This window comes from Adiantum capillus-veneris, chromosome 3, assembly GCF_014529385.1.
Source record: "Adiantum capillus-veneris isolate H3 chromosome 3, ASM1452938v2, whole genome shotgun sequence".
Lineage (NCBI taxonomy): Eukaryota > Viridiplantae > Streptophyta > Polypodiopsida > Polypodiales > Pteridaceae > Adiantum > Adiantum capillus-veneris.
The window spans coordinates 156,389,419-156,461,507 of record NC_140933.1 but is presented as its reverse complement, the minus strand read 5'-3'; the positions used below and the strand labels follow the sequence as shown (position 1 = coordinate 156,461,507).

The 72,089-nt window shown below is 42.7% G+C and overlaps 1 protein-coding gene across 2 annotated transcripts; it reads right to left on the bottom strand.

The window, feature by feature from the left end:
- Window positions 1–30,177: 30,177 nt before the first annotated feature.
- Window positions 30,178–65,543, bottom strand: LOC147462019 (uncharacterized). Of its 2 annotated transcripts, none has more exons than XM_086509487.1 (2): window positions 65,392–65,543; window positions 30,178–31,269 (listed from the first exon to the last, which is right to left on the bottom strand). In XM_086509487.1, the coding sequence occupies exons 1-2, from the start codon at window positions 65,417–65,419 to the stop codon at window positions 30,569–30,571; spliced, it is 729 nt and encodes a 242-aa protein (XP_086365613.1). In that variant the 5' UTR covers window positions 65,420–65,543; the 3' UTR covers window positions 30,178–30,568. The 2 variants fall into 2 exon arrangements, with proteins under 2 accessions (XP_086365613.1, XP_086365612.1); XM_086509486.1 differs by having other exon boundaries at window positions 30,178–31,275; window positions 65,392–65,538.
- Window positions 65,544–72,089: the final 6,546 nt, after the last annotated feature.

Genomic DNA, 72,089 nt, shown 5'->3' with positions numbered 1-72,089 from the left:
TGAGTTTGTCAGAAGAAAGATGGGAGAATACCTAGAGAAGATAGATCTCCATAACTACTTTGAAGCTGTGCCAACAGGAATTGACATCAAAAGAGTGTGGGAGTTTGTAACTACTATCAAGGAAGATGGAGTGGCCAGAGTCACTGATTTGCAAGGCAAGCCAGACACTATGATTGTAATCAAAGAGAGAGTGGTGGCAGCCACTCTAGACATCTCCAACAAAGGGGATAGTGTGACCAAGAGAAGAGATGAAGTCAAGGTATACTCTGAAAAGAAGAACAACTACACCTTTGAAGACATTGCAAACCCTAAAGTGGCTGTCATGAGCCAGCTCTACAACCAATACTTTCACATGTGTACAAAGTGGCCACAAAAGTACAGAATGCCAGCTCTACAACCAATACTTCCACATGTGTACAAAGTGGCCACAGAAGTACAGAATGCCGCTTGGAGCCATTGCCACCACCTTCACATGGGCAATGCAGAAGAGCAAGCAAAAGGTGATAAATTATGCTGCTTATATCCATGACAATCTGGTGAATATGGGCAACAAGAATTCCACCTACATTGTGCCGGGTGAACTGATAACAAAAGTGGTTTATGGGGCATTGCACGCCAAGGGAAACTAGCCAGAACCTCCTTCACAGAATTATTGGCCAAGGCACCCAGAGTAGCCACACGTTTGAAGCGCCGGCTAGAGACCGTGCTAGAAGAGCCGCCAGAGCCGAAGAAGGGAAAGAAAGAAAGTTTGCAAGTGCCGATCAAAGAGACCAAGTCACAGAAAGCGGCACGGCTAAAAAGATTGATGGAAAGCTTCAGAGCCGAAAGAGCACTAAAAGGAGATTTGAGTGAGCTGTGGAAGCCCTCACTAGAAGCCATGTCGGGATCATCCCGAAGGGTGCATAGAGATAGGTTTGAAGACTACATCAAAAACTTCGAGATCCTAGATGCTACAACAAAAAATATCCCAAATGTCCCTTTCATAGAAGAAGAAGTGGATGAAGTACGACGGAAACTGCTGGAAGAGCAGGAACGCCAAGAAAGGGAGAGAAAGACCAAGGTGGACCGGGACGTCAAGAAGAAGCCCTCAACTCCACCGTCAAGCCCAGAGTCCAGTTCACCACCATCACCATCTCCCCTTAGGAGCTAGACAAATCTGATGATCAAGAAGACTCAAAGCAAGAGAAGAGCCAAGAGCAAGAGCGGAAAGAAGAAGTTAAGCCCAAAGATGAGCAGCCAGAGCCAGAGGAAAGAAAGTTTAGCACATTCCTTGATCTACTAGCTGCGGGGTATTCACGAGAAGAGACAACCACTGTGGCATTTGAGCTGGCAAGCACAAGGCCAAAGGAACACATGCAGAGCCTGCAGTTAGTAGAATTGAAAGAGATGGCCACTGATACAGTGGACCTAAAGCCACCTACCAATGCTTGGGATGTGGTGATGCACTAGCTAACAGGGCTCAGGGCAAGATCAGTGGCCATGGAAGTGAGATTGACAATCTCAAAGCCAATGAATTTCTTATCAAATCAGAAGTCTACACACTACAAAAACAAAGCCAAGATCATATAGAGAAAGAAGCAGAGCTGCAAGCCAGTCTAGCCACGGCATTGCAAAGATGCCAGGAGATGGAATGAGAAAATCAAGCAGTAGATCAAAGACTTCAAAGAGCTGAATAAGAATACAAAAAATCACCAAGTCGTTGACAAATGCAGAGAGGGAAAGGGACAACCTAACCCTGCAACTTGTTGAAGAATCCAAGCAGGTGGAAGCCCTGAGGAATGCCAAAGAGAAGGCAAAGATAGAGCAGGAGGCGAGCCAGGATGAGGTAATAGAGCTTAGAGATCAGATCAAAGTCAAAGATCAAACCATCCAAAGGCTATGGGCATCTCCTGCCAGAGTCAGAGCTACTAGCTCGACTCACACTACTTCAGAGACTGATGTATATGAAGAACAAATGAAAGAGCTTCAAAGGAAATTAACAATGGAGAAGCGGCAAAGGCTGATGTTGGCCGAGGGGTCATTGGTCATGCAAAACCGCCTAGAAGAAGAAAATCAAGCCACAAAGAATGAGCTAGAAGCCATCAAGAGAAAGCTTGAGGAGGCAGAGAAGATAAATGCCGATCTGAACGACCTCCTTGTGAATATGGGAGAGCAAGCGGAAGAAGAAAAGAAGACACTTCAAAAGCAGATAGAAGAGATGAGAGGCCAGTAGCAAACAGAAGAGCAGCAGTTTAGCACTGGGCCAGCATCCATGGAGGGAATAGACATAGAGAATGTGGAAGATCCAGTGGACACCACCATGCAAGAGGAAATCCTTGTAGGACCCTCACAAGAGCCACAATATCTGACCCAAGAAGAAGAAGAGAAGCTGCAAAAGGCCATAGAAGCGGCAATTAGAGACACGGCCAAAGAAGCCTTGGGATGGGAGCAGAGGGTCTTTAAATCAATGACTATTCAGAAGATAGATGCCAGCAATCTTCGGCATGAATGGCTGCAACCCTCTCTCCCATATCCTCTGCTGAAATATGAAGCTGCCACGATCAACAAGAGGATCAAAGAGGAGCCAACAGTGCCAATGTACAAGGCAGACATCTCCAAACTTGAAGGGTTCAAGTTAATAGTCGACTCTCAGCCCAGGTGGAGAAAGGCATGGCTGACAAAGTATCCACAGTATCTAATCCATCTGGTAAAGGCACCTAAAGTGATCAGAGATAACCTCAGTTTCTGCCCTCTACCAAGGATGAGAACATGGAAAGCCCATGAGTTGCTGCAGAAAAGCCAACCTACTTGGCTAAATTACCCGAAGTTGTCGGGCTCGAAGGCAGGCGAGAGAATAAGTGAGCAATACATGGTGAAAACCCTAACGGGCGCCATCAAATTGTTCACTAGCTCGCCTGACCTATCTTGCATCATGATGAGAAAGATTTGTAAAACCCTTTTGGCAATCTTCGAAACATTCAAACCAGGCCAGGCGACAGACAGTATCTTCTTCTTTCAAGATACATACCGATGTGCATACGATCTGTCTGGTCAGCCATCTCACGAGGTGATACATGCATTGTATCAAAGGATCATGTTTTTACCTTATTATCACCTCCAGGCCTTTGAAGAAGCCTTCTACACTGGCTTCTTCACAATCAGCACAGATATATTGGGCCCGACGCTACTGGCTCAACATGCAAGATATGAGTCACTTCTCAAGATGAGAGAAAGCCTATGATGAAGAAGCAGCTCAACAGCCAGGTCGGGGACGACGTGAACAAGGAGGGGGGGAGTGTTAGAAGCTGGACAAACCCTACGAAAAATGACTGCTCGACGGAATATTATTTTTTGTAATTATTCATTTATTGAGAAAACCCGACATTTCACCTTTGTAAATATTGGGGCTTACAGAAGTTTCCAAATTGTATCCCAGTTTTTACATTTAGATTGAGTAGATGGTTAAATTGGAACATTAGGGTTTTAGATTGTAAGGTATTTATACCACTTTCTAACCTTAATGAAAAACCTTTTGTCATTTTAAAAAAGCATTGAATGAGCATATTGTGTACGAGAGAGAGTGAGAGTTTCATCTTGACTTTATGCACGCACCAGTGGTCGGAATTGAGTGCGGAGAAGTACAGCGTGTTGCCCCCGACGAGAGCTATGCACCGATACCTACATTGCGAGTGTACGGTCCGGTTTTGCGAGCTCAACCTACGAGCTTCATCTAGTGATTCGGTGAGCATACGTTATCGGTTTCTTCATTTCAGCATATCCACGCGTTTGCATTCAGTAGAGCTACACATTAGGCACTTTAATTTTTGGAAACGACGACCTACACATTAGGCACTTTAGTTTTCGGAAACGACGACCTACAGATTTCGGCCAGACATCTTACGTGTTTTATCACCAGGTGTTTAGAGTTGGGATTTTGGTTCATAGACCTTAGGGAGAGAGACCTATTGGTTTTAGTAGGGTCTCCTTTAAGTTCTGTGGCGTTTCGAGAACGTTTGATGGGTATTTGGCTCTTGGAAGCATTGTAGGAAATCTCCTCTTATGCACTCCTGAAGACTGTAGCTTAGACATTGGGTAGAGACCTCTGTAGGAATTATTCGAGAGTCGGTCGAGTGTAGATTGATACCCTATGCTTGCTTCCACACGCATGCGGGTCGAGCTTCGTCCTTAGCTGACAAATCTTGTTAGGTGAGTTCTCGCTGTGTTGACGTCCGTCGTGGCATATCCGCCAACAATGCCTTTGACAGTGTACAATGTGCACACACCGAAGGAGCCGCTCCAATCCTCATAGCTTCTACCAAGGCTTCGTGAGGGATGCTGACAATATGAGTGCACTTTGCATTCAAAGCAGTGCGCATGATTGTGTCGGTGCTGCTGGCATCGGATCGACCTCCCAAAGCTGCTTACATATCTTGGGCCATCTTCAATCTCTTGGGTAAAGCTACTTGGTCCTGCACTTTCCCACGCTTCATCTTTACCTTCTGTTTTTCCCACAATTTATCCCATAGCTCTAATTTTGACAAGTCGCAAGCAGGTGGGATATCTTTCTTTAAGTCTCTGCAACATACTTTCATATTGCCCAACACTGTCCTGACCTTGTGGTGGGGGTCACATTCTTGTATCCTAGCTGGACTCAACAACTCGTATTGGCCTTCAAGTCGCAACCTGCGCTCTGTGTTCTCCCATATAGTGCTAGTGATGTCTTTGATGTAGACATGCTTTCACTAATCTGCTGTATGCGATCAGATGCACATGATGAGATTGCCAAAATACATTCTTTACGAATGGCACGCATGATACATTTCTTTTGATCTGGCGTCATATTTGCACTGGACAATACAAAAACAACATATTAAACACAAATTCATGGTTGTGAATGACACTAAGACTCTCACACTATCTCAGGTAAACTCTTAACCACCACTTGAAAACTTTAACAAATGTTATGGAAATATTGATAAAAATTGAATATAATCTTCACTTAAAATTGCAATCTGTTACACGTGTAAAATGTAGTTCAAACAAATGGTTTATAAGAACTAATTCAGACCAAACAATACATTTTTCTCTGTGCGCACATACTAACTCAAACAAAGCACACACCGACTTAAAATCTTCAAAAACATTTAAAACATTGGAAGTATACAAATTGGATTAGCAAATTGTGTTCACACACTTTTCACGCACAATCAAAAAGCGATGATAATTGATGCTCTTTAAAAGATACAAAAGAATATTTAACATGCAAATTGTATGTATTTAGATTTTTTGCAGAGAATTTATGTAAATGAAGCATTAAAACTAGCGATAATGCTTGAGAGTCCTTTAAAAAGATTAAAAATGAATATTAAACATGCAATTTGTGTGCAGATATTTTTTTACATGTAATTTATATAAATGGAACATTTAAAATAGGGATGATTGATAAATAAAGTATTCTATATAAATGAAACGTTTAAAATAGCGATGATTGATGAATAAAGTATTTTATATAAATGGAACATTTAAAATAGTGATGATTGATGAATAAAGTATTTTATATAAATGGAACATTTAAAATAGCAATAATTGATGAATAAAGTATTCTTTTGAATATGATTAGCTAGTTTATAATTTCAAATGGACAGTTAAAAACTACAAAATCAAACAATTCATACATTTTGTATATGAAATACTCTTCACAGCTGCGCTACCGACCAAGTATTTCATATACTTAATACTGAAAAAATTAACTGCACATGCACATACAAATTATATGACGGTCGTACGGCCGGGTTAACGACCTGAATGCCACATTTATGCAAAAAGATATGCTTCTAACAAACGACACTCTATTAGCCGCGTTACCGACCGAGTGCCGCCTGAATCTAAGGAAAAACAATGGCCTACATAGGCACATCATATAGCCGCGTTACCGACCGATGCCCATATGTTTTTTGGGAAAGGGGACTTACCATAAGCATACTAGATTCGCCGCGTTACCGACGTAGTACCCAGACAGTAAGCCAATACTTACCACAAGGACACCATCTTCCCCGTGTCACCGAGGTGATGCCCTCGTGATAAGCACTATTCCGTAGAACAGCTTACACACACACTCCCATTGTGTGGTAAGGTACCTTATTACTGCCGCGCACTACGACAAAAGGCACGCTACCACACAATGCATACAAACACACAACATATACCCGGATCGTGTGGTCAGGTACTCTGCTGGGCCTCGCACTGCAACGTAGAGCACGCTCCCACACGACCCCCTCTCTCCCTCTCTCATCTCCCCTCTCGACGTACCTGCAAAGGTGGCGCAAGCGCTCTCTCTCTCTCTCTCTTTGAGCTCTCTCTCTCTCTCTCTCTCTCTCTAAGCTCTCTCTCTCTCAGAAGACGAAAGCTCTAATACACCCGGCGGACCCGATCGGGCGCGCGTATATATAACGCTAATAGCCCGCCGGGCTTTCCTGTTTCCCTAGCGGGCCCACAAGGAAAATTATAATACTCGGCGGGCTCGTCGGGGAAACAGAAAAGCCCGGTGGGATTTTTGTGGGTTTGCAGGTCACCCTAAACCGGTTTATGTGTGATCATGTTTACTTTGATCGTGTAAATGTGTCAACAAGACCTTGTGATCACACAAAATTTGATGTAATTGCGTAAATATTAAATCCCTGGCGGAAACAACACAACAAGCAGCTGTCTCTACTCAAGAGCAACAAATAGAGAGAAAGAGCCAGAGGCAAAAAAGGCAGCCAGTCCTGCACCAGAAGAGGACACCACAAAATTTGAGCACACAAGAGAACAAGAGGCCGAGGAAACACCCTCTACCTCAACACAGCAAGATAAGACTGAGATACCACCCTCTACCTCAACGGAAAAAGATCAGCAACCACAAGGGCAACAACAGCAACCAGCAGCCATGACGCAGCCACAGGTAAAAGAATCTGCAAAAACATCAAGACAAATAACAACAAAGTGAAGATTGGCAATTGAATGATGAAGTCATCCTGCAAGTTAACGAATATGCTAAGCAAATGCAAGAGATGATAGAAAGACTTCACTCAGCAGTAGTTGGCCATAGCCAAGAGGCGGTCACTTTTTAGAATGTGTATGCTATCACGTGAGTTAACCGGAGAGGATTATTTAAAGATCAAAATGTATCAAAATTTATACATACACAGGGGGGTGGGGGTTTTTTAAATAGGCACGTAGTGTAAATATAGTATGTATATTGAGGTATTATTAATAACCTCTTGAACGCACGTGATATAGGAAGCTTGTGATAAGTGACCGCCCCGGGGCTGTAGCACACGGTCCAAAGAGTTAGAGATGGTGATCAACGCATTCCAAGGGAAGCTGGACGACAGACTCAATGTCATCATCAATCTACAGAGGCAAGTGTAGGAGTTGAGAGCGGAAGCTAAACAACATCAGCTCGCAAGAGATAAGCAACAAAAATTAATGGAGGAAGTGGGTGAGTTGCTCACAAAACTATCAAATGCATGCAAAAAAAAGGATGATCAGTTGATGGAAGTCACAAATGAACTTCTAACTACAACCCTATCAGCTCAAAAGATTCAGGTACAATTAGATGTAGCCAATGCTTCCCTACAATACTCAGAACAACGAATCAATGATCAGGTGATATTCTTACAATAAATACGAGAGAATCCATCCATTGACTCGATCAAAGGAGTAGATGAGGTCTACAAGGCATTAGAAAAGAAAAATAAAGACCACAATCTGGAGCTAAAATTAGAGCAGTCTCAACACAGAGACCTGGCTTTAATGCGGGTACAAAGAGAAGACAAGTTGCTGAAGGAGATAGTTGAACTCAAACAAGTCAACCAGCTACTGAGAGAGGGAAGGATAGAAACACAAGAAGAGGCGTGCACTTTAGAGCAACCTCAGATAGAAATCCCCTTAGTATCATTTGCTGAGATGGAGACACAGTCCGCAGTAGAGCTAAGTGGCGAGGAAGAATTTCAAGTACCCATTACTGAAGCAGACACATTGCCAATGGTCCAGCTCTCAAAGGCTGAAGAAGATGCACTGAATGAAAAAGTTACACAAGAGGTAGATGAGCATTGGAAGGCAGCAATGGATTGGGAGCTAAAGTACTTCATTCCATCAATGTTACACAACTCACTCCCAATCAAATAAATGCGCAATGGCACCAACAATCCCTGCCCTACCCTCTAATTAAAGTTGAGTTTCTGCAAGTAAAAGAAAGGCTTTACACCGACATGCAAGTCGAGGGCGCAGATAAAGACCACCCAAGTGGAGGTTGAGTTGGTTGAATAAGAATCTCAGGTACTTGATTCTGTTCACAAGAGCACCTGCGGCCCTACAAAAGGATCCTACCTTCTGTCTTGTACCAAGAATAAGGACCTGGATAGCACATGAGGCACTACTAAAGAAGCGGCCAACTTGGCTAAATTACCTCGGATGGCTTGCTCTAGAAAAGGGACATTCGACTAAAGAATACATGGTGAAAACCCTAAAGGACGCCATGTCATTCTTTAAAAGTCTACTAGATTTGTCATGTGCTATGTCATACAAAATCTGCCGAATGCTGCTCACATGCATCAAAGTGTTCAATGAGCCAGAGCAAGCAGGCGTCCCTTGGATGTCATTCCTCGAGGGTAACAAAGGTTTATGCTATGATCTCAGTGGGTGGCCAACCTTCCAAAGAAGTACTCTATGGCTTCTACACTAGGTGTATGTTTCTACCTTCTCACAATATGCTGGCATTCAAGGAAGCGTTTTACACAGGTTTCTTCACTTGGCGAACAAAAATATTTGGGCTAGTGATCAGCAACATGACATCAAGGTTTGTGGGCTACTCAACAGTGGAACTAAAGAACAAAGTCACCATGAAGTTTTTGCAAGTGCCCGATAAAGAGCGAAAAATCGGATACCAAAAGGCACTCAATGCGCTGAAAGACTGTCTTGCCAGACGTCAACCCAAAGACTACTTCAGCACATAAAGTTGTGTCAAGGGACGACACAGGCGAGGAGAGAAAATGTTAGCAGCAAGCTAACACAGATACCACGGATACCATTTTTCGGAGTTCTCATTGTTAAAACACTTATTATTTTGATAAATCGGGATATTGTAACTCTTATTTTTCAGATAAACCTTCTAAGGTATAAAAGCCAATTTTTGTAATTTATTATTAACTTTTAGATAATGAAATACACAGCGCAAGCTAATGGCGCTCACCTCTCTCTTTCTTGCGCTTCCTACTCCCTCCCCGATTGTCACATTGCAGTCGCGTTTGTTGCATTGCAACCGCAGGTAAGAGCTCTACGCATTGACGTAAGCACACCACAGTAATTCAAAGCTTTTAGTGTCACTGACTAGGAATTTACACTTCAAAATCAAAAACTAAGAATAGGTGGGGTATTGGGGCATTATTGCTAAGCATTTAGATGCATTCTAGGTTGAAAACGACTAGGTCAAAAGTCCACTGCTGTTAATAATCACGATTTTGGCACTTGACCTAAAGTGGGGTTTGAGACCATAAGCATGTGTGCTTAGGTCTTATAAACCTGTCCTATTTTTTTTACGTTTGGATGTCATTTGATGTTGCAACAAATGTGATTTGTTTGCCGATGAGTGATTGGCTTTTAGTGATTTCTGTCACTTGAGTGTAGCATGAGTTAGATGCGAGTTGTTTGTTGTTTTTCGAGAGATTGACAACCTCTTGTAGCCTCTATGCGCTAGTCGAGTCAGCTTCATCCCATGGATTGACAATTTAATCGTGGTTCTTGCTAATACTGCAATAAGATAGGATAGTGAGGTTAGACACGCGTCCCACAATTGCATACCCTTGCAAGTGTGCATTTATCAGGTCGTTTCCACCTTTTTTCTTTTTAGAATATTTTACTTCCTTTTTTCTTGAGTATTAGTAAAAGTATTTAGTTAGCTTTCAAGAAATCACATATACTCCTCCAGGCATATCCCTATCCTCGTCACCACAGGACTTGGGTATCCTGTTTCCTTCCCCTTGACACAATTTTCAATTCTTATTTTTCTTTATCTTATGTGGGAAAGGCTTACAAAAATAATCCACTCTAGATTCTTTTTTTTTTAGATCAATAATCCGAGAAGCGGAGGAAAGGTCCGGTTGATGAGGACATTTGCAGGATAGCCCATTAAGGTTCCCAGCCTTCCAAGGTTCCTTTTTACCAAACAATTAGAAGAGTTCCTTAAATAGATTCACATCCTCCTCCCATATCCTGATCCCTTCATGGATCCATTTTCCTTCCTCCTTTTTCCGTCGGCATTAGGCCTACCTGGATTAGGCCGATTTCCAAACGTATTTGCAGGTCCCTATCACCCGGCCGAGACACACTCCAATTCAATCTCATTTCTAGGGCAGTGAATGAACTCGAGCTCAAAACCTAAAAAAACGGTTATCAGTCGTAGCCAAAAAGGACCATCTCCCATTGTATCCCTCAGGTAAACACCTACAGTGACCTTTTTCCAAGCATGTAAGACAAAGTTCACACTTAAATCTTCTATGTTAGGCTAAGGCTATCCACGTCAAATCTTCTCGGTAAAGTTTTTATCCTAGTTTAAATTTAGATTAAGTTCCTTGAGTTGTAATCTCTTAGTTCTTAATTCATTTAAATCTTGAATCAAACAAGACCTAAGAAATACAACGAGTCTCTTGGGAGTTTAAAGTTTTTTCTCGACGTAAGGTTCAAGTTAACTCCGACTTTGACAAATCCCATTTTGATTCCTTTGCATCATTTGCCATCCATGGGACATTGCCATGGAAGCGATGGGAGTTTTATGTTCAAGAAACACGGTCATGACATCCGTGAAGTTATTCCCTTACTCCCCCCTTCTAATTTACAAACAAACTTGAAAGTAGACAAACTTGAAATGAACAATGTATATGCCTTCTACAATGAGTTTTTGGTTTGGTGTGATCTATGCATGGTAAACACAAAACTTCAGAATGCACCAGCTTGCAATCTTGAGACAAATAATCATGGAACTTCCTTTGAGTACTTATATAAGAGTGAAACCCTTCCACGGATGGTAGTGTAAGCGTTAAAAAAAGTAAAGTTCCTAAGAGTGAAAAATGCTCATGCAATAGTGTATGAATGATTAACAAATGTTTCTTTAAGAAGGGATTTATGCATACCTTTGCTACCGTGGAGAGGATTAATTAATTTATCTAGAAGAGGCTTATGGTTTTAGGACTTTTCAATTGATAAGGGGGGGGGGGGGGATAACCTTAATTGGAAGGAAATTCCCACTTGTAAGAAAAAACTCCTTTGATTAAGATAGAGCTACCCTTCAAAACTTAACTCTCCTTGAGAGAATTAGTATTAATTTGATTGGTATCACTAAACAAATCTTACACACATGCTCTTTTTCTCTTTAAAAGAAGAAAAATCCTACTTCTTAAATTTTTAAAAAAATCTTGTGAACCTTTCATAAGAGCATTCTTTTTAGAGTAAATTATAATGCCACTTTGAATAGAATGGTTAATTCCAAAAATTTCATATACTTAATTGCCCGTGGTTATGTGGCAATTATCTCGTGCATCTTAAAAATAGAAAAAGATATTTTTGGGGTTTTAAGGGTACGCATAGATATTAATCATGTTGGTGTGGTCGTTCCCCTAGAGAAAGCTTGCACCCAAATAGCTTTTATGATTTTCTGGACCTCCCCTAATCGAAACAGCGATGGGTCTGTGTGGAACCAGTGGTTCCTTATCTTGTTGCATTTGTTGTCCAGAGTGATGACTAGCAGGTTTTAGTAGATGCTTTGACCCTATTAAATTGTCTAGCCAGAGGAGTACTAACGTAACATATGTCAAGTCTAACCTTTTGAGCAAGGCTCCCTCTTGAGTAATTTTGCAAGGTGAATTCTCCCTGTGTTCCTATGTCCCATAGCTCCTGCTGATCCTTAAGGTTTACCCATTCTTGTTTCTCGGTACCCCCCACTATTTGCCCCTTCAGTCCTCCATAGACTCTACCATATTAAAGTCCCCCATCAGAATGGTTTGTCCCTTGATCTGAGCGATTTGTCTCCACAGCTTGGTTATGTCTTTAACCGAGCCCCCTGCATAAATTGAAACCAATAGAAAGTTGATGGGAGCCTCAATGTAGAGTGCAACCCAATAATCTCCTATTGACGAGATAGTGTTTAATGAATTTTCTAGTTCAAAGGAATTACCAAGGCCGTTCCTCCGGCCCCTCTGCTGTGCTAGGAGTGGAACCACTGAAGCTCCTTGGATATCAATTGAAGCCTCTGCTCCAGCTCTTGCCCTGTAATTTTGACTTCTTGTAGCCCAATCACGTCTACAAGGTAATTCTGAGTCCAAGCTTTGATCTTCTTTGCTTTCTTGGGGTCGGTCAACCCCTTTATATTCCACAACATCAGCTTCATTTATTGCTTCTTCTTTCTTTCATGTTCTTTATCTGGGCCCTTGGTGAGGGTTGAGTTACTGAGTTATGACTCCTCTTATTATCTTTTGCACTTCCATTGGGGAGGGGTCTACTTCTGGACATCTTGCATGTCTAGGGGCCACATTCTCCTTGTTCGGCTCCTTCTACTAGATTCTTTGTTGAGGTCAATGGCAGAGCCTCTGTCTGATTTGTTGACTTGCTCTTCAAGCTGTGATTCTGTGTCTTGGTCCTCCTTTGAGTCTTGCCCAATGATGATCAAGGAGCTCTTGCCCTACAATTTTTGTTGATGTTGTCAAAGAATAAGACTTGGCTTACATCACCTTTATGAGATGAAGCCAAGAGTCTAGGTTCTTCCATGCTAGAGCTCACGACTGGAAAGTAAAAGGGGGTCAAGAGCCTCCTGATCATCCATGTGCACGCAGATGATCAGGGGGATTTTGGCCCCTTTTTCATTTCCAATGATGAGCTCTAGCATGGGGGATTATTTCCATTTGAGGTTCTCAAACATGTGCACGTGAATGAGGGTGGGAAGCTATGACATGAGAAAAAAATCCATTTTAGGTTCTCACACCATGAGAGTTGGTTGCATTTGGAGATACCTATGCTTGCAACTTGACGGCATGTGGCATTAAGCAAGATGATGATATGGGCATAAGAAATTAGGATGCACTGCCTTGGATGACTTGTATGCCAAATGTGGTGCACAATGGGACCCTTTTCTTATAGGCATGTGGTATTATACAAGAAGTTGATGATAGTCACGATACATGATCCGAAAAAAATGGGGGGGTTGAACCTCCCCCCATCGTCCGCGCGCATGGAGACGATGGGTGGGCTCCAACATCAATTTTTTTAATGTGAAAAATATGCATAACATCCAATGTTAGAAAAAAAACGAGGTCCAATGTATTTTAACCACAAAATTGTAAATTAATCTCAATTAGATTTTGAGCTTGCCTTTAAACCAGAGAAATTTAAGTTTTCTCTTATTTTTACCAGTTAGGGAAATTGTATTTTTCTAGCCTTGTCACCATCTTCAAAAACTAGTACATCTGAAAAAAAAGTTGGGGCTGGATGCGTGCACGTGGATGATGGGGGGGACTCTAGCCCCCCTTTTTTTTAGATGAATTGGATTTTGAAGATGGTGACAATGCTAGAGTCCACATTGCTGGTGTGTGTCACTGCTGCTGATGTAGACAACTCTATCTCTCTCTCTCTCTCTCTCTCTCTCTCTCTCTCTCTCTCTCTCTATCTATCTTGTGTGTGTGTGTGTGTGTGTGTGTGTGTGTGTGTGTGTGGAGTAGTTTGGATTTAGCAATGAGAGCTATCCTTGCTTTGCTCACCTTTCTCACTCTCCCTTCTCCTTGCAGCTTTGCACTCTCTCCCCTCTGGCCTCTCCTTCTCACGTAGGTACATACTCTTATCATATTTGATGTGGCCTAGATAGTGAGGTTCCATTTGGCTTAAGGGTTCCAGAACTCTTTCAGAAGTGAATTTGGACCTTGTTTGCCCATTTGACGAAGCAAGGACCGAATTCAAACTTTTTCGCGTAAATTGGCCAACATCAGAGGGAAGTACTGTTTCAGATTAGCAAACCTAATCCAAAACATCAGCAATGTATAAAATACAATAGTGGTTGAGATTAACTCTCCAGTTATACCAATCATTACTAAGATAACCTCTAGCAGATAAATGCTTTGATTCAATTGCCGAAATTAAAACTCTTGTGTACAGGTATATTCAGCAACAAAGCAAGAAGTTGTGCAGAAACTGACCCATTGCCAAGTGAGTGGTTGAATTTGTGATAGAGACCAGAAGGTGGCAGGTGACCAAGGTAGCTTAGTGTCCACGAAGAGAGTGTGACTCAGGCAAGGCTAGATCTGCTAGCACCGATTATTGAGGAAGGTAGTGATACTGACACTTCGTCAGACAAATCTTTCTTCATGATGGGTAGTCAACAGCCAGGAGGTTTCACCTATGATGGACCTATGCGAGAAGGAAGCACCTCCCAAAATCCTTTGAATGATTCCACGCTCACTGTGATCTTCTTAGAGGGAACAAACTCAAGAGGAGCCCTACTCTATTCTGACTATCGAGGCCGCAAGTGCATTTGTATCGAAGAGAGGCCATCTCAAATATTGGAGATAATCCGAGTGTGTGATGATGGAGATAGATTCCGAGACGAAAAGGGGAACCACTATTTAATAGTTAGCAACCCTGAAGATTACAACAGATATGGAGATAACGTGGCAAAAGGGAAAATGGTTTCAGAAACTCAAGAACCGCCACCAAACATTGATCTGCCCGGAGCTATTTTTATGTATGATAAGAAAACAACCAGGATTCCAACTTATAACAAGAATGTGAGAATCTACAAACATGAGAGTGAGGGAATTGTCTCTTACTTTCGCAGCAAAGAACCATACGTAAACGAACTAAGCAAAGACAAGGTTCTTTACTTATTCTCTTATGAAACTGCTATGGGGAAGGGCATAGTTTTTGTTTATAGATACAGGAGAGAATACCAACGTATTCTCCCAGAGGAAGTAGAAAGAGAAACAGGTCCAGGAGCATCAGCATATGCCCCTGAGGAAATGCTGAGAGCCTCCCACACCCCAACCAAGTCAACAAATCCATTTTCAAATGAGTATGACACTACCTCACATTCCACCAGACCACAAGCATTCAACAACCAAGACCAACCAGCAAACCATCCATCACTGCAGGCATGGCTTTGACAGAGTGCAACAATGAAACCAAATCAAAACCGAGATGGTTATCAAGTCGCACGAGGGCTTAGGGATTTTCAAGAACCACCACACTATTCTAGGTATCAAGCAGAGAGTAAGCCAAAGACACAAGGGTCGACCGAGCCTGGAGGACCACCCATGGAACGAGTTCGAAGAGAAGAACCACCTCCAGCGAGAACCGTTAGAAATTATGCCTTAGGAGCACCGTTGGGAGAGGAACCAGCCTATTATAGAAGACCTGAGGAGCTGTATCGACTTGGACGGGGTGATCCAATGATGAGGTTTGTAGACCATCGCAGAATTAGACCTTCTCAAGTGCAAAAATGGGTAAACAAGAAATACACAGGAAACAGAGACCCAAGAGATCATGTAGCAGCCTTTGTGCGTGTAATTAGAGCCGAAGAGGTGTTAGATTTTCCTACCCAATTTGCAGGGGTTGGACTAACCCTAGAGGATGATGCTGCAACTTGGTTTGACTCTGTTGAGAGAGTAGAGACTTTGAGTTCGATGGAGGAAGTGTTGACGAGTTTATTGAGGAATACCATAGCTTTTTTCCAAAGCCAAGAAAAAAATTTGAGCTGTTGTATACTTACCTTCACAAAATGCCAGGCTATCACGGACTGTTAGTGTCCGGCCTGATATGAGCTCCCTACTTGTGACAAGCCTCAGCGATAACCAGTTAATCATAGAAAAAACCAACCATTTTTCGAAAGCTGCTAGCCAATTAGATGCTTCTATCTCCTTAGAGAGAGAGAGAGAGAGAGAGAGAGAGAGAGAGAGAGAATAAACTACTAGTTATAACAGCGCAAAAAAACCAGCCATAAAGCAGTTTATTTTTGCCAAAGTCTGAGCCAAGTGGCCCATTAGTCATAACCCCTATGTTTCCACTGTTTATACAGTCGGGACACAGTATCAGTCCCCATCTTTGTATCCATATCCAACTATAGCATGTGTTAGGAACGGCCATCAAGCCAACCATGATGTTCACAACCATATACATATATAAACACATACTGCCATATATGCACAAGAAGCTTTATGCGGAGATGAAGCTCTTTATACCTACCTAAGGCTACCCTTATGCAAAACAACAATCGACCAACGTTTTCTATGCACAAAAAGACCCAAGGCCAGCCATGATGTCAAGGCTTTAGCAAAATAACCAATCAAGCTCATGATCCTACAATAATTTACAAGAATCGACATATCCTTCAGTATACTACAAAGGCAACCTATTCATTCCGAGGTCAGGAGACACTTTTATACAAGGCGGGGGTGTTTACCATATCAAGCTTTTGTACAAGAAACTCAACAGAAAATAACATTTGTACACGGTCTGCAAAAAAAACCCATGCTTTGTATGCACAAGCAATCCCAAGGCTCAAAAAAACCTCACAGTATAGTAGCCAAATTTATGCAGCGGCTACTTTCTGAGCCGATTACATGCAGTAAAAAGGATCCATTTATTTTGCTCAAGTGCTTTAAGCAAATCAAGAAGTACACAGTGTAAAGCTCAGATGACTTCATTCCTTTCTTACTATGCAAGGTATTGCACCATTACTTGAACAAAATCCTAAGCTTAGTAAGGTACCTGTGTCACTTGAGCTGTGAGCTCCATGTTGGCAAGATAAGACAGTAGCGAAAAAAACACAGAAAGAAATACCTACTCCATAGCTAAGTGAGGGGCAAGGTGCGCCCTCACCTTATTTGTAGAGGTTGAGCTTCCTTTCCTGAGCGTGATCAGTGAGAGAGGCAAGCCGCCCTCCTGTTTAAGCATCTTCAAGTGAAGCACAGAAACTTTGCAAGGGGAGATCTCAGACCAGGATGCGCAGGCCGCCTCATGAGAGCTCAATGTGTTCAATTTTAGGAGAGTTTTTTTTTTTTTAAGCAAGGACCTAGTCCCACCGGCCATGAGTAGCAAGTTATGAGCTAGTGTCCCATGAGTGCTTCAGAGGGGGGGGGGGGGATATATAGAAGGAGGGTAAAAAATAAGGCATTTAGTAATAGCACAATGTGTGTGTGTGTGTGTTGTGTGTGTGTGTGTGTGTGTGTGTGTGTGTGTGTGTGTGTGTGTGTGAGAGAGAGAGAGAGAGAGAGAGAGTTACTTTAAAAGTGGTAGCATGCGAGTCGACTTGAGTATTATAAGTAAATCCCTAACCCTTGTAGTCACCACCTTCATAGTGGAGTTAGTTCAACACTGGCATCATGCAAGTCAGGTTTAATATTCGAATGCACTCATTGCAGGATTATGATGGGCTGTTTTCAACGGATGGAAAGCAAGGGCGTCTTTCCAAATGTAATCACTTATGCTTACATCTTGACATCATGTCGCATTAGGAACATGTTGTATGGGCATAAGAATTCAAAATGCAATGCCTTGGATGGCTTGTATGCCTTGGAATGCACTAATTGTGGGATGAAAAGTAAGGGCATCTCTCCATGCAAGGGTTGTTTGTAGCAGATAAAAAGCAAGGGAGTCTCTCCAAGTGTAATCACCTATGCTTGATGAATTGATGGAGTATGTCTAGAAACCCTTGAGGGTAGCCTACTATCAATTTCATCAATGGTAGTTGTATATAGAAGTATGAAGAGCCACTTACTGAAGACATGCTTTCACAAATGCATGCAATAAAGACACATAGGGCAGCCCACAATTAGTTCAAAGCAAAATCTTGGGAAGAAACAGATGCAAGACTTGCCAAAATGAAAGGTCATCACAAAGCATCACTCTTAGCTATATGTCCAACACTTTTAGCACTCTTGTATGAAGCTATACATCCAAGACCAACCCATATATACATCTTTCCATGTGGCTATCAAGAGCCAAGATTTGGTAGATATTGTACTAGCAAGGTCTTGGATGGAAAGAACGAATGGCCACATATCACGACCCTATAAGATACACGTAAACAGTATAAGCTACAAGTAAACTCTACTAGCATTACATGAACATGTCAATTGTTTCAAAGATTCACAAAGGTGGAACTGGAAGCTGCCATTATAGATCCTAAATGCAATGCTATAAGCTGTTGATCATCGATAACTTGAAGGATGGCCACCATCATTAGCATGTGACTATGTCTTTACTACAAGCCCAAGGTTATGGATAGCGAATTTCGCATACGAATCCTTTTTGGCTACCAAAATTAAATCCAAACAACCTTGCCACTTGCTTATAAAAGACCATTAGCTAGCTCCTCAAAAGAGGGCACTAAGTATAACTACATCCAAGGCTATTCAATAGAACTCAACATAGCTTTGATGGATTACAAAGACACTATTGCATGCCCAAGGCTATTACATTGGACCTTCCTAGATCTGGGTACCAAAGCAGATGGGCATGCCCAAATCATGGACTCTTCACAACTCTCAGCCAAGGTGCAAGACAAGACGAATATAAGGGCTTCACAACCGTTCAAATCTACTTATTGATAAAAACCATGTTGGAATTAGGGTTGCAAAGAAACGCACACAGCTTGAGAAGACGAAGAAAGCTCAAGGCACACAACTGAGAGAGTATTACTTAGTGTGCAATGGAAAGATAGATAGCTCTAGAGTGATGGGTGTATATATCAATGCACAGGGGAAAAAACCTCCTAAAGAGGGAAAAAATGCCCTGGCGATCCTAGTGTGTTCACACACATCACTACCACATGTATGTGATAACAAATCCCCCCTGGAGTGATGTGGTGAACTAGAGCTGGCACATGAGTAAAGGGAAGTGCCATGCCCTGAGGACATGATCAGTACACAAAGGGGAGTAAGCCCAAAGCTTTGTGGAAAGCTTGAGCTTCTCACGAGACAATGCCTTTGTGAAAAGATCTGCAAGGTTGTCCTTTGTTGGCACATAAGCCAAGATTATCTCTCCAGCTAAGAGCCTCTCCCTAACATAGTGGTAATGCACCTCAATGTGCTTTCTGCGAGCATGAAAAATTTGGTTTCTCGCATCTGCCAATGCGCTCTGATTGTCAGTGTAGATAGTGTTGGCAGTGTCCTGTCCGACACCCAAATCAGCCATAAGGCGTCTGAGCCATACACACTCAACCGTAGCTGTGAAGACTGCCCTGTACTCAGCCTCACAACTCGAAGTGGCCACGGTAGGTTGCTTCTTGCTCAACCATGATATACATGAACTGCCAAGCATGAAACAAAAACCACTTGTGGGCACTCTCATGTCAAAACAACCAACCCAATCTGAGTCCGAAAAAGCATGTAAGTCTGGCGGCAATGATCCCCCCTTGGGATAAAACAAGCCAAGATGTAAAGTGCCACTAAGGTAGCGGAAAATCCTCTTGACAGCCTGCCAATGCTTAGGCCCTGTGCTATGCATAAATCTGCTGACCTGTGAGACTGCAAACTAAATATATGGCCTCGTGTTTCATATATAAATGAGGCAGCCAACAACAGTTTGGTAAAGAGTGACATCAGCAGGATCATCAGTATCATGTAGACTCAACTTCAAACCTGTTTCCATGGGAGTGGCAATAGGTTTTCAATCCTCAAGTCCAAACTTACATAGAAATGTCTCTATGTAACTTTTCTGACACAAGGCAATATCACCATCACACTGCTTAAACTGTATACCCAAGTAATGATGCAACAGCCCCAAATATTTCATCTTGAAAGTAGCAGTCAAATCAGCCTTAAATTCAGCAATATGTCTCTCATTTGGTCCAGTGATCAACAAATCATCGATATAAAGAACCACGACGAGAAGTACATCACCCTCACGCTTTACATACAATGTGCTTTCTGTTGGACTGTTACGAAAGCCTTGTTTGACCAAATGAGTGTGGAATTCCGCCACTCCGTGTCGCATGTCGTCTCTCTCTCTCTCTCAGTTCAATTGTTATTGAAGTGCGAAAAGTTTGTTCAATTTGTTCTTTTCTATTGGCACGTGGTGCCCGTCTTGTGACAGAAAGCTCTCTGTTTTTGCATTCTTTTGTGATGGAACTGTGCGTACCTGAAGTGTAAGGTGCAACGGAAGTGAATGTTGAACTTTTCTCAAGATGAGTGCTCTGAACTGTGCTCAAGATTCCTTTTACTTACGGAAGGGATAGCCTTCCATTCCTTTAGTGAGAGAGTACAATGGACACAAACAAATTGGACGAACACTGAATGAAGGTACATGAGACTAAGAGATAGAGCGAGAAGAGAATACGACACCGGATAGTTCTCAAACCCTCCTTCAAGGGCCCCACTCTCTATGGAGAGAGCGGTCTACTATTGATTGAACAAATCTCTACAATGCTTGGACTTGCCAACGATGTCGAGGACGATGAGGACGACGACAAGACGGGCTGAAACCTGAAAATGCTACTGGTTGAATGTCATCTTGCAATGGGGATTTGCTAACGCTGGGACTTATCTGCTGTGGTTCTATCGCCAGGCTGATGCAGATGCAAAAATGCTAGCTAATCTGAGTACTTGTCCAAAAAACGCTAGCTCTTATACAGTGGTGCAAAAACGCTAGAGATCTTTGGGGTCCTGGTGAGAAGTTGTCTGTGAGCAATGTTCATGGTGCCTCTTCTGCCAGAAAGTGCTAGCGCTAGGTTTGTTAAGTACTTGACTAGTCAAATTGCCTACCCAATTCCCAACAAAAGTCACTTAAAAATAATAAGTGAAAAATGTCAAAAATAGGAAAAATAGGTCTATGCAATGTAAAAATGCTCCTGATGGGTTCTGATGGAAATCTGATGATCATGATGTGTGCAACCAGAGGATATGCATCTAATCTAAGTGTCTGGACATGCACGGTCTGTGAACACTCACAAAAGTGCTAGATCACTTCCTATTCTAGACTGACTTGACTGAATTGAACCCCGTTCATGTTGTAGCTTGTCCACGGACACAGAGGGTTGGATGTGTCACGTGACATCCCCTTCTTTTCAAAGTGAGGTACTGGTACCGAATTGTATGGCGTCGAGGAAGATCGCCAACAACCTCCAGAATCCTGGAAAGAACTCTTCGTCGGCCTACTCTGATGTGTGGGTCATGCGATACTTGAACTTCAGAAAGGTCTAAAATGCCTTCTTCTTTGGGCCGCACCGAAAGCGACACAAAGTCTTCTGTGGATCCTTCCATGCTTGAACTTTGTCTATAGTCATATGTCTACCTTCTTCAAGAATCTCCGAGGCTGAAAATTCCTGAAACCACTTCCAACACAAAAACATGAACATACCCATTCCATGTAAAGTGACAAAAAATTATAGTCTTCTTTATTAAAGACTGTGCATGCAATGTAGATGAACATAGAGACGGAGTGTCAAACCATTCATCAAACACATGCAAACCATGGGGTTGAATCTTGAATTTCTGATATAAATCTATCAATTGTGGCAAAAAAAAATGGAAATGCCGATGCTTGATGCTCAATCCTTCTTGTACTCTTTCGGATACTGTGTCATGCCAAGGAAGAGACATGGAATGTGAATTCCTTGGGTGCAAACATTTCATCTTTCCATGAGTAATCCACATACATCGGTGCCCATTCATGAGGGAATCGTGCTCAACATGCAATATGTCATGCCTATAAAAAGAGATAACATAAAGACACTGACTAAAATACAGGAAACGATCACGAATGACACACTCGAACAATGCGTACTGACTAATCATGAGAACACATAATACTTCCTGTGGAGGTTCTTTGGACCTAGGCTCTAGAGCCAAGATCGGTTCTTCGTGTTTGATTGAATCTTCCTGTGGGGGTTCTGTGGACCTCGACTCGAGAGCCAAGGTCAGTTCTTCGTGATTGATCAAATCTGCAATGAGGTTAGCTTCACTAGAAACAGTATCAACTAACCCATCATTCTTGTGAACAATCACATCATGGTCATACAAATCATCATGCTTGTGAGAAATCACACCTTGATCATCATGTAAATCATCATGCTTGTCCTTATCATCCACATCATCATGCTCATCATTATCATTCAAATCATCATACTTATCATAATCATGCAAATTATGTGTGTCATGCTTTGGAGAAGAAGACACTGAGAGAGTCTCCTTTTCTTGATTCTGTGCAAACTGCACCTGCACAATTGAAAATAGTCGTAAGAACTCGTTCATGTGTTGGTCGCTGTTCTCTTTTCCTGCTTTGTTCTCGCGATAAAATTTGCTTGTCTTGCTTTGTTCTCACGATCAAATTTGACTTGTCTTTCCAGGCGTGCTTGCTCGTGCTCATGCTCTATGGCTTCCATTCTTGCTGTCTATTCACGATCTATGGTTGTCCTTCTTTCTGAGGATTCACGATCTATGGCTATCATTCTTTCTGCTTTTCTTGCTTTGCGTTCTAACTCCCTGTCCATCATCCTCTTGTCGAAAGCCTCCATAGGAGTTAGTGTAATTCTTGTCGTAGATGGGGAAGGGGGAGGGTCGTAAAAACCTCCTGGTGGGGAAAATTCTTCTTCGCCTCTCTCATGCTCACCACCTTCATGTGAAGTATCCACTCTGCTTTGGGTGGTGACCATCCACTGAAGTCGTGGGTTCTTGTGGTTTTGGGTTCTTAAGTTCACAAGGAACTTGGGTTCTTGGGGATCTTGAGAGTCTTGAGGGTCTTGAGGTTCTTGGGGGTCTTGAAGTTCTTCTTTCGCTTGCAATCTATGTTAGAGAAGGATCTTCTCTTCACCAGAGTTGTGCTCTTTTCAGCAGGCTCACCCCTTGGTGGCCTTGCGCTCACACCAAGGTTTCTTTTTCCCACCTCACATCGATTGGCCAGCCGCTAAGTGCACAGTCCGCTCTCAATGAGTGCAAAGAGGCACAAGGGGAGGCTGGACAAGCCCTTCTTGGGTTTCCTGTCACTCTTCAAAAACACTATTAGGAATCGACACGCCCACGTGGACTTGGGTTACTTGCGACCGCAACAAGCAAAAAAAATTATGTGGTTCTTGTGGTTCTTTCCTTGAGTGATACAAAACACTGCCAAAGCCTTGATACCAATGTAAGGTGCAGCGGAAGTGAATGTTGAACTTTTCTCAAGATGAGTGCTCCAAACTGTGCTCAAGGATCCTTTTACTTACGGAAGGGAGAGCCTTCCATTCCTTTAGTTAGAGAGTGCAATGGACACAAACAAAGTGGACGAACACTGTGAATGAAGGTACATGAGACTGAGAGATAGAGAGAGAAGAGAATACGACACCGGACAGTTGTCAAACCCTCCTCCAAGGGCCTCACTCTCTATGGCCGGATCGGTCTATTATAGATTGTACAAATCTCTACATTGCTTGGACTTGCCCACGATGTCGAGGACAATGATGACGACGACGAGATAGGCTGAAATCTGAGAATGCTAATGGTTGAATGTCATCCTACGGTGGGGATTTGCTAACGCTGGGGCTGATCTGATGTGGTTCTATCACCAGGCTGATGCAAATGCAAAAACGATGGCTGATCTGGGTACTTGTCTCAAAAACGCTAGCTCTTATGCTGTGGTGCAAAAACGCTAGAGATCTTTGGGGTCCTGTTGAGAAGTTGCCTGTGAGCAATTCTCCTGCTGCCTCTTCTGCCAGAAAGTGCTAGCGCTAGGTTTCTTAAGTACTTGACTAGTCAAATTGCCCTACCCAATTCCCAACAAAAGTGACTTAAAAATAATAAGTGAAAAAAAACAAAAATAGGGAAAATAGGTCTATGCACTGTAAAATTGCTCCTGATGGGTTCTGATGGAAATCTGATGATCATGTTGTGTGCAACCATAGGATATGCATCTAATCTAAGTGTCTAGACATGCACGGTCTGCAAACAGACTCACAAAAGTGCGAGATCACTTCCTATTCTAGACTTACTGAACTGAACCCTAGTCATGTTGTAGCTTGTCCACAGACACATAGGGTTGGATGTGTCACATGACATGAAGGGGATTAGCAATTAGCTGATCCGATTCCTGTACAGAAGCCAGGCTTGCCTTGGCACACGCGCATAAACCCCCAGAACTGTACATGGTCTTCTGAGAAGCCCAACTAGAGGGGCATTACCATATGTGCAAAGGGGAGAGAGAGATGTGCGAGAGCAAATTGTCACGCTACATAGAGTGAGGAAGAAGGCAAGCTTTCCATTAAAGTTGTGAGCACCTGCATCCACTAGTCACACACATTGTAGCACATTATGAAGAAAATCGGCCTCCTCTCTCAATTTGGGGCCCCCCTCTTCATGCAGATATGGCAAAATCATCTGGAACCACCATGTGTCCCTTATGCCTCTTTTGAGTTAATTCCCTAGTACCCACCAACTTATAAGTGTCGTGAGGGGCCTAAATGATTTTGAACTCAGCCTAGACACCCTTTTACTCCTTGAATTCCAGTGTCGATTGGCTCGACCAACTCATGGTAACCTGCCCTTCCAGACAGCAGGTGAAACTCTCAACCATCGGTCGTTTCACACTGGCCATACAATGTCCGGTCATTTGCAACTTCAAAAAGAGGGTCTCAAAAATCAAACAAAAATCATTGGAAAGAAACCAACAACAACTTAGCAATTGCCCCGTCCTCATGACATACCACCCTCTTAAAATCGCAAACGTCCTTGATTGCGTGCCATATATACATGCCATAGATGATTTAGTGTGGTAAGCACCCTTTTATCATCGCATGTATCCGCAAGAAAGACTGTCAAAACATCTATACAAATGACTTAATAAGACCTTCATACTATTGTCAAACAATGTACAGTTCTACTGCACTAAATCCATGAGTACATTTGATGTGCTAGCTCTATCATTACCCCCCCTTTGCAGAATTTGGGTTGGGGCATACATAGGTTGTAACCCAAAGGCCTCAAGGTAAAGCTTCAATACATTTGGTGACTCTAACAGTTCATGCTCTTACATCCACTTTGCATCCATAGGTGGATAGTTCTTGAACTTCACCAAATAGCATCTTGCAACCTATCCCTTAACTATTACGTATGCAAAAGGCTCTTGCCTCTGCAAATGAGCATAATTCCATAACACTGTGACATACCACCCACAACCAAGTAAGCTCAAATTTCAAGATGATTTACCAATGCGTCAAAGAATCCAAGCAATCGCCTTAGAGAATCAGCCAGCAACGTGTTACCTGGCAGACCCACATCACTCCCATAGGAGATCTAGTGGCCAGCAGCCTACCACCGTGAGACCTCTCCCCATCTCATCTTGGTTCATACTTGTAAACCCTAAAAACGCAGCAGAAAATTCGACCACTTTTTGGCAGGGTGAACATGTGGAATGTCTTGTTTGTCTTGTGAAGAGGAACCCTCTTTCTTGGTGTCATCTGTCTTGTCAATCATAGTGTAATTCCAAGTTCCTGTGCTTTGTGTCTTTGCTCAAAAACCAACCGACGCTCACTTCTTGAGGAAAAAAGTGATTCTGTCTCAGCAACAGAACCATGAAACCGGCTTGTAGGACAGTAGACATAGGCTTTTACCCGGAACTTTAACTTTTACTTTAAGACACAAAGGAACTTCACAAATAAGCACTTACTATCTTTGCATTTGTCAAAGTAAAATATTGAACAAAATTTTTAAACATTGACAAAACTCCAACTTACTGAAATTTATTTTTTGCTTAGGTGTATCCTCCAACACATCATTTACCTCTTTGATATTCTAAGCTTTTCCTTTGCTTGTATATGGCACTTTTGAGAAAAAAAAAATCAAAGCTACTATAGTCACTTTTACTCATTTTGATTTATAATGGCGCTTTTTTTCTCTACATCAAAAGATTGTATAAATTGGTCTACAAACATTGTATTTATAGAAATTTTGGAAATTTTATATAGCTTCTCGAACTAGTACACTTATAGAACATCCTTCTCTTCTTCTTTAAAATGGCCCTTATGGACATTTGGTAAAACTCATTAAGTGTTATGGTCTAATTGGTCTACAAACTTTGTATATATAGAAATCCTGGAGATTTTATATAGCTTCTCCAACCACAACACTTATATAGAACATCCTTCTCTCCTTCTATAATATGACCTTTACGAACATTTTGGTAAGACTCATTTTGGTGTTATGGTCTTTGCCACCTACTGTTCCTTTTTCTAAAGTTCTTGCTCCTCCTACATTGACTTGCCCATCTTTGATTCCTTACTATAATGCTTTCTCATTGTTGTAGAAGTAAGATGAATCGATTGGAAGATTTTTTTGTGAAGAAGATGAAGTGTAGTTAGAGCTTGTGGAACTTGTGGCAAAAGACTCAAAAGAAGAAGACAAGTGACAAACAGATATGTAGGTAGTCGCCTATGTGAAATGTTACGAGAGTGGATTATCCTAGTTTCTTGAGACTTTTTCAAGTTATAGTGAGATTCCTCAATGCTATACACACTCTTCAAGACATACCGAACAATTGTACATTGATTGCGATAACTATCTTCTATGGACCATGACTTTTTATCATTATTGGTGGTGTACACATGGCATTTATGCATTGGATATCAACCATTATTGATTGGTACCAATTTTTCGCTCTTTTTCAAGTGTTCATGTTTAGTAATGCTCACGGCCATCTATCTGAACAAGATCAATCCAACTCTTCCCTTCAATTGTTCTTCCAAATATTCAATCTAATCATCTTTGGATTTTCCACTAGATTGAACATCTTCAACTTGTCTCTTGCATCAAATCTAGGATAGCCATTAGCAGTTATTCACAACACATTTTGAACCACTTGCTTCAAACAAACTAGCTAGATTGACTTCCACCTTATCAACCTCCTATGCCATAAGTAGGTACACAACACATTGGAATTTCTTGCTTCAAATAAACTAGCTAGATTTACCTTCACCTCATCAATGTCCTACTCTATAATATCTACCTCCTTTGAGTTTATTTCAATTATAGACCTTGAAATTGGCTACATTATAAACCATAACATGATACCTGTTAATCTACTAAACCATTTGACCCCATTTTTAATTAATGCCATAGGATCTTAAGGTTGGCTTTCTCGAGTCCTAGACTAGGCTGATATAGCAAAACCAAATTTCCCTTCTTATCATGTTAGTGCTTTCTTCTCCTTTGAAAACTGGTTGCTCCCAATGGTTGCAATCTGAGGCTATCAAATCATCCATCTTCACTTTAGAGTAGCATTAAAGTTTAGATCATGTTTTGAACCATTGTATGCTAGAATTATAATTTCTAGAGGTACAACTACATTAGCTCCATACTCTATCTTGAATGGGCTTGTGTTTGTTGTCACCTTTTAGGCAGTTTGGTTGCCCCAAAATGTGGTTTGAAGCTTCAATTTCCAATTGTGAGGTTACTTTCAAACAATCTTTGTAAAAATGGACTTCTAGTTCTTATTTAATATTTTGAGCCTATCCATTGTATCTGGAGAATAGGTTGCTACTTGTTGTTGATTGATTATAAACTCCGTTGTCCACTATCTGAATAGTTATTTTTATTGTGGACATCCCAATTGACAAATAATCTCTTCATAAATGAATCAAGCCATAGAGATCTTGCATTCTTGTGTGGAAATGCTGTAGCTTTGACCCATTTGCTAATCAAGCTTACATTTCATGAGATCACCAAGGTAGATCACCTAAAGATGTGAATTTGTAAATGCACAATCATCAAATTTAACATGCTAGTGTCTTACTAGTCTGCCCAAACTCCACTACACTACCGTTTTGGCATAACAAGCCTATGACCATTTCATAAAAGCGACCTTGGTCATTTTCCACCAAATAGTGCTGGCAAAATACATTATTCATAGTGTTATTTGCAGATTTGTAGAGATTAGGTCAAATCTTATTTTTTGCATTCTCGTTGTTGAATCCCGAGTGTCCTTGGTTAATTACTATGTTTATATCCATGTCTATTTGCTAGAGGTATTATAAATTTATATCTTTCATTGACTTTTGTTTTAACCTCGAAATATAGTTGTACATTTTGCCTGCTTAGCCTTTTGATATGAACACTTCATGATATCTATATTTGGGGCCTCGACACATGGACATTATTTTGGCTAGGTGTGTTTGGTTTGTTTTGATCTTATTGATTTATTAGTTTTGTCTTGACCGTAGCTTTACTCTACTTCTAAATGGTTTGTCAATCTATGTTTTTTTAGAGTTTGTAGTCTCATTTTAATTTATTTATTTGGCTCAAAATTGATTACATTGCAAACTTGCAAGTAGCCAGCTCGTTTGTCTTTTGAGCGTCACAAATGGAAGGGTGCAATTTATATAACCACAATCCTTAACTATTATTATGAAGCAAGTTTGAGTAGCCTCTACATCAATGCATGCATATCTAGTTGGAGATTCTGCAACTTGCATGGGTTGATTTTCATCCAATGCTTGCACTGCTCTAGCCTTGTGAAAAGAAGCACGTTGTAGTTATGGGCTCCATGCATTGCAACAGATTGATCCTATTAAGGCAAGTCAATTTTCATCACATGTTGAACCTGTAGGGATTCATGGTGTCTAGATTAGGGATGCGTTAATAGGATCTACTACAAGTTTGTCAAAATAATGACAACAATTATGAATGAATTAACTCATTGTTCTATACGGATAGGAATCTTTGATACGAATTTGGGGTAGCTAGAGGTTTAACTAATTGAAGAATGCTTTTCCTAGAATGAGGAAGAATCGACATGTTAAATGGTGGTGGATTCCATAAATCCTGTTTAGGTAAAATATGTAGGACTCTAATTGCAAAAGGGTTCACACCTCATGGGGTACACATGACACTTAAATCATGGACAACCTAAAGAGGATACACTTGGTTGGTATTTGGTTGTAAGTTAACTAGCTTCCCATAAATGTTCAATTACAAAAAAATCCTTTGGGGCTTGGGACTTTCTGAAAAAAAAATTGAAACAAAGTTTTTAAGAACAACATTTCCTTCGAAACAAAAACCAAAGCTACTTGCTAAAAATTAAGGTTGACCATGTCTATATTCCACCCACATCACTTGGGGCAAGCTTTGTGATCATTTTTTATGTCAAAGCCATAAATTCACTAGTCACAATGACTGATCTCAAAAGCCTCAAAAATGCTATTCTTGAACAACCCTCACAACTATGGAAGCCATGTAGAGAGTCACATGTTCGATCATAGTGAGATTACTCCTTTTTCGTGAGAAAAACCAAGCCAAACAACATTACATCACAACTAATGCAGGGCAAACTAATAATTTTCATCAAAACAAGGCGGTATTGTTGTATTGAGGCAAAACAAGAAAAAAAGAGAGGTCTATTGCCAAGCAATGTGACATACATACATGCACAAGACCCCTTCATTGAAGAAGCACATGGGCATTCTAAAACATGAGAAACTCATATGGCTCAATAGATATAAAGCAGGCTAAGAAAATCATAAACAAAACCGATACACACCTATTATCCTCCCAGGTGTGTTTTTTGCACCAGCAAGTGAGGCAATCCTTCAATTGGCACGGAGGGTGTGTCCACCAAATGACTTATCAAGTGAGAACCACTCCATGTTGGTCCTAACCCTTGGTTATTCTCTGCTCACTTCAAGGAATAATCCTTGTGCATCTCACTGACACCATCTCTTGAAGCTCATTCTACTTGGAAAATCCTGGAGTTTTTGGCCTTGATGCCTATTCTAGGCAGCACCGAAGGAAGATATATCCGACACATTTTGCAGGGAGTACTACTACAATTGAGCATTGGAACTAGAGGGATACATCTAACTAACAAAACACGAAATCTGCAGTCAGCTGAATGTATAACACGCGCCATTTCCTTTCAAGCTCTCCAAAGAATCCGCTAAGTAGACGATACAAGTTGTATGATTGCTCTTTCCACAAATTGAAGAGCTTTGGAAAAAAAACTTTTTTGAAGATCAAACATTGGTACAATCGATCAAGACATAAAAGTAGCGAGTGCTTATTAAGATGAAGACACGTGCAGCTCTCCATAGCTCAATACCCAGCAAAGGCCAACTGGAGTTAAAGCTGCATTATTGCCAAACTATCTTTGTCACAATTTACATGATGAATAGACACTACTGAGAACAGAAGAGAGAAAAGCATTGAGACGACACACACGCACATCAAAGCCAAAAATGTGATGCTTGAGAATTGGCAACCAAATAGAAGGTTCCATACAAAAATTTGTAATATGCAAGAGTCTACAGATCTAGCTCACAGATAAACTTAGTCTGCACAAAAGATAATTCTTACAAGAAGACCACTAATTTGTAACCAGTAAAGAACGTGTGCAATCCATTTTTCCAAGGATCTCGTGCTATCCCTGATTCCAGTATGCGACCTTGTCAAATAATTGTGAAAACATCAGAAATACAAAAGTACCCAGTATGAAGTTAGCTATTTCTGTACCTAAATTTCCTCCATCATCAATGAAATCACTTTAGGATAGCTGGATCACATTCTTTCGCAACAGAAGCTTGCTCTATGTAAAGGCCTCCTTTCCCACAACTTCTTTCCTACTTTTTTCCATAGAATGTCACAATTCGTAGAAGGTCCTTGTTTGCAATTTTCTCTGGATCAACAAAGTAGAACTTGTTCTTCACAGAAAAGCTCACAAACGGTCTATTGGTTTTCGGGGGCCGTATATCCTCAATAGATAGAGTTTCCTTGATATATGTTGCCATCCAACTCACCATCTCAACCTCCACCTCTTTCGACCCTGGTATCCATGTCATCTTGTGGACATATGGCCCTACAAACCAGTGTAAGGCAGCAGTTGTTGACGCGCTCAAAATCATTACTGCAGATGCAACCCCACCTTTGAGGATGACAGAAAGGTGAGGTGACGTGAGGAAAACCAGCGCAGGTCCCGTAACCACAGAAAGGCAGCAGGAAGTGAGAGAGAGGAGCTTGACTTTCCGAAGCGTATCAGAGAGAGGTCCTCTGTAAACTACAGGCTGTTGAGCCTTGGGTTTAGGGCTTTCTTCCACATGGGAAGTAGCTGCTGCTGCACCTGAAGCCCAGCTTTTCTGGATTCTTGCAAACCAACCCTCCAGCATAGACTGTTGCCCCCTGCATTGCCAAATGGGAAAAGGTGATAACTCTTGACAACCCGAGTGGATGGACCTTTCCCATGACCTGTTCAGCAACGAAGGTTGCACACCCTCTGAGGCCCCCCCAAATTGCTGAATGGCACATTTTCTCGAAGCGCTTGAAGCTACACCTTGAAATCAATACTTACAAGTGAGAGAGGTGGTCACTGAAACCAAAACATGATTCATAGGTACAGGCAATGTGAATCACTGGCAAACTTTAGTTTCAACTTACAGATATTGACATCACATTCATGAAGAAAACCATAAAAACTAAAATACTGCTAATAACTGCTGCACAAACATTCTACATGAAGCACAGTTGATTGCCAAAGCTCTCTAACACACCTGAGCAGAGTACTTGAACGGTTCAACTTTCCATTCTAGGTGCTGAAGCCCATCAAAAGATTCCCTTTTTTATTAATTTGTGCACGTACACAACAGAGAACAAAAGTAGACCTCTGGGAAGACCCTACTCATCCTCACCCCCCTCACCATGTCACACTTCCGTGCTGCACCTCACGCCCCACCACCGTCCTAGCCCAGCTCACACCTGCCTCACTGCTCTGTTCGCATTTGTCCCTTTACTCTCGTTTCTGTTGCTCAGCCCACAAAGGTGGAGCCAGGCAGATTTCCGGAAGGAACCAGGTGCCGCAGCTCCACCTAGGAGGGTGCACAGGTGTGACCTTGTTTTTTTCACTGCAGAGCAGGCCATTTTTCCTGGACCTAACAGCTGTCGCTTGTCTTTCCGCCATGGGAATCGCTTCTTCTTCCCATTTTTCAATTGCCGCCACTTACCAAGTTGTAAAAACAGGTCCTTTCAGCTTAGTTTATGCAGAGCATCAGGGTTGTGAAAGGAAGGGCACCACATTCCCCTAAAATCATGGCCTCCTTGTATGTCCATGCTGTTCTAAAAGCATCTGGTCCAAAAGCAAGCACCTTGCTTTACTTTAGGGTTTTTAGGCCCCTCGGTCATCTTCAATAAGTTGGTCTTCTTTTCTTCTGCTGGGGTTTACACCCCTCGGCCGGGATTTGCAAGTTGGCCGCGGTTAGGATCACGGAGTCCTAACCCCTTGGTCTTCAGTGGTTGACATGTCAGCACTTTGTGACATCCCTCCCTCTTGAAAGAAGAGTAACCGTCCGCCATTATATCTGCAAAACAACTCAAGTTAGATCAAAAATATCCATTGAGCATCTGATTAGCGCAGGTGTAAACATGCAATTGACGTCGAAACTCCATGTCGAGGTCACTTGGCAGAACAAGGCCATACTCTGCTCCCGATTCCTCGAAAAGAGGCGGGCTCCCACTAGATCCTCCATTGGTCTCCACTCATGTGAGGTGGAACAATTTCTTCCGTGTTGGATTCACCATGTGTATTGCGCAAAAGGGATCAGATCCTTCGTAGAAGAAGAATCGCCTGAGCTGTGACACCACTATGATAGACTTGGACTCTCCAAATCAAAGATCAACTATAACACACCTGAGGAAACTACAAACAACTGAATAAACTTGAATAGAGGGAGAGAGAGAAGACGAGAGTCGACACGGCACGACGGAGTTCCGAGCCAAGATGCACTGGCCCCAAAGACTGGTGCCCCTTCCGATAATTCTTTATTATTACTTTGCAAGAGTACAATGTCTGAGAGTCCTCTCTCTTGCAGTGCTCCCAAGCTAATCTGCCAAGAGAAGAGGCTTTGGCATGCTTATAAAGGCCCTTGGCCTATCCCAAAAGCAAGTACATGCAAAACATAAGTTCTAAAAGAAACTAGACCAAAAACTAGCGCCCCAAAAGCTGTAGCGACTACTCACACACACTGTGTTCATAATGGGCTTTGGGCACCTGACAGTGACAAAACAGAGAATTACAGCACGTTGGAAAGCTTCCAAATAGCAAGGGAAAGTGTCCTTGATGTATACTTTTGACCTACGGGGGTTTTTGCACCGTAATGCTGGCAAAATTGGATCAAAAATCTGCAATTACAGCCATGGACAGGTTTGGACAGCTTGGTGAGAGTTAGGTCAAAGTGTTCGGATCGTCTATTTGCAATAAGAAAAAAGAAATACCGAAAGGGGCGCCAGTCTTTGGGGCCTCAAGGGTGTCGTTGTCTGCTTGGTAGCACTCTAGCTGCCAAGCCATGGTTTGTTTGAAGTGTTAATTCCAGTCACAGGCTAATTCGTGAAGTCCTTGTGTGTCATAAAATTAACATTGTAAAGATCGGGTGAAAGCTAAAATCTACCGCCCTACGAGCCGGTTTCATGAATAGCCTACAGCTGTCTCCCCACTCTACAAGCGGTGAAAGATGTCTGCAAATCCAAGATTGGTGGCGTACTGATCTACCATACCCTCGAAGCCTCTAGGGTGGATCCCAGAAATAGCCAGAACCAAGGGCTTGGGAGACAACGTGTCTACCACTAAATTCTTATGTCCCTGAACATGGACAATCTGGAAATGAAATTGTAACAGAATGTTAGCCCACCTCATCTGATTTTCTGAAAGTTGCTTCTGAGACAGAAAGTAGCATAAACTCTAATGATCGGTGAGCACAGTAAAATCGCCACTGTGTAAGAGCATGAATAACTGCCAAAAGCTCTTTCTCATAAATTTGTGCAACCCATTTAGGGCGTGAAAACATCCTGCTCTCGTAAGCTATGACATGGCCTCCTGCATCAAGACTGCTCCCAAACTGCGACCACAAGCATCACATTAAACGTCAAAGAGCTTTTGCAAGTCTCGCAAAGCCAACACTAGATCCGTTGTCAACTTTTCCTTGAAAGTCCGAAAGGGTGCGATCTCTAACGGTCTCCAAGTAAAAGAAAACCTTTCTGAGTCAACACATGCAATGGAGAATCTATCTCTACAAATTTTCGAATGAACCGCCGATAATATGAGCACAAACTCAAAAAGCTTCGAACTTCATGAATATTCTTCAAACCGGGCCAATCACGAATGGTCTCAACTTTGGTCGGGTCCATCTTTACACCTTTCACTGAGACGATGTGTCTCAAAACGTGTATCTCTAATGAGAAAAACTCGCTCTTTTTTTTTGCATTTACTACCAATCTATGTTGTCGCAGTGCTTAGAAAACCTGTAACAGATGGTGTTTGTGCTCTGCCTCACTCTTGAAGAAGACGATGATGTCGTCGAAAAAAGGGCCGACAAATAATTGGTACTCTCTGAAAATCATATCCATCATGCGGTTGAATGTAGCTGGAGCATTCGTGAGACCAAAGGGCATCACCAAATACTCGTACAAACCAAAAGTCGTCCTGAAAGCTGTCTTGTAGACATCCCGAGGAGCAATTCGGAGATGAGGATAACCACTCTTGAGATCACCTCTATGCCACTTCTATGCCGGACCACCCTTGGTCACTTGTATGAGCAGATTGTTACCAGCATGGAGCGCCTTTCGCATCTCTCTCTCTCTCTCTCTCTCTCTCTCTCTCTCTCTCTCTCTCTCTCTCTCTCTCTCTCTCTCTCTCTCTCTCTCTCTCTCTCTCTCTCAGATGTCATGTCTCTTTCTACCTCGGTGATCTCTCTTCCCCACAAGTGTGCCTTGTTCATGTGTCTTGCATTGCAAGTGTCCTAGATCGGAGTCGAGGTACCCACCCGATCACGAGCCAATTCTTGTCTTCGTTGCAACTTGCATCTTCCGTTGCCACCTTTGACATGATATATGAAACCGGCTTGTAGGGGGGTAAACGTAGGCTTTCATCCGAAACTTTAACTTTAACTTTACAACACAAAGGAACTTCACGAATAAGCCTGTGACTGGAAATCAACACTTCAAGACAAACCACGGCCTGGCAGCTTGACCGCTACCAAAGCAGACAACGACACCCTGTTGGCCCCAAAGACTGCCGCCCCTCTCGGTATTTCTTTATTCTTATTATACTTGAGAAAAACCTGTAAACTTCTACAAGCTATCCCACATTTTTTGGGCTGAAATTCCTCTACTCCAACCCGATTTCGGCACCATAATTATAGTAGAAGTCTCCACGAACAAAATCCCAAGCAAACATCGACTTTCCACGCACTTTAGAGCACTTTACAAAAGCTGACGAGAAATTGCAGCTCGCTGAATTCTCTGTTTTGCGCTCCGATCCACGTTCCGATCACTTTTTTGGGTAGCCCTTGAGCTCTTGCACCTGTAGGGTCACTTGCCCCTTGAATTAGACGAGATTCCTCGCGGAAAACCTCTCTAAAATTGTCTTGTACAAGCACCCAATGCTTTCCCGAGGCTCCCTTGACAAATAAACGATCCGAACGCTTCCACCTAACCCTCACCAAGCTATCCAAACCTGTCCGTGGCTGTAATTACACGGTTTTGACCCAATTCTGCCAACATAACAACGCAAATATCCTTGTAGGTCAAAAGTACACGTCAAGGACACTTTCTCTTGCAATATGGAAGCTTTCCAATGAGCAGCACGTCAATTTTAGCGTGTTGTAATTTGTTGTTTTGCCACGGTTAGGTGTCTACTGCCCTGTACACGCATCTCAAGGCCTTTCTGAGGCTTCCCTGACAATTCCCTACAGTTAAGGTGTGAAACCCTAAACCTGCAGAAAAACACGACAGACTGTAATTCTCTGTTTTGGACCCTTTCGAGTGGAATAACCATGTCGACGTGTCTCAGGTGCTCCCGCACGCAATGGGACAGTTCCCCTGTAAATCGGACAAGTTTTCACGCGAGAAAGCTCTCCGTTTTCGCCTTCTTTCGCGATGGAACTCTGCGTACCTGAAGGGGATTAGCAATTAGTTGATCCGGTTCTTGTACAGACGGCTCTTACCTTGGTACACGCGCATAAACCCCTAGAACTGTACATGGTCATCTGAGAAGCCCAACTAGTGGGGCATTACCATATGTGCAAAGGGGAGAGAGAGATGCACGAGAGCAAATCGTCGCGCTACATAGAGCAAGGGATAAGGCAAGCTTGCCATTAAAGTTGTGAGCACCTACACCCACTACTCACACACACTGTAGCACTTAATGAAGAAAACAGCCTCCTCTCAATTTGGGCGCCCCCTCTTCATGCAGATCTGACAGAATGATCTCGGGCCGCCATGTATCCCTTATGCCTCTTTTGAGTTAATTCCCTAGTACCCACCAACTTATAAGTGTCACGAGGGGCCTAAATGACTCTGAACTGAGCCTAGACACCCTTTTACTGCTCGGATTCCAGTGCCGATTGGCCCGACCAACTCGTGGTGACTTGCCCTTCGTGACTGCAGGTGAAACTCTCGACCATCGATCGTTTCACACAAGCCATACAATGTTCGGTCATTTGAAACTTCAAAAAGAGGGTCTCAAAAATCATTGGAAAGAAACCAACAACAGGTTAGCAATTGCCTCGTCCTCGTGACATACCACCCTCTTAAAACCGCAAACGTCCTCGATTGTGTGCCATATATACATGCCATAGATGATTTAGTGTGGTAAGCACCCTTTTATCATCGCATGTATCCGCGAGAAAGACTGTCAAAACATGTGTACAAATGACTTAATGAGAACTTCATACTATTGTCAAACAATGTACACTGCTATTGCACTAAATCCATGAGTACATTTGGGCCTCAAGGTAAAGCTGCAATTCATTTGGTGACTCTAACAGTTCAAGCTCTTCCGTCCACTTTGCATCCATAGGTGGATAGTTCTTGAACTTCAACAAATAGCATCTTGCAACCTGTCCCTTAACTTTTACGTATGTAAAAGGCTCTTGCCTCTGAAAACAAGCATAATTCCACAACACTGTGACATACCACCCACGACCAAGTAAGCTCAAATTTCAAGATGATTTACCAATGCGTCAAAGAATCCAAGCTATCGCCTCAGAGAATCGGCGAGCAACATGTCACCTGGCAGACCCACATCACTCCTGCAGAAGATCTAGTGGCTATCCTACCACCGTGAGACCTCTCCCCATCTCATCTTGGTTCATACTTGTAAACCCTAAAAACGCAGCAAAAAATGAGCCCTAATTCGACCACTTTTGGGCAGGGCGGAATTTCCTGTCTGTCTTGTGAAGAGAAACCCTCATCCCTGGTGTCATCCGTCCTGTCAGCCATAGTGTAATTCCAAGTTCCTGTGCTTTGTGTCTTTGCTCAAAAACCAACCGAGGCTCACTTCTTTAGGAAAAAGTGATTCTGTCCCGGCAACGGAACCATGAAACCGGCTTGTAAGGCAGTAGACATAGGCTTTCACCCGTAACTTTAACTTCAACTTTACGACACAAAGAAACTTCACAAATAAGCCTGTGACTAAAATTAAATCCTTCCAAACAAACCATGGCCTGGCAGCTAGAGCGCTACCAAGCAGACAACAACACCCTGTTGGCCCCAAAAACTGGTGCCCCTTTCGGTATTTCTTTATTCTTATTATACTTGAGAAAAACCTGTAAACTTCTACAAGTTGTCCCACTTTTATCGCACTAAAATTCCTCTACTTCCAACCTGATTTCGACAACTTAACCACGGTAGAAGTCTCCACGGACACAATCCCAAGCACACATTGACTTTCCACGCACTTTAGAGCACTTTGCAAAACCTGGCGAGAAATTGCAGCTCGCTAGATTCTCTGTTTTGCGCTCCGATCCACGTGTCGATCACTTTTCTGGGTAGCCCTCGAGCTCTCGCACCTGTAGAGTCACTTGCCCCTTGAATTAGATGAGATTCCTCGCGGGAAATCTTTCTAAATTGTCTTGTACAAGCACCCAATGCTTTCCCGAGGCTCCCCTGACAAATAAACAATCCGAACGCTTCCACCTAACCCTCACCAAACTGTCCAAACCTATCCGTGGCTGCAATTGCAAGTTTTTGACCCAATTCCGACACCATAACGACGCAAATATCCCTGTAGGTCAAAAGTACACGTCGAGGACACTTTCCCTTGTAGAATGGAAGCTTTCCACTGAGCTGCACGTCAATTTCAGCACGCCGTAATTTTCTGTTTTGCCACGGTTAGGTATCTACTGCCCTATACACGCATCCCAAGGCCTTTCTGAGGCTCCCCTAGCAATTCCTTGCAGTTTAGGTGTGAAACTCTAAACCTGCAGAAAAACACAACAGGTTGTAATTCTCTGTTTTGGATGGTTTCGAGCGGAGCAAGCACGTCGACGCGTGTTTCAGGTACTCCCGCACGCAATGGGACAGTTCCCCTATAAATCGGACGGGTTTTCACGCGAGAAATAGTCACAAACTGCTGAAGTGTTAAAGCCCTGAAGAATGGAGCCAACTTGCAGATGCCGGCCGAGGTACCTAAACCAACAAGTAACACAAGAAGAAGTCCTACCAACTTATGGAGACCTCGTCCGATGGGGCCCCAAGTGACAAAGAAAATAAAGCAAGACCCACACACACACACACACAAGATAATTGCGTAGCAGATTTCCAAAAATTACGCTGACTGATCATGTGGCAGGCTGTATGGATTTCCGCGTTTTGCCCCTGCTGATGACGTGGCGGGCTGTACGGATTTCCGTGATTTACGCTGGCAACTTTTTGGCATTACTTTTGTACCAGAAGCTTTTGAGTTTTGAACGATTTTCATGTAAACTGCTTTTGGGGCCTAGGGCATTTAAATATGAGGTTAGGGCTCATTCTGTGGCATGCTTCCTGGAGAAGGTGCAGAGTTTGGAGTATCGGGTTGTACAGTGTTGACGCAATATAAAGAAATACTGAAAGGGGCGCCAAGGTTTGGGGCCAATACTCTCTGGGGTGGAATTCCGCAACTCCGTGTCGCGTGTCGTCTCTCTCTCTCTCAGTTCAGTTGTTATTGAAGTGCTAAAAGTATGTTCAATCTGTTCTTTTCTATTGGCACGTGGTGCCCGTCTTATGACAGAAAGCTCTCTATTTTCGCATTCTTTTGCGATGGAGCACTGCGTACCTGAAGTGTAAGGTGCAGCGGAAGTGAATGTTTAACTTTGCTCAAGATGAGTGCTCCGAACTGTGCTTAAGGTTCCTTTTACTTACGGAAGGGAGAGCCTTTTGTTCCTTAGTGAGAGTGCAATGGACACAAACAAAGTGGACGAACATTGTGAATGAAGGTACATGAGACTTGAGAGATAGAGAGAGAAGAGAATACGACACCGGACAATTGTCAAAACCTCCTCCAAGGGCCTCACTCTCTATGGCGAGAGCGGGGTCTACTATTGATTGCACAAATCTCTACAATGCTTGGACTTGCCGACGATGTCGAGGACGATGAGGACGACGACGAGACGAGCTGAAATCTGAAAATGCTAATGGCTGAATGTCATCCTGCGGTGAGGATCTGCTAACACTGAGGCTGATCTACTGTGGTTCTATTGCCAGGCTGATGCTGATGCAAAAACGCTGGCTGATCTGAGTACTTGTCCAAAAAAAACTAGCTCTTATGCTGTGGTGCAAAAACGCTAGAGATCTCTGGGGTCCTGCTGAGAAGTTGCCTGTGAGCAATGCTCCTGCTGCCTCTTTTGCCAGAAAGTGCTAGCGCTAGGTTTCTTAAGAACTTGACTAGTCAAATTGCCCTACCCAATTCCCAACAAAAGTCACTTAAAAATAATAAGTGAAAAATGTCAAAAATAGGAAAAATAGATCTATGCACTCTAAAAATGCTCCCGATGGGTCTGATGGAAATTTGATGATCATGCTGTGTGCAACCAGAGGATATGCATCTAATCTAAGTGTCTGGACATGCACGGTCTGTGAACACTCACAAAAGTGCTAGATCACTTCCTATTCTAGACTGACTTGACTGAACTGAACCCCGGTCATGTTGTAGCTTGTCCACGGACACAGAGGGTTAGATGTATCACGTGACATCCCCTCCTTTTCAAAGTGAGGTACTGGTACCAAACTGTATGGCATCGAGGGAGATCGCCAACAACATCCGGAATCTTGGAAAGAACTCTTCGCCGGCCCACTCTGATGCGTGGGTCATGCGATACTTGAACTTCAGAAAGGTCTGCAATGCCTTCTTCTTTGGGCCGCGCCGAAAGCGACAGTCTTTTGTGGCTCCTTCCATGCTTGAACTTCGTCTATAGTCATGTGTCTACCTTCTTCAAGAATCTCCGAAGCTGAAAATTCATGAAACCACTTCCAACACAAAAACATGAACATACCCATTCCATGTAAAGTGACTTGAAAAATTCTAGTCTTCTTTAAAGACTATGCATGCAATGTAAATGAACATAGAGACGAAGTGCCAAACCATTCATCAAACACACGCAAATCATGGGGTCGAATCTTGACTTTCTAATTTAAATCTATCAATTGTGGCAAAACACAATGGAAATGCCGATGCTTGATGCTCAATCCTTCTTGTGCTCTTTCAGATATTGTGTCATGCCAAGAAAGAGACATGGAATGTGAATTCCTTGGGTGCAAACATTTCATCTTTCCATGAGTAATCCGCATACATCCGTGCCCATTCATGAGTGAATCGTGCTCAACGTGCAATATGTCATGCCTGTGAAAAGAGATCACATAAAGACGCTGACTAAAATATAGGAAACAGTCACGAATGAAACACTCGAACAATGCGTATTGACTAATCATTCGAACACATAATACTTCCTGTGGGGGTTCTTTGAACCTAGGCTCGAGAGCCAAGATCGGTTCTTCGTGTTTGATCGAATCTTCCTGTGGGGGTTCCGTGGACCTCGACTCGAGAGCCAAGATCGGTTCTTCATGATTGATCAAATCTGCAATGAGGTTAGCTTCACTAGAAACAGTATCAACTAACTATCATTGTTGTGAATAATCACACCGTGGTCATACAAATCATCATGCTCGTGAAAATTCACATCTTGAACATCATGCAAATCATCATGCTTGTCCTTATCATCCAAATTATCATGCTCATCATTATCATTCAAATCATCATGCTTATCATAATCATGCAAATCATGTGTGTCATGCTTTGGAGAAGAAGAGACTAAGAGAGTCTCCTTTTCCTGATTCCGTGCAAACTACGCCTACACAATTTAAAAGAGTCGTAAGAACTCTTTCATGTATTGGTCGCTCTTCTCTTTTCCTGCTTTGTTCTCGCGATCAAATTTGGCTTGTCTTGCTTTGTTCTCACGATCAAATTTGGCTTGTCTGTCCATGCGTGCTTGCTCGTGCTCACACTCTATGGCTTCCATTCTTGCTTCGTCTTCACGATCTATGGCTGCACTTCTTTCTGCGGATTCACGATCTATGGCTGCCATTCTTTCTGCTTTTCTTGCTTTGCGTTCTAACTCCCTGTCCATCATCCTCTTGTCGAAAGCCTCCATAGGAGTTAGTGCAATCCTTGTCGTAGATGGGGAAGGGGGAGAGTCGAAAAAACCTCCTGGTGGGGAAATTTCTTCTTCTCCTCTCTCATGCTCACCACCTTCATGCGAAGTATCCATTTTGCTTCGGGTGGTGACCATCCACTGACACATAGCATGATCATAAGCATTCCCATCAAAATCCATCAGAGGAATTTTCCAATGCATTAGATTTATTTTCCATATTTTTGACATTTTTCACTTATTATTTTTAAGTAACTTTTGTTGGAAAGTAGGTAGGGCAAATTTGATAAGTTTGTATATATAGAAACCTAACGCTAGCACTTTCTGGCAGAAGAGGCAAGAGGAGCACCTTGCTCAACAGGCAACTTCTCAGCAGAACTCCACAGAGGCCTAGCGTTTTGCAAGAGACTACAACACCTAGCGTTTTTGGACCAGATCAACCAACGTTTTTGATCTTGCAGATTCCTGGCGATAGCAAGAAGCAGATTCACCGCAACAGGACCATTTTCAGCCTAGCGTTTTTGCCTCAACCTGAAGCCATCAGCATTTGTGCAAACCTTCGTGACAGAACCTCCATTAGACTCAACGTTTTCAGTTTTCAGCAGTCAGACTCCGCAGTAGAACCCCCAAACCTCGCAGATCTCACCTTCCCGCAATAGATCCTCGCCGCACGGTCAAATCCCGCAAAGTTCGCAGTTTCAACCTGGAAAACGCAAATTTCAGCATCTGCGTTTTCAGCACGTCGTCGTCGCATCGTTGCCATCGACGTCGTCACCGACATAGAGTCAGAATTCAGCAGATATTTTAGATTTCAGCCCGTCTCGTTGTCCTCCTCATCATCGTCGACATCGTTGGCAAGTCCAAGCATTGTAGAGATTTGTGCAAATCATAAGTAGACCGCTCTCGCCATAGAGAGTGGGGCCTTAGGAGGAGGGTTTGATAATATCTTTGGTGTCGTATTCTCTTCTCTCTCTATCTCTCAGTCTCATGCACTTCCATTCACGGTGTCCATTCGCTTCGTTTGTGTCCATTGCACTCTCTTACTAAAGGAACGGAAGGCTCTCCCTTCCGTAAGTAAAAGAAACCCTTGAGCACAGTTTGGAGCACTCATCTTGAGCAAAGTTCAACATTCCTTCCGCTACACCTTACAAGCATGCTTCCTGGAGAAGGTGCAGAGTCTAAAGTACCGGCTTGTACTGGGTTGATGCAATATAACGAAATACCGAAAGGGGTGCCAAGGTTTGGGGCCAATACTCTCTGGGGTGGAATTCCGCCACTCCGTGTCACGTGTCGTCTCTCTCTATTTCAGTTTAGTTGTTATTTAAGTGCTAAAAGTCTATTCAGTCTGTTCTTTTCTATTGGCACGTGGTGCCCGTCTTGTGACATGAACTCTCGCCAACTTCATGTTGTAAAGGAATAGCCCGTCTACCCTAGGAAGAGGAACCCTCTTCTCTAGCATCGTTTGTCGAGTCAGCCATAGTGTAATTCCAAGTTCGTGTGCTTTGTGTCTTCGCCGAAAACCAACCAAGGCTCACTTCTTCAGGAAAAAGTGATCTTGTCTCGGCAACAGAACCATGTAACCGGCCTGTAGGGCCGGTAGACGTTAGATTTCACCCGATTCTTTAACACTTATAACCATGTAACCGGCCCGTAGGGCGGTAGACGTTAGATTTCACCCGATTCTTTAACACTTGACTTTATGACACAAAGCAATGACTTAAAAGGAACCTATAACTGAGACTGGAATTACACTTCAAAACAAAAGCACAGCCAGGAAGCTAGAATGCTCCCAAGCAGACATTGACATCTGTAAGCCCCAAAGGTTGGCGCCCCTTTTGGTACTTCTTTATTACCTTTCAGGAATGAGAAATAGACTACAAAAACCAGAGTCCTTGAAACCTTTATGTGTATCCACGAAGATGGCACCTGTACCGGCAAAATTTTGGTAGCATAACAACCCCAAAGCTTGCCCTGGACAGTCTTCCAAGCTCCAACTAGATATCATCTGTGTAGGCAAAATTTCGGCAGCACAACAGCCCCAAAACTTGCCCTAGACAGTTTTCCCAGGCTCTGACTCGCTTCCAATAGCATAGACCTCCTATTTCCTGCGCAAAAACAGTAATTACAGCACGCTGTATTTACTGGTTTTCTCACTGTTTACAGCCCTAAATAGTCCCCCGAACTGTCGTCTAACAATGGGGCACTCTTCCCAATGCTCCCGGCATCAAGACGGCTGCAAAACAGTCCAATTTCAGCAAATACGCAGCGCTGAAAATGCACCTGTGTGGTCAGGTTATCACCCTCACCGGTGCTTGCTTTGGTGTAGCGGTTAGCTACACCCATTCCTGTTCAGAGAGGCTCTTGCCTCGGCACAGAAGCATAAATCCCCACAGTTGTACATTGGTCAAATGGAAGCCCACTCAGGGGGCATAACATAACTGCTCGTAGGGGGGAGAGAGAGCAGTGCGTAGCCTACAGGGCATCACTCCTGGCACCGGATTGTACATAAGAGGGAAAGAAAGCACTCCATAGCTGTTGCACCTGTTACAATCCACCTGGCTGCTGAAAAATGCACCCCCTTTCTCTTGTAGGCTAGCCCCAGCTCTCCCAGAGTGGCAGAAATGCTCAAAGAGTGACACCTCGCCCAGTTTCCGACTTTGGCCAACTTGGCTAAAAATATTTCAACCGGTGCGTCAGTTGACTTGACAGCGGAGCAATAAAATGTTCCCCCTGTCATTCCAGTGTTAATGACGTGAACACATTTTCAGGTCCAAAATAGCAATTCCCTATACCTCAATGAACTCTCTTCTCCACAGGTGTGCCTTGTTTGTGTTTGGCATTGCACGTGTTCTAGATCGGAGTCGAGATACCCAACGGATCACGAGACGGTTCTTGTCTTCATTGCATCTTCCGTTGCCACCTTTGACAATTCTCCACATCCAAAACACTTCCCCTCATTGAAATACTCGGCTCGCTCTTCTGCTATCATCCGAGGGCATGAATCTCTCTTTTTCTGAAGCTTTCCTCTTCTACAATTACCTTTGTTCAAATTTTGTCCGGTCCTTGCTATCAAGAGTTGATCAGTGGGATACGTAACAGTTCCCGCATGCATTGCAAACCCTTGCTTGGCATGTTCCATTAGTTGTTGTATGGACTCAACTTCTGCAACAAACAATAATCATGAATCTCTTTCGGTAGGCCACAGCAATATGAGGAGTTGATCAGTGGGATACGTAAGAGTTCCCGCATGCATTGCAGACCCTTGCTTGGCATGTTCCATTAGTTGTTGTATGGACTCAAACTTCTGCAACAAACAATAATCATGTATCTCTTTCGGTAAGCCACAGCAAAATCGCTCAATCTGTTGCTTAACGGTGATCTTTTTGAAAGGCCGGCAAAAAAGTATCCCAAAATCACTGGTAGTAAATGTCTAAAGTATCTTCCTTGATCATCCGAAGATGATTCCAAGCGGTGATCACATCACGTTTGTACTCCTGAGTGAGCCAAGAAGTGAAAAGTCGCTTTAACTATAGCCACTTCGTTGGTGCTTCCTTTCGTGACAGTAGGGTGGACCACCATGTTTGCATATTTCCCTTTAGATAAGATGCTTCCCTCCTGACCTTGGAGTGCTCTCATAGCATCCTCCAGAATAAGCTATGTCGAACTGTTGGATGAAAGCGAAGGCCTTTTGAGTATCTCGAAAACTCGAAAAAAGTATCAAACTTTAGGACTTGCCTGCCCTCCTTAAAATCTTTCATCTTCTTGCCCTTGTCCTCGAGAAAATCATATTGGTTGGCTCGATAGAAATGCTTCCTATTAAAATAAAATGTCTCCTCATCGGAGTCCAAACTCTCATAAGAGGATGAGTCCTCATCCGAACTGTCTAAATACTTCCGAGATATGCTTTCTTTGCCTTCTTCTTGTTCTTGTTGTGTCTCTCACTCTTATTCCTTTTCCTGCTCTTCCTTTCCTCATCGCTAGAGTCAGAGGAGGAAGAACTATCTGAACTATCAGAAGAGGATGAGGATGAACTGGAAACACCCTCGAAGTGTATACGCTTCTTTGTCTTTCGTGCATTCGCAAAGGTAGATTTCCCACCCAAGTAGCCAGGATAGTCTGCTGCTCGACTCCGTCTCCTCAGCTGCTTCTTGGTCTTTAGGAGTCAACTGACTCCCCTTTCCACTGCTTCCTCGAATTCATCCTCTGAATACAACCTAAGAGTGCTAGCTTCAGAGGTGAATTGATGGTCGTACACCATCGAGAATCCATTTTGCCGATTGGATGCTTGGTCAAAAATTTCGCATACGAAGGATCTTTTGAATACAGGAGCATCTGATGAGCACATGCATCAACCTGTTGTTTGTGTTGCATCTCCATTCGTTCATACTCCGTGGGCGGAGGTGGTCGTACTCTCGTTCCAAGTTTACAGCAGGTGGTCGTCGTCCATTCGAGTATTCTGTATTTTCACCCGAACCTGAGTGGTCAGGTGTATTAGTTTGCTCCTTGCGGATTCGTCAATTGAATCCATGTGTCGTGATAGAAGGAATCGGATTCTCCATAGAAGGAAAATCGACTGAGGTCAGATACCACTATAACAGACTTAGACACCCCAAGTCGAGAATCTTTGGGGTCGAGAATCTGACGCAACACACGTGAGAGAAACTAAAAATAACTTAATCACAACTGAAAGAGACGACACGGCCCGACGTAGTTCCGTGCCCAAAGAGATTGGCCCAAAGTCTGGCGCCCCTTTCGGTATTCCTTTTTATATAAATCTTGGCAAAGCTCCCAAGCTCATCTGAGGGAGAACGAGGCCCTGACACTTCTTATAAAGACTCTTGGCCTTCTAAAAGCAGTTATATGAAAATCTTCAAGTTCTAAAAGCAACTCGTCCCCAAAAGCTACAAGCGTAGCCTACCGCAAATCGCGGGGGTCCGTGCAGCACTGCCACGTCAGCAAGGGGTTCTTCATTTTATCATTGTCCCTTTGGGCCCCATCGGACAAGACCCCATAACTTGGGCATGCCACATCATCACTCTGTGACATTCTCCCTTGTCTCTTTTGGTTGAAAGTTTATTTATTTTCAGCTTGTTGATTATTCGTGTGCACTCTCGTTTGTGACAGCTTCAATGTGTATTACTGTCACCAGGAGGTGTATTTTTCCTGTTGCCTTCCATAAATAAGTACTAGATATTTTTATTTTTACTTATTTTGCCAGGAACCCTTGAAAAGGTGCAAGTGGACATTGCATGGCCAGTGTGAAACGGCTGCAGCCGAACAGGTTTCTTCGGTCAGTCTGGGACTGATCAGGCCAGTTAGCACTGAATTCTGATGAGTATGGAAGCTTGTGTGCGCCAAATGAGGTCTGGGCCACTCGAAAAGTCACTTATAACTTTATAAGTCAATGGGAACTAGAGAATTAACTCAGAAGGGGCAAACTGGACACATGGCGGCTCCTGGTAGATTTGCCAGATCCAGCATGAAGAGGGGGCTGATTTTTAACTTTGAGTGACCTACAGTGTGTGTGTGAGTAGTGGGTGCAGGTCTACAGCTTTGATGGAAAGCTTGCCTTCTCCTCTGTCTCATGTAGCGCGATGACTTGCTCTCGTGCATCTCTCTCTCCCCTTTGGCACATATGGTAATGCCCCACTAGTTGGGCTACTCAGATGAATATGTACAGTTCTCGGGGTTTATGCGCGTTTGCCAAGGCAAGAGCCTTCTGAACAGGAATGGATTAGCTAATTACTAATCCCCGACAAGTACGCACAGTTCCATCGCGAAAGATTGCGAGTTTGGAGAGTTTTCTCGCGTGAAAACTCGTCCAATTCACAAGGGAACTGTCCCATTGTGTGCAGGAGCCCTTGGGACACGCGTAGGCGTGTTTGCTCCGCTAAAAACATTCCGAAACAGGGAATTACAGCCTGCTGTGTTTTTCTGCAGATTTAGGGTTTCGCACCTAAACTGCAGGGAGCCTCGTGAGAGCTTTGGGATGCGTGTACAAGCTTTTGGGCACCCGGCAGTGAAAAACAGAGCATTACAGCCCGCTGAATTTCTATGACAGCTCACCAAAAAGCGAGGGAATCTGCCCTAGACAGGTTCTTTTGACCTACAAGGGTTTTGCGCCGTTATGCTGCCAAAATCAGGTCGAAAACCAAAGTTTTCAACCCTCGCCATGTTTGGACAGCTTTGTGAAAGCTTGTGCTAAGTGGTCGAATCGTCTACCTTAAATTAATAAAGAAATATCGACAGGGGCGCCAGTCTTTGGGGCCTACAGGGTGTCAGTCTCATATGCGCAGTGACATTCTAGTCATCGGACGCAACTGTGTTCTCTTTCCTTCTCAGTGCTCTGTGTAAAGTTAACAGGTAATTGAAATAGTACCGCCCTCTACGTTGTACAGGCCGGTTATATGGTTCCATCGACGGGCTAGTCACTTTTTCTTCAAAAAGTGCAACGTGGATTGTTGTGGGTGAAAGCAACACGAAGCTTGTCGTTATGGTAGAGAAGAGAGACAAAGTACCTGAAGAGGGATCTTCCTCACATGGCACAGAGAAAATTCCTTCAACTCTTTAAGAAGAGGACACGTTGTTTAGAACTCAACTGCGTTGCTGCATGGACATGTTTCAGCAGTTGGCTAACAACCCAAGGATGCAGGAGTTCTTACAGGCTCCGACACGGGGTTTTCAGCCTCCTATACAGGGCACGACTGAGCCGTTGCAGGAAAAGGAGATTTCCAATGCACAAAGGACTCATGATGCTCGAGGGAGAGCCCATGTGGTTGAGCAATTAACGGTATCCAATGATCCAAAGCAACTTGCTTTAGCTGGACAGGAACCGTTTGTGAATGGTCAAGGGAGTAATGAACAGGCTATGCGTCAGACCCTTCCATTACCCAATACTTATCCTGGTTATTTTGGAGGTGGTTCAATGTTTCAAGCTATGGCTGAACCTTCCACACGTTATATGCCAGGGAATGTGTTCGAGACAATGCAAACAGGCATGGATAACCCCATGTACGCGAACATGGGTGTCAACCAGGTTTTCAGGGTGCCTATGGCCAATTTCGAGTGCCTTGAACACAATTTGGTATGGCTATTTTTTGCAGCCATACGTACAAAATGCAGATATGAGAGGTAAAACAAGTGATGCGGGTGCTAGAATGAACAATCATGCAGCACCACTGCTACAGGCACCTGTTTATGACAATGTGGCTCCTTTGAGTCAGCCTAAGGATTACAAGGAAGGTGAGCAGGCAGTGAAGTTTGAAACTTTCAGAGGAACTGAGGATCAATTGAAGGCTTTGACCTTTGACCTTCATACAACAGTTCGATGCAGCTTATGCTGGAGGAAACTTCACAGAGTCTTCGAAGATACGCAACGCTGCCACTTTCTTGAAAGGGAATGCGCTTCAATGGTGGACCCCATTGTTGAACCAGGGTCAAGCCCCAACAACATGGGTCCAATTCAAACTGCTTTTTGTGCCTGCATGGCTGACAAACACTTTTGAAGTCGATGTGATGACAGAATGGCACTAAACAGTGTGCGAATCTGGAAGAGTACAATAAACAGTTTTGGGCCGCACTGTTGCCAGTCACCTCTTACAGGTTTGTGCCATTGTCAAAACAGATTGAGACGTACTGTTGCGGATTGCCCAAGAAAATCAGGACTATTGCACAAAGACTATTGTCATGAATATGTTTCAGTTGATAGAGAATGCAAGAGTGGCCAGCATCTGTCGAAGGGAGATTCCGATGGATTTAATAGCCACAAGAAACGGTCCAAGGGCAAACAGTTTTCAGCCAAGGGCAATGTTGCAGCAAAGCCCTCTGAGCCTCCCACAGAGAAGCCCTCCAATGAACAAACTGATACGTCCAAGAAGCAATCTAAATCTCCTTCGGGACGAGGACAAGGACAAAAAAGGCATTTTTTTGGCAAAACCTTTGAAGAAAGGAAAGCTCTTAGGGAGGCCAAGAAATGCTACACTTGTGAACAGGATGGACATTTTGCAAATGAATGCCCACAGAAGAAGTCACAGGATAAGGATGACAAGTCAGACCATAAATGGAAGAAGCCGGGCCAAAGCCAAGTGCAGGACTTGTCCCAGGTTTGGTTGGAGACCAGCCAAACATAGATACCACGAAACTGTGCAGAGCTTGGGGCAAAGTTAGAGACCATACAGTGCTCGTTTTCTTTGATCCAGGAGCCCGTACAAATTTCATATCACCAGAATTGGCATCAAAGTTGGGCATTCGTACAGAGGAGATGGGTATGACAAGGGAAGCAGGTTTGGCATGCCCTATTCATTCAGAGCCTATCACTCCCATTTTGGGGAAGCTTCATCTGCACATTCAGACCTGTATGAATGCGGAAGAATTTCATATTATGCTATTCGAGGGCTGTGATGTGTTACTGGGTATCCCATGGTGTTACATAATACATGTTGCATGCTATGGTGGATACTTACAACAAAAAGATTACCCCTGTACATAGAGGAAAGACTCATGTCCTTGATGTAAATCTTAAAGGCGAGTCTGTTCCAGTTGTTTCTGCTTCTACTATTTCATCTGTAACAAAGAATCATCTTTCTGCGTACTTAATCTTTGCAAAAGAAGTACCTGAAGTTGTATCTAATTTGTCTACCTTAGATAAAGACAGGTCAACTTTTTTGAGTGGTTTCAGTGATTGTTTTTCGTACTCTTTGCCGGGGGAGTTACCTCCTAAGAGACCTGAGGATCATACCATAGATCTTGTGCCAGGTTCTAGTCCACCGAATAGACCACCATACAGGGTTAGTGCACCCCAGTAGAAAGAGATGATGAGTCAGGTCAACGAGCTTTTAGAAAGGGGTTGATTCAGGCCAGTGCATCCCCTTTTTGTTCGCCTGTACTCTAAGTACAGTAGGAGGATGGTTCATGGCGCATGTGCATTGACTATTGCGCCTTGAATAAGAATACATCAAGAACAGGTTCCCCATACCGAGGATAGATGACATTCTTGATCGGCTTGAGGGAGCGTCATTGTTTACAAGGATAGACCTAAAGTGTGGTTACCATCAGATACGCATTAGGCCAGAAGATGTCCATAAGACTACATTCAGGACAACATTTGGTCTTTATGAGTTTCTTGTTATGCCATTTGGTCTCACAAATGCTCCTGCCACGTTTAATAGAATGATGGACAGAATTTTTAGACCACATAGAAACTTCGTGGGTACCTTCTTTGATGACATGATTGTCTACTCAAAGTCCAGAGAGGAGCATAGGGATCACTTGACCGCAGTTTTCAATGAGTTACATAGAACAGGCTACTCATTAATGCTAAGAAAAGTGAGTTCTTTCTGAAAGAGATTCACTTCCTTGGGCACATTGTTTCAAAGGATGGGGTACGCATGGATCCCGCCAGAGTGGAAGCAATTAGGTCATGACCAGACTTGAAGTCCGTAGATGACATTCGAAGCTTTCCTTGGCTTATGTTCCTACTGTAGGAGGTTCATCCGAAATTTTGCTGAGATTGCTTCTCCACTCCATGCACTGCAAGGAAAAGGAGTTACTTTCAAGTGGACAGCCAAGGAAATTTTAGCTTTCAAACACTTAAAAGAGAAGCTAACTTCAGATCCGGTAATCATTTTGCCAGATCTTTCGAAACCTTTTGTGGTTCAGTGTGATGCGTGTGGCCATAGTCTTGGTGCAGTTCTAATGCAGAATGGCCGAGTAGTCGCATATGAGAGAGAATTCTTTTGAAGACCGAAAGGAACTTGCAAGTCTATGAGAAAGAATTGATGGCAATAATTCATGCTCTCACTACTTGGAAACACTATCTGCTAGGGGCTGATTTTGTTGTCCAAACGGATTATCAAACCTTACGATATTTTCTCACACAAACAAAGTTGTCTGAGAAGCACATGCGATGGGCAAACATCTTGTCAATGTTCCATTTTCAGATTGTGCATATGCAAGGGAAAAAGAACGTGGTGGCTGATGCGTTGTCACGACAGCCCCAAATTTCAGCAGTGTCAATTCCATACCATTGTGAACTAGACGAAATGAAGACACAATATGCTGAAGATTCAGATTTTGCAAGGATCTATGACAGCTTGTTGATGGGCAACATCATGAGCACTATATGCTTAAGAATGACTTTCTCATGATGCATGGAAAGTTATGCGTTACTAAACAGTTACTGTCACCACCCAGTGGCAATTCCATTTTTGTTTATTTTCTCTTTCTTTGGGGAATTTTGTTTGTTTTACCTTTTGGAAACACCCCTCTGGAAATCTAACTGCCCTGCATTGCATAGCCAGTGTGGAACTGTTCAGAGAGAGTCCAAGCCTGAGGGCTAAAGCGCACTAAGGTTGGACAAGGACTATGGTTAGCCAAAGTGGGGTCATTGGCCAGCCCAAGCGGAATCCTTTGCTACATAGGCTAAATTTCAGTTCTGGGTGTGGCTGCAGTGTACAAAGAGGGTCAGATGACCTAGCAGAATGTAATGAAAGAAACTCCTAAATTTTAGGGACTGCTATTTTTGGACGGCAAAATGTCTTCGCGTCATTACGTGCAGTTTGACATGGAAATCATTTTGTTACTCTGTGGCCAAGTCAACAGAGGCTGCAGGTGAGATATTTTTAGACCCGAGGGTCTAAAGCGGAAAAATGCACAAATGAGTGACACTTGGCACTCTGAGGCCAGTTTACTACTTAAAGAGAAGGCATAAACGTGATTTTCAGCTGCGAGCTCGTTTTTGAGTACTGTCACAAGTGGGAGAGCTTCAATGGAGTGCTAGCTTACCCTCTACGTACAATGAGGTGCAGGATGTCATGACCTGCACACCTCACTGCTCTCTCTCTCCCCTATTATTTATGGTTATGCCCCTCTAGTGGGCTCATCAGATTGACCATGTACAGTCTTGTGGTTTGATGCTCTATTGCTGAGGCAAGAGTCTCCCTGAACAGGAGCAGGAGTAGCTTACTGCTACTCCAAAGCAGGGAAACGAGAGGGTGATAACCTCTCAAGTAAACACACAAAAATCAGCATTGTTATATTGTTGATTTTGGGCTGTTTTGGGACTGTTTTGTGCTCGGAATCATGCCAGAATCAAGGGGCACGTACTCCAAGGCATTGGGAACAATGCAGGGACAGTTGACAGCTAAAATTAGGTCAAAAACAAGTCCTAACCAGAAAATACAGCGGTCTGAAATTTACTGTTTTGCAGCCGTATGGATGCCAAATGCATTGGGAACAGTGCCTGATTGTCAGAGAACACTTCTGAGAAGTGTTGGGGCTCAAAACAAGTGAAAAACCAGAAATTCCAACGAGCTGTAATTGCTCTTTTTGAGTTGGAATCAGAGGGTTTATGCCAGTGGAAGTGAGTTCTAGCAAGGGAATTGGTTTCGGCTCAATTTAAGAGCCGTTGTGCTGCCAAAATTTAGCCAAAACAGATGTTGTATTGCTGGATACAGATTAGGATTCCCGGAACTCTGATTTTTGCAGGTTTGGGGCTGTTTCGATGCCCTAAATCCTTCCAGATTCAAGGGGCAACTAGCCCAAGGTGCAGGGAACAGTGCAGAGGCTACAGGGAGCTGAAAACAGAGAAAAACCAATCAATAACCAGAAATTACAAAGGCTGGTTATGCTCTGTTTTGGTCAATTAAAGGTGGAATCGGGACAAGGACAGTGGTCTCCTTAGGATTCCCTACTTACAAACTGTTTTGGTCAATTAAAGGTGGAATCGCGACAAGGACAGTGGTCTCCTTAGGATTCCCTACTTGCAAGCTGTTTTGGGCAGGGTTCTGCGCCGTTATGCTGCCCAAATTCCTCCAAACAGGATAGAAACTGCAGGATACAAGTTAAGAACTACGGGATACAGATTTAGTGCTATATGCACTCTTTGTACTTCCTCTTAACTGTAAAAGAATAAAGAAATACCGAAAGGGGCGCCTATTTAAGGGCCAATCTAGTGTCTGACTCACATACAGATGCATTCTAGCATCTGTATCCCATTTCCCTCTCTTGTGTCATTATAGCACAGGTAGAATAGACGACTAATAATGGGTGAAAGCTAAATCAAGGTTTGAAGTAAAGTCTACCGCCCTTTTTGAAGTTAACAGGCCGGTTACATGGTTCCATCGACGAGATTAAATCACTTTTTCCTCAAAAAGTGAGCCTTGGTCAGTTTGGGTTAAAGACATAGAGAGAGTTTGGGATGACCTTGAAAACACAGAGAGTTTGAAAGTAGATCGAGTGGATTTACAGGTGAGAAAGGCTACGAGAGTCTTTCTTTGGATATAGGTGAGAAAGGCTACGAGTCTTTCTTTGGATTTACAGGTGAGAAAGGCTACGAGAGTCTTTCTTTGGATACAGGTGAGAAAGGCTACGAGTCTTTCTTTGGATACAGGATGGATGGCAACAAGGAAGAGGGTTCCTCTTCAAAGGATAGACAGCCTATTCCAACTGCACATGAAATTGGCGAGAGTTCAGGCCAAGCAGAGAAAGCTTTGCAGGTTGTTACTGTTGTGACCATGTTCAAGCAATTGATGGAGAATCCAAGATTTATGGAGTTCATAAGATCTTCATCAATAGCACATCAAGTTCAAGGCAGTTTTGGCATGCCAAAAACAGTGTTTAGGGGTATGCAAGGCATGGTGCCCAACCCCATGTATGCAAACATTGGTTTGCACCCAGGATTTCAGGGCACACAAGGTCAGTTTGGGGTGTCACAAGGCAACTTGGGTATGGCTGGTTTTTCAATCCCATCAATGATTATGACACCTGGACATCAACATGTTACTGGCCAGGGAGTACAGATGGCTCCCACAGGTGTACCCATTATGCAAACTGTCTCTTTTGACCATTTGGAGTCAATGGATAAGCTAAAGCCATACAAAGAAGATGATCAGTGAGTCCATTGACACACTCAATGGCTTTGATGAGAAGACAAAGGTTTTCTCTTTCCTCGAACAGTTTGACAAAGCATTTGTTGGAAGGAGCATTTAAAGTCAAGAAAGCTGCCACTTTTCTGGAAAAAAAAATACAAGTCAGTGGTGGAATACATTGTTGTTACAAGGACAGACTCCTTCCACTTGGAATGATTTCATACAGGTACCGAATTAGCTAAAGGCTAATTCAAAATAGGTATAGGATGATTTAACAAGATTTCTTACGAGAAATCTCGTGTAAATCAAAGGGCAAGTAGTCCTATTGATGCAAAAGATCAAAGGCTACGAATTGGTGCGATTGGCACACAAAACAGAGCCCGAAAGCATTTTAGGAGCTAAAAACAGAGAATTCAACGTCCTGAATTTCCAGGACAGGTTTGCAAAAGTGCTCTATTATGCGTGGATAATCACTTGGATATGTGGATTTTTGGTTGTGAAGGTTTCTACTACAGTTATGCTGCCAAAATTGGGTCAAAAAAAGAATTCTCGGCCCAATAAAAGTGACAGCATAAGGGTAGATCGCAAGTTAATCTCCAAAGATCAAGATGAAGAGTAGAGAAAGATTGTTTTCGATGCTCAGTATGCAAATCAGTGATATTCCATAAAGGCTGAAATTGCCTGAGAGTTGAAGGATTCACAATGCGTTTCACGTGAGTCTTCTCTCAGACCCTATGTGGGTGATGTACCAGAAGATATGCCACCTGAAGATCAGCCGGAAGTCGAGGAACTTGACGAGATCTTGGTCTCGGAACAGATTTTGGCACATAAAGAAAGAAAAGAAAAGGCAAGGTTGCAAGGTGCTGTTTGGTAAAGTTCAAAAGCTATTCACCTCTGGATGTCAAGTGGATGGAAAAAAGTGAACTTGCAGAGTCACTAAAAGTATGGGAACTTCAAACCTTGGTTTGCAACCTACCTTGACCCCTTGAGATTCAGAGCTACATGGATTGTCAGTGTGACAATGGCTTCTGAAAGAAATGATGTACATGTTACTTACAATGAGCTCAAATGAAGTGCATGTTACATGAGCTGTACAGATTGTCAGTTTGGCAATTGCTCTTATGGAATGTCCAAAAGTTTGTTTAGTGCTATAGAAGTGAGTATTTCTTGTCAGTTTGTCAAGGGTACAGCAATTATTTCTATTGAAGAGTACATGTGTAACTGCATTCTTAAACTGTCAGTTTGGGTATGCTCGAAAGGTTACTGGATCCAACGTGTACTAAAAGACAGTGGCAAAATGTGACGCTTCCATTTTGTCATTGAAAAATTATGGACTCAAAGCAATGGCAGAGTGACGCTTCCACTATGTCATTGGGACAAGGTTCACACGCAAGCAATACATGCGTCAACAAGGTGTTGACTGTGAGCATGTATGTGTCGTACATGTGTCGATACGGTGTCCGGACACCCAAGTGCTGACTGTAAGCATGTACGACATAGGTGCAAACGAGGACGTTTGAGATTTCAAGAGGGGGGTATGTCACCAGCCAGTTGCAATTCCATTTTTGTTTATTTTCTCTTTCTTTGGGAAATTTTGTTTGTTTTACCTTTTGGAAACACCCCTCTGGAAATCTAATTGCCCTGCATTGCATAGCCAGTGTGGAACTGTTCAGAGAGAGTCCAAGCCTGAGGACTAAAGAGCACTAAGGTTGGGCGGGGTCATTGGCCAGCCAAAGCGGGGTCATTGGCCAGCCAAAGCGGAATCCTTTGCTACATAGGCTACATTGCAGTTCTGGGTGTGGCTGCAGTGTACAAAGAGGGTCAGATGACCTAGCAGAATGTAATGGCAGAAACTCCTAAATTTTAGGGACTGCTATTTTTGGACGACAAAATGTCTTCGCGTCATTACGTGCAGTTTGACATGGGAATCATTTTGTTACTCTATGGCCAAGACAACAGAGGCTGCAAGTGAGATATTTTTAGACCCGAAGGTCTAAAGCGGGAAAATGCACAAATGAGTGACACTTGGCACTCTGAGGCCAGTTTACTACTTAAAAAGAGAAGGCAAAAACGTGATTGTCAGCTGTGAGCTCGTTTTTGAGTGCTGTCACAGATGGGAGAGCTTCAATGGAGTGTTGGCTTACCCTCTATGTACAATGAGGTGTAGGATGTCATGACCTGCACACCTCACTGCTCTCTCTCTTCCCTATTCTTTATGGTTATGCCCCTCTAGTGGGCTCATCAGATTGACCATGTACAGTCTTGTGGTTTGATGCTCTATTGCTGAGGCAAGAGTCTCCCTGAACAGGAGCAAGAGTAGCTTACTGCTACTCCAAAGCAGGGAAACGAGAGGGTGATAACCTCTCAAGTAAACACACAAAAATCAGCATTGTTTTATTGTTGATTTTGGGCTGTTTTGGGACTGTTTTGTGCTCGAAATCATGCCAGAATCAAGGGGCACGTAGTCCAAGGCATTGGGAACAGTGCAAGAACAATTGACAACTGAAATTAGGCCAAAAACAGGTCCTAACCAGAAAATACAGCGGTCTGAAATTTACTGTTTTGCAGCCGTATGGATGCCAGATGCATTGGGAACAGTGCCCAATTGTCAGAGAACACTTCTGGGAAGTGTTGGGGCTCAAAACAAGTGAAAAACCAGAAATTCCAGCGAGCTGTAATTGCTCTTTTTGAGTTGGAATCAGAGGGTTTATGCCAGTGGAAGTGAGTTCTAGCAAGGGAATTGGTTTCGGCTCAATTTTGGAGCCATTGTGCTGCCAAAATTTAGCCAAAACAGGTGTTGTATTGCTGGATACAGATTAGGATTCCCGGAACTCTGATTTTTGCAGGTTTGGGGCTGTTTCGATGCCCTAAATCCTTCCAGATTCAAGGGGCAACTAGCCCAAGGTGCAGGGAACAGTGCAGGGGCTATAGGGAGCTGAAAACAGAGAAAAACCAGTCAATAACCAGAAATTACAGAGGCTGGTTATCCTCTGTTTTGGTCAATTAAAGGTGGAATCAGGACAAGGACAGTGGTCTCCTTAGGATTCCCTACTTGCAGACTGTTTTGGGCAGGGTTTTGCGCCGTTATGCTGCCCAAATTCCTCCAAACAGGATGGAAACTGCGGGATACAGGTTAAGAACTGCGGGATACAAGTTTAGTGCTATAAGCACTCTTTGTACTTCCTCTTAACTGTAAAAGAATAAAGAAATACCGAAAGGGACGCCTATTTAGGGGCCAATCTAGTGTCTGACTCGCATACAGATGCATACTAGCATCTGTATCCCATTTCCCTCTCTTGTGTCATTATAGCACAGGTAGAATTGACGACTAATAATGGATGAAAGCTAAATCAAGGTTTGAAGTAATGTCTACCGCCCTTTTTGAAGTTAACAGGCCGGTTACAATTACGACCAAAGATTTTGATGGAAAGTCGTGCTCCACCCTATGCTGGGCATCGTGGAATTGATACGACAGTGAAAGGGGTTGAGACATTCTTCTCTGGCCAGCTTTGCGTCAAGATGTTGACACATTTGTAAGATCATGCTTAGTTTGCCAAAAAGTCAAATTTGACAGGCAAAAGCAACCGGGATTGTTGCAACCATTGTCGATTCCTGATAGGCCCCCGCCCATTTTGCAGACTAAGGACAAGATTTTTAAGGCAGACAAGTATGTGCAAGATGTGGATGAAACATACAAGAAGATAAAGATTGCTCTTGAGAAGACTCAGGCTAAGCAAAAGAAAGCTGTTGATCGTCAACGTCGTGAACATGTATTTTCACTTGGTGATTGGGTGCTTTTGCGCTTAGAAAAGGCCAAGTTAAGGAAAAGGAAAGGCAAGGAACGTTTGTTTCCTAAGCTCAGTATGCGATATTATAGTCCTTTTCAGATTTCGGAAAAGATGAGCGATGTAGCTTACAGTTTGAAACTACCAAAAGGCTGGTAAAAACATAATGCTTTTGATGTCAGCCTTTTAAAACCTTTTATTGGTGATGTGCCAGAGAATATGCTTGATGAGGAACAACCTGAAGTGGAAGAATTGGATGAGATCCTTGTTTCTGAAAAAATATTGGTACATAAAGAAAGAAAGGTTAGAGGAAAAGTTGCAAGATGTTATATGGTGAGCTCCAAGAACTGTATCTACTCTTTTCATATAGAATTTAGCTAGAGAAGTTTGTGCTCAATCGTACACTAGAAGACTTCTATGCTTGATATATGTGTTGCAGCCAGGTTGGTGGGATTGTTTAATCGTCCAACGCTACATTTCCGGAAGCATGTATATCTTGGATTCCCATCATAGAACATATGTGATATCAGGAGATATTCGTATGTATTATTGGCATGCAAGCGAGGTTCCTTGCAGTATTTCAAGGGTGGGGTGTGTCACTAGGAGGTGTATTTTTCCTGTTGCCTTCCATAAATAAGTACTACATATTTTTATTTATTTTTATTTTTACTTGTTTTGCTTGGAACCCTTGAAAGGTGCAAGTGGACATTGCATGGCCAGTGTGAAACGTCTGCGGCCGAACAGGTTTCTTGCATCGGGAGTATAGGTCGGTCAGTCTGGGACTGATCGGGCCAGTTAGCATTGAATTCTGATGAGTATGGAAGCCTGTGTGCGCCAAATGAGGTCTGGGCCACTCGAAAAGTCACTTATAACTTTATAAGTCAGTGGGAACTAGAGAATAAAACTCAAAAGAGGCAAATTGGACACATGGCGGCTCCTGGTAGATTTGCCAGATCCAGCATGAAGAGGGGACGCCCAATTTGAGAGAGGAGGCTGATTTTTTACTTTGAGTGACCTACAGTGTGTGTGAGTAGTGGGTGCAGGTCTACAGCTTTAATATAAAGCTTGCCTTCTCCTCTGTCTCATGTAGCGCGAAGACTTGCTCTCGTGCATCTCTCTCTCCCCTTTGGCACATATGGTAATGCCCCACTAGTTGGGCTACTTAGCTGAATATGTACAGTTCAAGGGGTTTATGCGCGTTTACCAAGGCAAGAGCCTTCTAAACATGAACCGGATTAGCTAATTACTAATCCCCGACAGGTACGCACAGTTCCATCGCGAAAGATTGTGAGTTTGGAGAGTTTTCTCGCGTGAAAACTCGTCCAATTCACAAGGGAACTGTCCCATTGTTGTGCAAGAGCCCTTGGGACACACGTAGGCGTATTCGCTCCGCTAAAAAACGATCCGAAACAGGGATTTACAACCTGCTGTGTTTTTCTGCAAGTTTAGGGTTTCGCACCTAAACTGCAAGGGAACACCAGGGGAGCCTTGTGAGAGCCTTGGGATGCGTGTACAGGCTTTTGGGCACCCAACAGTGAAAAATAGAGAATTACAGCCCGCTGAATTCTGTGACAGCTCACCAGAAAGCAAGGGAATCCGCCCTAGACAGGTTCTTTTGACCTACAGGGGTTTTTGCGCCATTATGCTACCGAAATCAGGTCGAAAACCTGCGTTTTCAGCCCTCGCCAGCTTTGGACAGCTTTGTGAAAGCTTGTGCTAAGTGGTCGGATCGTCTACCTTAAATTAATAAAGAAATACCAAAAGGGGCACCAGTCTTTGGGGCCTGCAGGGTGTCAGTCTCGTAAGCGCAGTGACATTCTAGTCGCTGGATGCAACTGTGTTCTCTTTCCTTCTCAGTGCTCTGTGTAAAGTTAACATGTAATTGAAATAGTACCGCCCTCTACGTTGTACAAACTAGTTATAGTTACTTCCACATTGAAAAAGCAAGAGGACTCGAGAGGCAGAAATTGCACCATGTGCAGTGCTTTCTGCTAGCCTTGGGCAACAGATTTTCCCTTAAGACAATCCTTTTTGCCAATGTCTACTCCCTAAACATGTAAAACATAGTTTTTTCTTCTTAGCTTTCTCAAACTCTTCACTAGACAAATGGCCCCTAGGCCCCTTGGGCTTCTTGGACGCATCAAGATGCAGCTACTATATTTTCTCTCTTATTATGCGATGTTCGTGCATTTGCATGTGCAGTGTCAAACACGTGTGTTACGCAATGCTTTTTCATCGGGTCGTTGTGTATATGTGTTTGAACTTTGCACTATAGCTTCCTCGAGCCTCTTGGGGCTCGGGTTTTAACATAAGCTCTAATGTTAACCCACGGATGAACCCACGCACTTGCTGAGAGGTGTCTAGACCCTCCAGCTTGAGAATCACATCACCATAGTGCAAGATATACTCCAACAATGTCTTATGGTGACGGATAGAGCACTTGTCTCATGCACCGCTGCATATGTGGGCAGAAATTCCTTTCTGAACACATCCTCAAAGGCTGCCCAAGTGTCACAAACGGGAGCGCATAACAATATAAAATATACTCGGATAAATAGAATTTATCACTTAATACTGAAGCCAAAGGATATAGAGAGAGAGAGAGAGAGAGAAGATCGACACAGTACTGGGGACCAGAAGATGGGCTGGTCCCCCCCCTTAAAGAGTATTCTTTATTAGGGAGAATCTTTTTACAAGCACAAGAACCGGAGAAAACCCCTCCGTTCTAAATCTCTGACTCGATGGTCGTTCCTTCCCGTAAGGGAAATCCGAGAGACAAGCTCTCAATCCTTTTTCCGTCTGTACTCGGAGTTGAGACTCCGCAGACAATTTCCGAATTCCGTTTTCGAAATTCCCAAGCGTAGGCCGACGAAGCCTTCTCGCTTCTCCTTCGCGATGAAGTACCTGCAAACACACACGCAAACACATGACAACAATTCGTATGGCGAATCCACAATAGATACCTGTCGCTCTTGCGCGGGAAAAGCGACTCCCGTGCTTCTTAGTCTCGCAATCTCTCGCGTCTTCTGGCAGCAAAGTCTTCTTTTGCTGGCGCTAGCAACCTCCCTTCAGTGAGGGCATGTGGTGCTTCTATAGCTCCTTCACCACCACGAATAGCTGCTCGCGGAGAGATCGCGGCCGGGTTTTTTTTTTTCAAATTTTTTTTTCATTTTTTTTTTTCCTGTTCTACCCGAAATAGGGAGAGAGAATTCGTTGGCTGGTTTTGTTGCTTTATTTTCTAAGTGGCTGCCCACTTATTAAGTGGACGGCCGGCATATTTTTAAAATTGGTCTGAACATGCCCAAAAACTCAATAAAACCTTATAAGTTAAAAACAATGCTTTCACAGCACTTCCCAGGCGTCCCTGGATGCAACCACATGCACGAATGCAATGCAAACATAGATTCCTCACGGGAAAGCGTTTGCTCTTCCCGAAAAACCCGTTAAAATATTCCGCTTTTTAAGAAAAGCTTCTCAAAACCCATCTTTATTCTTGTGCTTGCGTCTTTACGCGTATTCCTCTTTCCAATTCAGATTTCCTCTCGACTATGGATATCCCCTTTCCGATGCACCCGTCACCCACCTTGTGACGCATCAAGAATACCCATCACCTAGTCCTTTCCTACCGAACTTACGGTACAATCCCCTTCACGATGCTCTATGTCACCCATCCTATGACGCATCAGAGATGTCCGTTCCCGGATGGTCGGATACTTCTTCCCGATGCTCCCTGTCACCCATCCGATGTGACGCATCAGAAGTACCCGTTCTTGGTGGCCTTACAGATATTCCCGTTCACAGTGCTCCCATCATTACTTTGAATGACGCACCAAGAATACTCTGTACTCCGATGTCTCCAGTGAGAAAAACCCTCACTTAAAATTCCAATAATTCATTTAGAATTATTTTCCTTGTTGTTCCAAGCGAGAAAACCCTCACTTATAAATCAAATAATTCATTTAGAGTTAGATAAAGCCAATTTAGCAACGCCAAGTTTGTGGTATGATGCCCTTCTCCTTAAGCGCCATCCACCATTTGTAGACCTTACCCTCTAGTAAGACTTGTTTACAGTGTCGTGACTGCATCTGGAGTGCGTCTAAGATCGTGAATCCCATCCCATTTGCTCAAGAATATATTCATAGTATCTTTGTTGCGCTCCTTTTCCTCTCCTCTAAAAATCAATGTCTTGGTATTCTTTAACAAGTCATCCACCTCTTTATGAACGAGAAGGTGCAATCCCTCCAGATTGGATGGAGCCTTGATCCTGCAAACAGGGGTGCTCCCGCGAGGCACAGGTGTCGCAGAAACCCTAGTCTGCTCATTAGCGCCGACCGTTGCATGAATTACACAACCAAATCAAACATCTTAGTGACATTCGCATTCAGCTATGTAAAATTAGACTCAAACAATCATGTGTTTACATGCTCTAAACTCTTGGATGTCAAGCAATTCAATGCTATCATCTGGCCTCAATGCCGAGCGGGCATCCTTTGTAATAGTGGCCGACCAGACAACAACTAGGAGAATTGGGGCAGCGTTCTCAAAATCAAACGTATGCTGCATGTGAATATCCGAATAACGTGCTATGCTAACAAAAGAAAAGATGTATCTTGTAGTTAAAGTCGTCTTCCGAAACCAAACCATAACCAGCTATGACCAACCGCAAACGAAATCTACTAGCCTTGCTAAATCGATACCGTCAATTCATAATCAATTGTCGATGTCGACCGCAAACGCCGAAAGTCACCGTCCAATTGAAATACTTGTCGATACTTGAAATCCCGTTGGAAAACACTATGTCCAACCGAGGGAGGAAAAACCTTCAATTCGAATAGAGCAAGAAGGTTTTGCTTGATATGGCCAACTTTAGAGGCCTTCAAAACTTTTTTTAAAGAAGAGAGTAACCAAGATAGAAAATTGTCTTTAAATTCTCTAAAATTTCAAAAATTCTACAGCACGCCTTCGGCGTTAATCTTCGCCCTTCACTTCACCCAAAACCCTTTGCCCTCCACCGTATTCACTAGGAGAGAGGGTGTGTGGGGGTATGCCGTGTGGGCACGCTCCCTTGGGGAGTTTTTTGTAACAAAAAAAGGATGCCCTACCTTGGCCTTGGACACCAAGTGAGAAAACAAAGCTCCCTTGAGCTACGGCAGTGCGACAGTAACACAGAGAGAGCAAGAAAACACTGCCACGTGCAGTACAAAGCTCGAGAGAGCCAGCCGATGAAACGAAAGTTGCTCCGGGCTGCAATAAGCAACCAACGCAAATCGCGAAAGTCTATACAGTTTTATTTTAAGGTTTTGGGGCTCCTCGGCCAAGTTCTAATAAGTTGGTATTGAAAACCTAACCCTTTTCAGGCCACTCGAGCAGAATCTGCAAGTTGGTAAGAACTACTTCTGCTTCTTCCATTGGCCCCTCGCTCCAGTTTTGTTTGTTAGGCCATGCCACATCATTAGTTTATGACACGTAGTAATCTCCTATATCTGTAAGGATGCAACAACAGGAGAGTAGCCTCGATAGGAGAGGACACAAGAAGAGAGAAGGCCTACAAAAACACAAAGGCAAAGAGGAGGGTGATCTGGCAAAAAACACTACAGGGAAAACACTAGAGAGAGGGAGTGAACAAAAGAGAGAGAGAGAGAGAGAGAGGCCCAAAACATTGGCACACCCCACCTCCCCTAAAAACCCACAATCCTAAAAATAGGGATAAAACCGAAAAATGAAAATAAAAACCCGTGGAAACCACTGAGCTCTGGGATAGAATGCCCGAGACCTAGGGCCACCAAGAGGCATGCTAAATGACACTGCCAGGACTACAAGGTGGGCAAAACAATGGCGGACACATGCCAAAAAAGAGAAAACTACCTTACATAGGCCAAGCACAACCACAAAACAGCCCTCACTCCCTATGATCAGCCCCAAGGACATACCAGGACACTAGCAACTCCACCAAGACCGGCCAAAGAGGTGACAAACTCTAGCACAAGATGCATGTGAAACTGCCCTATATGGCATTTTTTGTGCCCTCTAGTCACGACTTGGGCTGGCTCTAATCTCTCTGTTTACAGGCTGTAAAATAGGCCCAAGGAGGACTGTAGAACAACCACATGAAGTTCCCATGAGGCTAAACAAACTAGCCCCAAATGGGCGTCATGCTGGCTGTGCTTAAGCGCCTTCCTGGTATGGGTCGTCCACCCAAGACCACCCCTGGCTAACCAATTGGCAGCTTCCCTGTGTAGAGAAGAGCCACTGTCATAGGAATTTGTCAGCCTCCTCACATCCGAGACAAACCATGGCCACCCACTACTGGTGTGGCCGATAAAATTTTCCTAAGCCTGCTCAATGGTACATATCACTCGTCCTTAGTGGGTGCTCAATAGCCCCAAGATACAACTAATCCAGGAATGCTCCAAGGTCTTGCAGCCTCATGGATGACCCTATTGAGCAATCCATCATGGTGGTGAGCGGTAAATGACCAAGTCAAGCAACCAAAAAAAGACTTTGAAACCGGAAAAAAGAAAAAGCAAACTCATAGTAACATTCTACTGGCCTCGCTGCCAATGGAGATAATAGCATGCTCCTCAAGGATGAAAACTTCCAAAGTGCCAACTTGTGGCTAGGCTCCAATCACCACATGACTCCTGTCCACGTCAACCACCACACACAAGAATCGAGGAAAACAGCAGAACCAAAAAAGGACATATCTTTGATTCCCACCATCGGCTTGTATGTGCCTATGCCTACTTTTCCCACTACCAACGCCCCATACAAACCCTATACGAAAGGGGAGTAGACCCAGCAGGTAGAACCATCACAGCTCCATGAGCTCTATGGTTTTGTGCATGTTGCCATGCCATATGTAAGAGAGCAGGGAGCTATTCAGATACCAATGTTAGTGAACGTGGAAGGATCTTATGAAGCATCACAACAAGCCTTCGAGCACTTAACAAAATCTGGGCCATTTTGCTTGCTACCATGTCTTAGTCACCCCAGGTCCCTATCCTCTCACTAAAAAAACACTTTCCTTTCTCCAAGGGTTTGAACAAGGAAGACCCCAATTGGCTTTTGAAGTGCCACTCCAGCTGTGGATGATAAGCAACAATTGCTTGAACTATGAACCATTCCGGTCCTTTGAAATCTAGATCGAAGCCACTGAGCTCACGGAACGAACGGGCAAATCCCTGTTTTGCCTCAACGGTGAGAAATGATCAACCCTAGCTATGGCCATCATCAAAATGGTTGCGATACTGCTACATTGTGTGTGTGTGTGTGTGTGTGTGTGTGTGTGTGTGTGTGTAAGGGGAAAGGGGGGGGGGGGGGGGGGGGGGGGGGGGGGACCAACCTGCTCTGAGGAAGCTCGCCATCCGCATGGCTTAGAAGACGCGAATCATCAGAAGTGAAGGTTTTAGTAGGGTTTAACAAATTTAAATGATATAAATAATTAAAATATTAACAAGGTGAAGCTAAGAAAGAGATAAAATGTCGTAATATTCTATAAGAGCTAGGTAAATGGTAGAATGGTCTGACCAAAAGGTAAAGTTTGTTCTTGTCAAGCTATTAGATATCCACATGTGGTCTGATGTATAGTTGTAGATGGTTGTTTTTTTGTGATATATTTTGTTTTAGAGTGAAGAAGGACAAGAATTTTGTGAGTGTAATGTATTTAGAATTTGTGAAGTTCTCATCGACATTGAAGTCACCTATAAGGATTATCGATGTATGTAGATTGTTAGGTGTAAAGATAGTTGATAGAGCTCATATTAATGATGTCAATGGTGCGAAAGATTTGTGATATAGATTGACCATAATAAGAGAATTGAAAAGTTGTATTTTTTAGATGTGCTCTTATTATTTCAAGATCATTAGTAGTAATAATTTTTTGTTTTTGTATTGAAATATGTGTTTGTAAAAAGAAAAGTGACTCCCAAAAGCATTAAATGTTGATATGTGATTGTAATTAGGTGAACAGATGTTATTGTGTGTTTGTGCTATTTTCTCTTGCAAGCATAGTATATGTGAAGCCATTAAGTTAGTATCGTTGAGTATATCATGGTAATGTTAAGTGAATGAAACAATGTTTAAAAATTGTACTATTATATGGGTTTTAAATAGAGTTTGAAGGTTATGTTGTATAGGGATCCACTTTCCTTATGATGCAAGATGAGACTTCTCTACTATAATAGCAGGATCTACTTTAATGTGACCACATTGTAGTTGTTGTAGGAGATAAAGGTGATTAGGGTCACAAATACGAGAGAAGGTTGTGTAAACTAGTCCATGGTTTTGAATTTTGTTTGGGTTGAACGCTAAGGTGTTTAATGTGAGGTCTTGAACACGATTGATTGTTCGAAAACGTTGCACATTGAATAGGAAATTGAGTCCTTATGATAGTCTTTGTGGATTTCTTTCCTATCTGGAATTCACAAGATTTCTTTTTTACTAGTGTCTACTCTTGAAGTATTGATGTGTTGTACAAGTTCCTATGTTCAAATCTTGCACAATGGCTTATTCTTGCATTCTCAAAATATATCCATAATATTTGTTTGCCAGTGTTGTTTGTGGAGGCTTTGAAAATGTCGTTTGCTCCATTGACAAGGGCATCTAGGATATCAATGTTCCTAGCACAAATTTTTGCAATAAGTCCTGGTTTGATGTGAAATGTATTGTGGAGCCATCCTATCAATTTGGAATCATGCCCAGGTATTTTCACATATTTACTACAAGATTTGAACTTTTTATCTTGTGCATGGAAAGTTATGTGTATGCCATTTGTGGTTTTGAATACATAATCGTTTTTATGAAAATATTTATCTTTATTTGCATAGATTAGATGTGATATGGTGTTGGGTTGAAGTAAAGGATGTAGATTATTTGAGTTCAAAAAGGAAAATATGTCATGAAAAGAATAATTTATAATACAATCTTTATCTTTGTTTGCATAGATTAGATGAGCTATGGTGTTGGGTTGAGGTAAAAAATGTAGATTATTTGAGTTCAAAAAGGAAATTTCATAAAAAGAATAATTTATAGTACATATTCTAATAACTATAGTTATGAAGGTTTGATCATTTTGTCTCATAGTTGTTGTTTAGTTCATAGCATTTTATGTATTGATGCCAATAAGATAGTGAAATAATCTCAAGAAATTGGGTCTTTGTACCAAAAATCCATGAATTTTGTACTGGACTAGCTTAACATAATTCTCCACATAAAATCTGCTTTCTTTGTGGCACGCAAGCGTGAATTTTCCATTGTAAAGACATTGCTTCCAATTAAAGATACTTCATAAAAAACAACTAATTGAAGATCGTGATAGAGTAAAGAGAGCTCACTTAGTTTTCTGTTAAGAGTGAGGTGTTGGAGGTTGTTATTAGTGGCAAATGAAGTGTTGAATGAATAGTTGTTCCTCCAATGTTGAAAGCTACTTTTTATGGGTATGCCATAAGTAATGATTTAACTGAATCAGGATTGGATTGTGATATGTGGTTGTAAACACACATTAAGCTTTGGACAATTAACACTAAGGTAAAATTCTCTCTTGTGTCTACACCTCCATTTAAGAAAAGGTGGAGTGGGTGCATCTATTGGGGAAGTACATTTTTTTAAGTAATAAATCATCAAATATTGATCGCTATTGAACATTTAAGGTTGAGACACCTTCATAATAAGATGTATTTCGTTGAAGCAATGTTTTCGTTGTTGGGAATCCATGAGTGTGTAATGAATTTTGATTTGTGTTGAGATCTTGTCCAATATCCACATGATTCTCAATTGATTTGGTAGATTTCATTCAAGAGGGGCTCAGGTTTAACATGATAGATTACAATGGAGACTATTTTGATGTATTATCTGTTTATTATATAGGGCTTCCTTAGTAGTGATTATTATTTCATTTTCTTTGTATATATATTTCCAAGCGAGCCATTCTTATAATGGTAGTTTTCGTTAAGGGAACATTGTTCTTTGTAATAGTTTTGTGGTTTTTTAGTTGGAAGCAATGCAGAATTAGTGCTTATATGTTTGTCAATGAAGTGTATAACTTCTTTATTTGTATCTTTCTCATAAATAGGTGCGTTTTCTATCCACAATAGTTCGTGATCATGTTGGCTTCCATGCCTTTCAAACTTGGTCATAAAAAGATAGTCCTTAATCGTGCCAAGTATGTCATAAAATATAATATGTAACTTTACCAAATGATTTTCTCATATTAAACTCATCACTTAATATGGGAAGATAAAAGGGAAACAAGAGTTAGTATATATATGTATGTGCTTCCAGACCTATCTCAACAGGGGACCGAAAGGAGAAATGGTTGCATCTCAATAGGGGTCCAAAAGGAGACGGTCTACCAAAGAGCAATGTGTAATAAGTGCTTCTAGATTTACCTCAGCATGGGACCGAGAGGAGAGACGGTTACATCTCAAAAGGCGTCCAAATGGAGGTAGTCTATCAAAGAGCAACGTGCATCTAATGGAGCTTAAAATACCTTAGGGTTAGCTTCATTAAAGACCTCCAAAAGTTAGTGTTAAAGAGTCATTTGACCTTACGCAAGATAGGGCTAACCTCGAGGTGGGAATCCTACCCAAGCATGAGGTGCTAAGATGCTTAAAGTGATTGTGGGAACTTTGCCCAAAGCTTGATGTGATTTTTATGCTTAAATGACTAAGGTTTTTGAAATGTTAAATTCAAAGATAAATTCTCAAGAGGCATGAATGTTTCCATGTTTGATTGACTAAGGCTTGAAGTATTTAATTCAAAACAAATGACTTAAGAAGCATAAAAGACACATGCTTGCTTGATTGACTAAGTCCTTGAAGTATTCAATTCAATCAAATGACTTAATAAGCATAAAAGACACTCGTTCAAATGATCCTCCACATGTGGTCCTCATGATGTGTTTGAATGCTATTGGATAGGTTTTAAAGGGGTCCAATGAGAATTTAGATACATAATAATAAATAATTAAGTTCTTTCTCTCAAAGAGGAAAAAGAGGACACATGTCCAAATAAAATAATAAAATAATACGAGAGAGAGAGAGAGAGAGAGAGAGGTGTGGACCAAGCATGAGAGGGGGATATACTCTCCCACACACACACACACATTCTCTCATTGTGCGGAGTGCAAAATGCAAGAGCTCCATCTCCTTCTCCAAGTTTGTGGAGAAGTGGAGAGCCTACACCAACACTCTTGGCTATGGAATGCAAATCCAACCAAGAGCCATGCTTCAATGCTTAAGCTTGCCATCTTCTTCATATTCATTACTATGCTAGTATGCTATGCTAAGCAAGAAGAGTGATGATAAGTGAGGAACTATTTCTTTTTCCTATGGAATGTTTATTCTTCCTCTTCCTTACCCTCATTCCCCGCTAGCTCTCTCCACCTTCGAAGGTGTTTGAGGCCTTGGGACTGAGGTTTGGGATAGTTAATGCTTTTTGCAAAGTTTATGTTAAGTTGGTGATGCATGAAGCTTTCCATCTTCATAGCATCAGCAAGGTCACAAGGAACACAAAGATTGTATTGTAACAAAGTCTCTCTTGATGGGAGAATCTATAATACGAACGCCTTTTGGAGGGGGGACCGGCTCCAAGTAAATCCGGTCCTCAACTATTGTCATGTTCTCTAATACTCTCTCTCTCTCTTGCAAAATTATGTTCATGCCAAGTTAATTAAGTACTATGTTTATGTTGCTACCCATCAATTAAGTTCACCGTCTATGTTCTCAAAGTGATCTCACAAAAATGCTCACCTTAATTCTCTTAATTTCGCTATCCTCAAAGTTCATAGGCCATTCCCATTACATTGGTATCAGAGCATTTGGTTTCTCTTTTCTTGCTTGAGAAGAGAGGTCCTTAAGTAGCCTATTAATGGTTGATTTTGTTAACTATATTAGGGTAAGTGGGATTGAGATCTATTATCGGTTTGGTTGAGCCTACTATGTGGGATATGGTGCACACCTCGGGAGCTTTGGTTTTAATAATGGGGTCTTTTTAGACTTGCCTATGGATTTACCATTATTGAGCCATAAGAAATCCAAAATGAGCTATCCCTCGGCAATTCTGCTATGTTATACCCACTCCACTACTTTCTATAATTAACCAGTTCGAGCCGTGGGTGCAGATACTTAAGTGCTTATTTTCAAAGGCTAAGAGGAGTAGCAACTAAGGTTTTGAATTGCCAAAGAATACCCTAAGTAAACACATAAGTATAATTAGCATGGTTGACAATAACCAAGAGAGTAGAATGAACATTGATAACTTTGATTTTACACATGAAGGTGTTAATGATGATGCCTCTATGTTTATCAATTATCTTGTTACTAGGTTGCATTAAGCTATGGGCAACACTACTTTGCAAGCCAAAGTTACCCAACAACATTGTGCTTATGGGATTTCCCTTCCTCTCCAAGAGGAGAGAGAGTTTAGGAGGCCTCTTGATGAGACTCCCAAAAGAAGACTCTCTCCCATAAGAGAGGAGGAATCCAAAGAACGAGAAAGAAGTGAATCCCTAAGTTTCTTTGAAGATGTGTCCCCACGAAGACGGTTGCCTAGATGATCGCCAACTCCTTCCATGAGGAAATGGTCAAACCATATTCCTTCTCCTCGTTACTCCAAAAGGGAAGAGAGGAAACAAAGGAATAAAAAGGCAAGAAAGAGGTCACCCTCTTCTCCTTCTTCTTCACCTTCCTCCTCTTCCGAAGAAAGCAATAGTTATTCTCTTAGAGAATACAAGAGGAGAGGACATCGCAAAACTTATCCATCATGGCGAAGGTCCCAAAAGCTCAAGAAATTCAAAGAGGGAGGAAAGAGTATCTCTTTTCTCACCTATGATGGCACCTTTGTTGCCACAGACAAAGTATTGGCCTTCGTCCAACAATTTGATGCGGCCTTTGGAGACAAGGGCTTCACGGAGTCCTCCAAGCTACACCATGTAGCTATGCACTTCCAAAAATATGCTCGTCAATGGTGGGCTAGCCTTCGTGGCAACAATGAAGCCCCAAAGACATGGAAAACTCTACGAGTTTCCATCATGAAGCAATTCCTTGCGAGCGATGCCAAGGACAAAGTGCTCACCGAATGGCAAAGTTTGACGCTACTCTTCAACAAGTCTATCCACAAATATGTAGACAAGTTTTGGGGTTTACATCTCAAAGCTACAATCTTTCAAAGGATAGACTGCGTTAAACAAAAACAAAAATTTTGTGTGGTATTACCTGAAGAAATGGCCAAGTATGTCAACTCACAATGGCCTAGCATTATGACCGAAGCCATCCACCACACTATGGTTGCTTCAAGGATCAATTTCCAACAAGGGGTGAGAAGAAATTTCAAGCCCATGGAAAACAAGGATCGAAATGAATCTAAAGGGAAGAGCAATGCTCAAAACTCTTCCCAAGGCAACACCATCACCAACAACAACAAGGCCAAGGAGAAAGGATCTTACAAAGGTAAAAAAAATAAGCTCTCTCCCAAAGGATTAGAGGCCTTTCGTAAAGACCATAAATGCTTTAAGTGTGGGGAGTAAGGACATGTTTATCGTTCTTGCCCCAAAAGAAATGTTTGCAATGACACTCCTAGAGCTTGCATGGTTGAAGCTCCAAAATAGGATGCTCATTGCAAAGGCTCATCACTCTCCTATGCTTGGGGAAAAGGGAGCATGATGCCTTTATCTTGTTTGACTCTGGCTTTGCTCACAACTTCATATCAATAGAGTTGGCCACCAAGTTGGGCATTCAAGCTTTTGAGATGGGAGATACTGTAACTGTTGACACAACTTTCAAGAGATAGCAAGCCTCCGTCACTCCCTTGATTGGGAAGTTGAGGCTTCATGACCAAATCTATGTCAACAAAGAAGAATTTTTTTTAATCTCTCCTCTCCAACATGAGGATGTTATCCTAGGGGCACCATGGTTCAATCGCATGGCTGCCAACATGAAGTCCCTTGAAAGGAGAATCTATTTCACCTTTAGGGAAAAGAGCATATACATAGATGCTAATGATTTGGGGAACACTATATCCCTGGTAAATACGCTTGCTTTTGAT

Excerpts from the sequence above, each read along its gene's own strand:
- LOC147462019 (XM_086509486.1), bottom strand. The coding sequence starts at position 65,419 with ATGCGGATGGCGAGCTTCCTCAGAGCAG. Across the intron at positions 31,276-65,391 it reads GGCGAGCTTCCTCAGAGCAG|GTGTAGCTTCAAGCGCTTCG; the intron begins GTTGGTCCCCCC and ends ATTGATTTCAAG.